At 37.9% G+C, this 72089-nt stretch overlaps 1 protein-coding gene across 1 annotated transcript; it reads right to left on the bottom strand.

Annotated features, from left to right (window-relative positions):
• Positions 1 to 2713: 2713 nt before the first annotated feature.
• Positions 2714 to 31647, bottom strand: LOC108683064 (fat-like cadherin-related tumor suppressor homolog; the record flags this gene model as incomplete). The annotated part of the gene is made up of 16 exons (XM_047879600.1): positions 31620 to 31647; positions 31366 to 31493; positions 28495 to 31101; positions 27113 to 27314; positions 26669 to 26775; positions 25586 to 25787; positions 22648 to 22904; positions 21187 to 21342; positions 18280 to 18493; positions 17551 to 17687; positions 15887 to 16128; positions 14942 to 15189; positions 11561 to 11747; positions 10019 to 10259; positions 3502 to 3808; positions 2714 to 2915 (listed from the first exon to the last, which is right to left on the bottom strand). Coding segments are annotated over exons 1-16 (5465 nt in total), but the record flags the coding sequence as incomplete, so codon positions are not given.
• Between the last annotated feature and the right edge of the window lie 40442 nt (positions 31648 to 72089).

Below are 72089 nucleotides of genomic sequence, written 5' to 3' on the forward strand. Positions count from 1 at the left end.
TGAATTGTTTACAATTGCATCAAATGATTATAGGTTCGTGAATGTAAGCTCCCACAGCTGGATACCTCTCAGAAGATTCTTTTGTCTGCGTCTTCTGTATATATGTTTGGCATTTTATATGTCAATTGGCTGTCGCATAACGAAAAGTTGCATGGCTCCAATGATTTTTCGTGATATCCTAACTTCAATCTGGTAGGCTGTAGCTAGATTCGTATGCGAACAATTCTTATCGAGAAATGGTTCATTCGAACCTTCTACTGCGCATTTTGTTTGCCGTCGCAAATGGCTGACATGCTCCGAATGCCATTAGCCCATGAATTGTAATTACATGAGAATAGTATAAATTTATATACTGTACAGCAAGTTTCGTACAAGAGAGATCCGAACCATTCTTGACCTTGCCTACCGTGCATCACTTACTACTGACCTACCGCATGAAAATAGAGCCGTGCTCCACCAATTCTCGTGTACTGCAAACGGCAGTGCTCTCCCAACTGCTGTGCACCACCAACTGCCGAGTACTAACAACTGTTATGTAATGCCGATAGTCGTAAGTTCACAATTGCTGTTCATTGACAACTACCATGCAGTACCAACTGTTATGTACCATCAAATGTTGTTCAGGATCAACTATCGTCAGCTACCATTAATTGTAGAGCGTTACCAACTGTTGTGCACTATATACCAACTGGCCGCATTGTCATATGCCGTGTGCCACCACCTTCCATGCTCGATCAAATTTCTTTCTCCATCACCCTTCATGCAGTACGACTTTTCTTTCACTTCCAATCTTCGTGCTCAGGAACTTTTGGTCAGCCCGTAACAGCGAGCTAACCTACCTTGAAGTGCAACCAACTTTTGAGCCCTAACAACTTTTGTACACTACGAGCGCAGCTCCAATAGACATTGTCACGCAATTCGGAATTTAGTTGCATGGGGCTTCGGCGATTGTTGCTTTGTATTCTTTCTTCACCAAATCAATGTGCGCAAGCGAGAATCTTTTTCTTGCACATTGACAAAACATGAATGTAACATGAACACTTCTGCTTGCATCGTCACGGTTTCCTACATGTTGGCAACGCGGAGAGGGTAAAGTTTCTGTGCTCTGGAGCAATACCGATGCGCGTTCATTTGTTCAGCATCCCCAGTCAAATCGGCAGGAAAAATTTCCGCTGGCGTCTGCTATCGATTCCAGGAAAGAGAGTGAATTTCGGCCACAAATCAGGTTTTGATGGAACCGAAGGTGTACAGCAGCAATACTAGCAACCTGCACGCAATTCCACCTCGAGAAAAAACAGATATTGCTCCGTGGAATGCACCAACGCCATTGAACTGAGACCAGGGCTCGGTTCAATTCCTAGACGTCGCCGGAGAATCACACGACGGCGAACGCGTCGTGCATCGTCATAATAAAACCTCAAGAGAACACAAGCACGACCTCCAAACAGACGTGAATGTGCCTGCTTCGCTTATGGACATTCTCATCCTCCGTACACAAATTTAAAAGAAGAGAAAAATATTCTGGTTTATGGAGAAAATGTTAGCTTATTCAGATTTAGAGCGGAAATAACTTGTTGGAAGTATAATTATGATATCTCAGGATTCAAACGTATTGTGTAAATATCTGAAGAATTTTTCAAGTCATAAACTATGTTCAAATGTGACAGACCAAATGAAGCTGCAATCGAGCATTCTTTAATCTTAGATGAAAGACTTATTGTTGATTTCATTTTTACTGCCTTCTTTACTTGATATAAATGAGTTTTTTTAATACATGGCACTAATATCCACGTTTAAACAATCATTTTCAATCAAGTATAACATCTCTTTCTCTGGTTTAATTACGTCTGTATTACACAGAGAGAAAACTCTTTCAGGCTTTCCTTCATTAAAATATTGTGTTCTTTTCTACGAACCTGAAACTCTTCCATGTTTTTAATCCTTAATTCAGCAAATCTTTTATTCACGAAAAGAAGCACTGAACATCCAATCTTCGATACTTCAATAATTATTGATAATGTCTTACTTATCATGCCCTCAGCATTTCTCCCGGAGATAAAATCATTAGAAAAGTGTGTTTAGTGAAGTATTTTGATGAATACGCCAATTTGTGAAGTTAGACTTATATTCATCGAAATGAAAAATTATTTTAAAATGAACGTAATCGAGATTTACCTTATTTTTGCTGAACGTCATCATTTTTAAGTATCTGAACCATTCAAACAATTGGGAATCCCATACTGAATAAATTTGGGAATATAATGACATATTGAACGGCAGTAACTAATGTCTACCCGGCCGAGCCTTTTTGCATTTCTCGGCGACTGGATTAACAAGTGCCGACAACAAGACTAGATCAACGGACTACTCTAAAAATATTAAACCTCCTCAGATTATATGATAATCCAGCCATGACTCACGCGTGCGACGGTTGCCATAGGTTGACGTATTCAACGGAATTATCTAAAAATATACAACCTCGTCAGATTACAAAATAATCTAGGCATGACTCACGCGTGCGACGGTTGCCACAAGTTGGCGTCGTATTCTACGGATTAATCTAAAAATATTATATATAACCTCCTCAGATTATAAGATAATCTAGCCATGACTCACGCGTGCGACGGTTGCCACAAGTTGGCGTCGTATTCAACGGATTAATCTAAAAATACACAACATCCTCAGATTATAAGAAAATCTAGGCATGACTCACGCGTGCGACGGTTGCCACAGGTTGGCGTCGTACTCCTGTTGCAGGAACCTTGGTGCCACATCGTTCACGTCGGTGATGTTGATGACAACGACGGCCAGTGCCGCTGCCGCCAGTACAGGGACGCCGCTGTCGCGTACCGCCACTCTGAACTGCACGCGCGATTCTTGCTCGTGATCCAGCGCACGTGCCGACCTGATGGCGCCTGCGCGGGACGTCATGTAGATTATTTAATTTGCGTTCAGCGTGATAAATGGAGCGAAAAACTTGCATACCGAGGTTCAATAAAGAATGAAAAACTTGCATACCGAGGTTTAGCGAAAAAAAATGGCTGGCTGGTTGGCCAAACCTTTTTATGTTATTCAACGCCTGCGACGAATTGTGAAGTTCAGAATGTCCTCGTGTAATCTATTCACATTTACTGGTGCAATTAAGTTTTATGTTGAAGAAATAACTGTATTATACATGTGGTTATTTATTCGCTTCGCTAGTTAAAGTTAATTTATTAATTTTTCCGTTAATTGTATACTTTTTTTCAGAGACAAAACTATAGATAACAAATGGAAATAAATGTGTTCGGCTGTTAAATGGAAACTACAAGAGTTATTTTCAGTTTCACTTCCCTCCAATTTTATCAGATTTGTGAAAACAATCATAAAGAATTATATTTAAAATCTACCTCAAATACTCCAAATATAGTTTCATGATAGAAAATGAATCCCTAAAAATGAAGCGAATCCTTCACGAGTTGAAAAACACAGCAAAATTGATGATTGAATAAAATTAATTACCAGTTGCATGGTCTATCTTGAAGATGTTCCTGGCCGGGAGGTCGACAATCTCGAAGTAGAGGTTAGCATTGTGATCAGAGTCCAGGTCGTGGGCCGTGATGACGAGAGGTCTGGCGGTCTCGCTCTGCTCGCTGGAGCGATGGTACGAAGAGGACCAGTGAGCAGGTGGCAGCGTTTCGGTCACGACTGAACCAATGGGCGCCGCTTCTGATATTTCTCCCCAATAGTTATTTTTGCTGAACGAAGGCGCGTTGTCATTCTCGTCTCGCACCGCTAGAATCAGGGACGTACGAGCCCATGCACCGCTCTGTTCAGAAAATAGAAATAATTTCAGTGATTTTTTAATTTTTGATGTCCTAAAGTAGACATTTTGTCATGGGAGACCATTTTTAGCCACATCAGGCAGTGCGTCTCAATATGTTTTGCTTAACTTTATAATTCATAATTTTTTCAAATCCAAATGAATGATATTTCTTGTGCAGCTGGCCCATACTTTTATTCGTACTGAAATTCTCGTATCTTTGCTTCTCAACCTTCAACGCCTAATTGAATTTTCTCCGACGAAGATCCGTGTAGTAAGGCGCAGGCAGGCAAATCTACACATGAAACTTTTTTACAATTTTTGGAGAGCCGGAGTAATGCCCGGTATGTTGCCACAGATGGCGGGACCTGACGGCTCGTCAAGAGGCAAAACTCTTGAACTCAAAGGCCAAACTCGTGAGACCAATGGCGCAACTCTTAAGTTCAGACGAAAAGTTTCTTGAAACGGACTGAACTTTGTGAACGCATGGCAAGGTAAAAAAAGAGTTAAGGCCGAAAATAATTTAATTTTGAGACTGAATTATTGAGATTCAGGAGCGGAGGTTACAAGAAGCCTTGAATATCTTCTGTTCTGAGCTTAATTCCACGCTCTTGAAAGGGACACTTTTGCTTCACAATATGGTTGCTGCGAGAGAAGTTAGCCCAAGAATCCTTGTGATCTGGTCCAAGATAATTTTAGCTCAATTTTCTTTTTCTAATGAATAGTTGAGGAGTGTGCATATCTTTACTAAAACGACCACTTGAAATTGATGTGAGCTTCAATTCTCAACAGTTGCCACTTATCACAAATAGAGGGTAGTAGAATTATCAGGGGTTCGCCTCAAGTCGTAGCCGAGTTTCAACACTGTCGCTTTAATTAATATATTAACGATATGCAATAAAATGTATGATAGCGTTTATTTTTTACAGCACAGCTCAATTATTGTTTCAAGCCATGCAGCCATGACTTGCCGCCCAACAATGCTATCTTTTCATTTACTTAATTTTTTCCAGCAGAAGTGGAGTTGCTAGCTTCGTGATTGATGCGAGGACTTAGTGAGGGATCAGGCTTGTTCATGTCCCCTCGAGACCTTCGACCGAGCTTTCGAGGTGCTGCTTGAACCTCGCAACTTCTTTGCATATTTCTCGGCCGAGAAAAATTTTGCTCTTGAGTACAGTCAATGGTGAATTCGTAAGGCTCGTGAAAAAGACGTTCTAGAAATTTACGTTTGGGATGTTGTATTCAAGCTTTTCGTCAACGTTTGTCAATTATTTTCAACCAACACCATTACGGGGCGCATGTACAAGAGATTTAGTTGAACCCCATTTGCAAGGGTCATTTCAATTTAAGTAAAATGAAATAAAGGGATAACAATTCTGAAGTAAAATAGTTTAAATCGACTAACGTATTAATCATAAATATGCGTGAATCTAAAAGGTTCAGGGATGAATGTTTATAACGCGCTGGGATCTCGCAAAATTCTAGCTTTTGACAGGAATCCATTTATTTGCCATGACAGAAGTCGAGACGATATGATGCGTTACCCGCCAGTTCCATTCAATGCCTTTAACGCTCATGCAAATTAAAAAATTAGGAACTATAAGAATGCCACAACATAAATTTTTAGCTCAATTCATTTGGACTACCATTGCAAGTAGAACAATTATATATGAGTAGAGTAACAACGTAGAGTTACGCTTAAGAAACGCCCAGCCAAACTTAAATTTCACTAAACGCGTTCCGAAATGAAAAATTGCAAAAATAATGCTGTTGTCGTTGAGGTCTCGTGGAGAACATTGAGCGGCAAAGTTGATAAGTGCATTCTGTAATTATTCATAGGAGTAAGTGGAAGCTCCACTTAGTCCCACACAGCAGACAAATAGACTGGCAGGGCGGCTTTAACGACGGAGTTGCGGATGGTCTCTACTCCCGACTAATGACTGAACTTTTCCTCAAGATCCAACGCCCACAACTGCTATTGAGAACGAATTATTTATTATATTATGGCTAACAATACGCTCACTGTAGGGTTGTGATGGCTGAAAATCAAATCAAATTACAAAGCAACTGATGGCGGTTGTAAACATTCTAGACAAATTTGCCGGATCTGATATAAATTATAAAGAATTATTGGAGTCTTGAATGATTAGGGCCGTATATTCTCCAGCAAGACGCTGACCGGCAGTTGTGTTCATATAAATAACGTTGCCTTTTTGCGTGCCTATTGACCGCTAACCTTAAACGCAAACATTGTTAATTTGGCAATTAGATGCGGGAGGTAATTATATGAATTATTTTAATCACCCGAACTCTAATAATAACCTTTAATCATGTTTTAGAGTAGAGCATTGTTCTTATTTGGGTGCTGAGATTTGGTTACGACACGCACTCCACCAGTTTCCTGATTTGCATAAATGTTTTTGTGGCAGTTTAAACAAACGGCGGACCATCATATACGACTACTACTAACCTGAATACTCGATCACCTTACTGTTGCTAGGCGAAGTTCATGGTCGTTCGAATGATTTAAAATTGCATCCAATACGTCACGTGTTGATAAAAATATCAAGAAACTTCAACTTTAATTTACTGTAGGACTTTTAGATGGATCACACGCTTATCCTTTTGTCATGTTCAGCGAAAATAAGATCTTATGACCACCACAAGATCTTATGACCACGTCGCTTTCTTCAAAACAACATTATTCTCAAAAGTGCACTCAGTTGAGAGCTTCATCAAGCTCGCAGAAATTCACGGCCAAATTGATCCATTTTACGCAAAGTTCAGCAGTGCACATGCAACGAATTGAATGTTGAAGTTTACAATTAAAGCCAGGAACGCATACAAAAGGCGTCGTATATTTCTATGCATTTCAACCAAACTGTCCAGGACATCAAAGCTAGCGAAAAGTTTGCCAGGGCTCAGCAATATTTTAACTTCAAGACGGATGGTAGTCTGCAAAAAGCGAGCATCAGCACAGTGTTCCTTTATGACAAACGGAGCCGGCATTATCCGAGCAATCTTCTGGGCGCAGACCTTCGAATTTTGCCTCGTTCGCATTTTTGCGGGGAATTTTTCTTTCAAGAGAGTATCGACTAATGCAACAATGCTCGGAACGCGACACGAGGCTGGCGGCCCATTGCTGAGCGCTCGCAAGCCAACCTGCTCAATGCCATGTAAAAAACTATGCAAATGAAAAGGCATGCAGGGAGCAGCAATTTTTTACATATAATCCCATACATTTTTACATAGAAATGAAATTAGGAACCGGACTGTGGATAATATAGAGCATTACGACTAATATATGACAAGTTTGTGTCTGTGATATGGATTTGAGATTTCGGAAAGATAATTCGGAGGAGACGAAACAAAAATTACGTGCGCTCTTCTGGTTCGCATCTGATAGTTATTTTCGTTTACAATGCCAGGTTGTTTCTTTGCAGCATGGAAACCGCATTTTCATTTTTAACTATACATTTGTGAGGAATAGATGTTGTGCAATTTATTTTAAGGTTAAGCATTGGTTTGCTACGCAAATTTTACGCACGTTTTCAGGTTACCCAAATATTACACACACAAAAAAAATTCAATTAATCTTCCTTACTTTCTTTATACATTTACCATAAATTTCCCATGAACTTTCCACGTACTTTCTGAAATTTTCATTATATTACGCCTTCGTACATTTTCATGCATTTTAATATATTATCAGTACATAATAATTTGCGTTCATTCGCAAAATATTTCAATTCTTTTCCAACCATTTTTTATATAGCTTCATTCTGTTATTACACATTTATCACACACGAATTTTCTAATAATTCCAGGGCAATTTTGGCAGTCTTTTACCCATTTGGCATTTAGACAACAATCAATCTCCCGCAAGCTATAATTAAGCATTTAAAACTGTGGTTGATTAAAAAAAAATTAATTAAACTTTAAGTACAAAGTCTTTGCGTCCAATTCCAAGACGGGAACGGTCAAATACGGTCAACTTTTTAAGTTTTAGCGATCTTTTCGTTAATTCAAAGGATATTTAATTGATCATCATTATGATAGCAGAGAAAACATAGATCGTAACTCGGTAGAGAACCAATTGAACAGCAAGCGTTCGAAATATAATGAGTACAAATATATGTACTATTTTCTTGCAGTCCAGCCTCTAAAGTTTACAAAGTTTTACTCACGATCCCAAATCTGATCGAAACCATATCGGAAATCACACAAAGTGCTCATGATAATGAATATAATTCTGGAACATTTTAATGATTATTTATTCCGAGCAATGTCACGTTGATCTTCTCGAAAAATATTAAGACGAAATAAGATTCATGCATCCTAAAGAGAGTCAGGTTATTAAGAACTTCGTCTTGGTCATTCAATTGAGTTATAATTCATTATATTTGCATTGGAAAGTGGGCAATTCGGTTAGATTATTTACGAGGCTTAGGTGTACGCATCATCGTGGTGCATTTGAGGTATTACTTCCTATAGTGTGATTGATTGAGATTAATTCGGAAAATATTTGGTGTGTTAGTTAGTATATTTCGATCATTTAGGCATGTATGTTATCTTCTATTTTAGTTACTTTTGGTTGTTAATTTTCCTATATCCAGAAAAAGCCTCAAATGAGTCGCCTGGATTCATGATCAAATATATGCACACACTCGAGAGAACATTCCGTGATACGCTTACTTGTGCGTTTAACTTTCGCTGTAATACTCCAATGCTTGTTTATATCATATGATTATTACATTATTTTTGGACTGTGAAGTACTTGCATTCATATCAAAACACTCAGGAGAGCCTCGCGGGCTTTATGGCCATTAATTGATTGGGTGCTGACATCGTCGCCCAAACACTGCAGGCAATAATTATTATTCAACTTTATACTCGATAAATTCTTGCATGCATGAGTAACACGTGACATATAACATGTCACATATTCGCTTGGTCATGGTTATTAAAATAAATATGTGTAACCCGCATCTGCTCATTAATGCGTACAAAGCTGCATCGTCATTGTGTCATTCATCATTCGAAATATTTTCAACGCAGGACTCGACATCTTATACCTTAAGCAGCGCAGCTTATGACTGAATATGTTTGTACTTTACGATATGTTGTGGTACCTAATTTTAAAGCCCCTAACTAATCATAATCATAAGCCAGCATAATTCAAGACAATTTTGTTGGTTTAATGAACGAACGATACGTGTCGTTCTTCTGAAATTTCATGCGTGTAAAAATATTGTATAAAATATTAAAATCGAACAACTTCATCTCATGATGATCGATGAATTAAACAGGCTCTGTGAAACCCATGATAACGATAAACTCTAGACTATACGCAGCAATGACCATTACTTAGAAATCAATTAAAGTCCTCCACGAGGCCGGTGTCGACTATAAATTTTGATTCAAAGAATATTGTAAACTTCATAGTACTGAACTGCATTGGAGGAATTAGACGAACAACTACGACATTGAGTATTAAAAACAAGCAACTTCATCTCCAAATCATCGATAAATTCAACTGGCTTGGTGACACCATTGACAACAACGTCAAGCTCCGGTCTATACGCAACAATTGACCCTGCAAAAAAAATAGCGGGAGTTCTCCAAGAAGCCGATGTGGTCTGTACATGTTGCTTCAAAGAAGGTTGTAGACTTCTTCATCATTTGCAATACACTGAAGTAATTGGACTAACAACCACGACATTGAGACCGTTTCACCTGCCACCTACAGTCTGGAGGACAGGGAAACCCCCTTAGATAAGCTCACAAGACCGTCGCTCACACTGTGCTGGAGGAACCCACCAGCATCATCATGCAGAGGTGCACACTATTCACTAACCGACGATTGTTAGAGCCTCATTTATGGGGATTGGACTCAGCATCTGTTTGCAAACTACCGGAGTTGTCTGGACTTTGTGATATTTTTCAGGGTCATTGTCCGTTTCAAAAGTTTCGTGTTGTGTCCTATTAACGCGTATTATGTACCTATGTCCACCAAAATTCCATTGTTCAATGCTTCTTGTAACTTGAAAATGAATTTTGATACATTCGATACGTCGCTAAATATATTATAACTGCCCTTGTTGAGACCTGCCTTTGATCAATTCACGTCATCTGAATTTTTTTGGACCTAAAAATTGTAACATAATACATTCCCTCGTCATTAATCGTACGTGTTTCAACAAGAAAATATCTTACCATGGACGTTGCAGTGACGGTCATGTTGTACGACTGCTGGCGCTCGTAGTCGAGAGGAGCGTCGAGGATGACCATGCCTGAAGAAGGGTTTACCAAGACGGGCGCTCGGCCGTCCAAGGCGCGCAAGTTCTTGTCGAGCGTGAACTGGAGACCGTCAGGGCAATCGACCTGCAGGACTCCAATGTAGTCCCCGACACGGGCTGCCTCGCTCACCTCCAGCACAGTCGAGCTCCGTAGGAACCTTCATACGTTAATGCAAGGAAAGTGAGATAAAAACGCATGATTTAAATATGTGACTGCAAGGAAACAGCTTGAATAGAGATTAAATTGCATTTTTCTTCACATAATGTCAATCATGTTGGGTAATATTGATTCGGTGGACAAACAGAAAGTTAGAATTGCCTAAAAATATGAAATATGTATTAGAAATTAGATTAGAATTAGAAATGTAATTAGAATTAGTATTTTTAGCACAAATTCTTTTTGACCCAGGATAATGAAGCAGAAAGTAAATCCTGCCAGAAACGTTAAAATATTCATCGTTTCAAATTTACGGGTAAGGTTGGCTTTCGTCCTATTTATCCACACACAGACGAACATTTTCAATGGATAAAATTTAAGATTGATTACAATAGTTTATCAGGGATAGCAGGAAAATTAAGGATAAGAAATTATATGTTTCAGTAAGATACTTAGACTAGATCAAACTAAAACGATAAAATGATAATAAATGGACTACAGTATACTGCTCTCTCATTGATTACTCACATGAGAGATTCGGATCTAATGAGCAATCAATCACAGATTGTCAATCAATGAGGCAATGAAACGTTCTGCAAATTTAATTTCTATGTTAAATTCACAGAACAAGACGGATAGAAGCAATAGATCGCGATTAGTCTTGGATTCAAAGTGAGCATTACAAACATTGTAAGTAAGGGTAAATTTGCTGATTGTTTTATAAAAAGTTACGTGAACATGACTATTTTGAGCGTTCGAACTGCTTAATTTCAAACGTCGTCAGACTGATCACAATCTTTGGGTTTCCAGCTTTTATGTGCAAAATTCCGCGGAGTGTTTTAATAATATTAACCCTGAAGGGATTAGAAGCAAGTGAGAATTCTAGTATATGTATATTCGCACTAATTACAGCAGTTTTAATGTTCTTCCCATGTGGATCGTTCTACTACATCTAACATCTGAGCCAATTACTGATCAATTGCATCATATATTTTAAGATTAGTAACATTACCTACGTCCCGAGTTTTAAAGAAATATTTTCTTTTCATTTCAGAATTTTATTCGTGCCATGACTTTCATCAACCAGCGTTTTCATGTACAGAATGTTATTATCTTGCGCTCCTTCAGACTCATAAGAGACTATAAAGATTTGTGAAGGCTCCGAGGAAATACGAGTGTAAGCAGTCTTTCATCGCTTATAAATAAGGATTGGAAAGCCAAAACATCAGCCTAACGAGGAATAAACATGGTGATTTAACAAATAAAATTTTAGAAAGCAGAAGAATGTTCTTAAATAAATACCTTGGCTGTGCTTCTTTAGGTCGGTGGATGGCGATGCGGACGGTGGTGAACGAGTGGAGGGGCGGCGATCCCTGGTCCGAGGCTCGGATGCTTAGCACCAAATTAGAAATTTGGCGGCGCTCCAAAGTCCGTTGCAGGAACACAAGACCAGATTCCGGGTCGATACCAATGGCCCCATCGATATTGCCTGGCGATAAAACCAAGAGAGCACCTTTCAATAGTTTCCTCATATCACTTCAGCGCGCGGCAACTTCTTCTCCGAATATTCTTGAAAGACCGAAGCCAAATCCCTCTTTCCCGGAGAGGTCGAGTGTCAGCTCAGGAAAGACTTTGATTTTTGAAAATATCGTTTAAACGCACTTCTATTGGATGAGAATGAAGGTAACATAAAATTTACCAATAAGTTACCATCAATATAATTAGAAGGTATGTGCTAGTGTAAACATCCTAATTGGAAACATCTAAATGTTAAACATCTACTAAATGGTAAACATCCTAATTGTAAACACCCTAATTTTAAACATCCTAATTACCTAACTGCTTCTAATAAATCTAGATTAGAAAAATTACGTAGAAATATTTCATTCGTTTTTATGAAAGCATAATAATATTATTATTTGCGAGTCTATTTTTGTTCAATCGTACGATAGATTTATTTGACAAGTTTTCATTGTTATGTTAAAAAATAAATGAATATTGAGTGTACTTTCTTCAAATCAATCTTTGTACGAGTCAGATTCATATGCATTTTTCAAATTCATCTGCATATTTCAAACTTCAAATACTTATTATCAATGTATTATTATCAAACTTCAAATACTAAAGTTATCAATGAGTCTGAATTCTTTTATTTTATTTCACAAACCATTCTAATTGAAATATACAGTAATTTTAATATGGTTTTTTAACAAAGTGGTGACCATCAATGAAATTTAATACCTAATTATTCCAATTATTAAAAGTGCTTACATTTATGCCAGTATTCTGAATATTTTACATTGGTAGCAACACCATAATTTGGAAAATGTAATCCACTTCGTAGTATAAATAAGTAAACTAATGACAATAATTCCTAACTCTTCTTGATGTCACACGCATACCGCGTGTCTTTCGAAATTATAGGGAAGAATTTCCATCGGTGATGAAAGATGAGTGGTTGAACGCTATATGCGATTACGCACCCATCTTGCAAGTTGCCCGCTATGCTAAGTTACCTATTGCTATAAAAACCCATATTAATGCAGATGAAAATACCGAAAACTAAAATTATAAAAAATTGGAAAAAATTATCGAAATTCAGAAGCAATATTTTCTACAAATAATGCATCAGTCAGCAATGGTTTCCGATCAATAGCCCAGAAAATGGCGCGCAACTGTTGCCACGTACGAGAGTAGTCTGGGAACAATTTGAGGCCATTGCATAAATACGAGACAAATGATAGAAACGACCGAAAAATAAATATCTTTCAGTGATTGATGTTGATCATTTCATCACTCTAAGAAATGTAGTTTTAAAAACAAAGATCAGATTGTTAAACATCACAGGAATCATTGTCGATCAATTCAATTTAAAAAATGACTTTAAATATGAATATAAATTTTCAAGGCCCGTCAAATAATAGTTTTTGCGATTTAAAGGTGTCAAAAAAAAGTTTTGCCGCTTTTGACATAAAAAAGGTCTGGAAACATCAAACTAGGAAGGTTTCAATTAGTTTAATGATGAATAAATTCTTGTACACATGAAAGCAATTGGGAAACTCCCAGCGATTCGATATGACTTGTAGCAATTAATCCTGTTTACTTTTATTAGTTCAATTAGTGAATATATTTGTGACATGAAGATACGACACAGAATTCTGACTCAGTTTTATATTCGATGCAGGAAACTTATGGATAAGATAGTACGTTTTCGTCAGAAATTTTTCTTCACTGTTTCGTAATCTTGGTTGAACGAATAGGCATCACTAATCTTTTTAATTGTGAATTTGTTGCAAGACCTTTAACGGCGATGAAGTCAATTGCAAAAAGCCCATGAGGTGCATCATCAATTTAATGTAATATATTCGCCGGTTGACTGCCATATAATCAAATTCCTTTTGATTCATTATCATTGCGAACCGATGTGGATTGCCTCAATGACATTTTTTCCGCAGCACCGTGGAATAAACTCCCGAGTGTTTAACGTGTACGCATCGAACGGTCAGGAAGCTTAGGCAAATTGGAAACATGAACTCTTCCCGTGTAACGGCTTCAGTGTTGTGCCAAAGCCGTTAAAAATGACGAATGCTTAATGGCTCTCTCTATCTTTGAGTCCCGGCACCCAGAGACTGCGTGGCAAAACTCAGTCCTTCTCATGCTTAGCTGGGGCTGGTCTTTAGACTACACGAGTTAACATACGAGGAGCGGAAGCATTTTTCTCTGTCGACCTCGAGGTCGTATAAATTAAATAATTACATTGCATTGCCCGCAGAAATCGTGAAATTAGAGTGCGTTAAGGAAAACAATAAAATATATAATTTATGTGATTAAGATGATTGCTCAATATCATCTATCACGTTATTTTGCCTTAACCTCGAAGTCATTTCTTTCTTCATTCATGGGTTGTCGAACTTACGGGTACATCCACTCGGACACATTATCTAGCTTGTTGAAACAAAGTCACGTCTCTGTTTGCTACTGCACGGGACTGAAATTTTAAATTTCGTCCATCCTCTTCCCACGTAAATCTTCCAATATTGGTGAGAGTCGATGTAAAATTGGCCTGAGAAATATCAGGCGAGAAAATTGTGTGGGCTACGGAGGAGGTCGTTTGTCTGCCGCACTTGCGGAACATAAGCGCCACACGGAAAATATGGTGCACCCTCCGTCGATAGAGCGGATAAATGAGACCTCCGAGATTCATCAGACTCTAAATTCGAATGAAAAATATAGATAGGTTGTGCTTGCTCGCTACAAATTTAGTCTAGCGTGAAATCGCTGAATCCTATTTACTACCATGAAGAATTATGAGGATGTTGAATAATTGATAAAAACATCGTTAGAACCTGATGATACTCCTTGCTATCACGATTGTGGATTGGGCATTGATGGTAATGTCATCAATGCAGGATTCAAAATTTGATTATTCACTACATGTTTTATGATGATCCGAGACAAATATAATTATGTTATTGAAATCATCTTGAATGTAAATTGCACAAGTCAGTCCTACATCGGAAGAGGCAATCATTTTGAGTTTCCAGCCTTAACGACTGGTAATCTTCAGATCTTCCCCAAAATAATTTTCATCGACTCTCAAAAATACCTAGAATATTATCGAAATGAACATATTTACTTAATACGAATTGTGTATGCGTGGCCCCTGGTGGCAGTTGATCTAACCTGAGGCGATAGAATACACCAAGAGGCCGTTGGCGCCGTGGTCTTTGTCTGTGGCCCAGAGCTGCACGATACGCGACCCCACAACGGCAGTCTCGCTAACACTCGCGTTGTAAACGGCACTCGAGAACTGGGGTGCGTGGTCGTTGTGGTCCAGCACTTGGATAAAGACGTGGCAATAATCTTTCTTGCGGCGAGCATCTTTCTGGTTCGTCACCGATATTAGCAAGACGTGCTGATGGCGTACCTCTCTGCGGTGCAAGTGACGTGAAAGTTAATTCTCATGCTACCTGGGCGATAGTCACTTAGAAGTAGAAATGAAGTCAAACAATTGAAAACTGACGGTCACTTAGAAGTGAAAAAATAAAGTTAAACGACTGAGAAGCTGACTATTTGCCTGACAATTAAGAAGTTGGGGAAGGAACTCTACATCTCACCTATTGTAGATTGCCAATCATTCATCACTCAATACGACGACTAAACAACTCATCCAAAACAGAATCAATTGGATAAAAACCGAACCATGGACCAAATTTCGGCACAATCACATACTGGACCATTTATCATGTGAGACAAAACATTTTGCAATCCATATTTTAATATTTCATCACTCAATTTTGACTTCAATTTTCTGTTTCAAAATTTCATCAAAAAATAATTATAAAGTACAATTCCAGAGTTATAACAGATGAGTCTTAGACATTTCATTACAGTGAATAATGCTAAAAAAGTTAACAATTATTAAATGATTAAATTTCTAAATTTTTATTTAAATTTTAGGTTTAGTGTGAAATCGAGCGGAATTTAGCGAGACCGGTATTAATTGTTCGTATTTCGTAGTAGTTCATGTAAGATAGGTTCGTGAAATTCATTTATACGAATTTTATCAGATTAAACGCTGATCGAGTCGAACATGATCAATCTTCAACAGCCGCTACTAAAACTCACCTATCTAAGCTTTGAGCGAGAATAAGTTCTCCAGTGGAAGGCTGTACAGCGAAATGGTCGAGGTCGTTGGGGTGGTACACTCCTTCGACTTTATAGAGCAATTCCGAGGCTGAGTTGTCTCTGTTGGCTTCCAGCGCTAACACCGCGACGCCTGGCTTGGTGCTCTCAGAAATGTCAACTTGGTAGCGAGGGCGAATGAAGCGCGGACGCTCAGGGTTGCTCCACATCACATCAACAGTTAACTGTTATCACCATCAATGGATTGTAAAAATCAATTCGTTTAATCAGATATTAGAACAAAAATATCAAACGCACTAAATGCCTCAAGTCTTTTTAGCGAGCATATCGTGAGACAGTGGGGTGAACACGTTCATAATTCTATTGGCCCTTAACCACTAAAATAAATGGATTCTGAAGCATAACTGAAGCACAGCTTTTCATTAAAAAAGCCTGCAGGTTGATATATTCAATATTAGTACTTCATTCTTTCAGAATTATCTATGATTTGAATCATGACATTCAAAAATTATACGTCGCAAGAATAGATTATGTGACTTCAGCCTCCTCTTTTGAACACGAATACGGCAAATATTAATGAGCTTGCAGAAAGAGTCTAATGTAAACTTTTTGAAAAAAGTCCTGACATTAAGTTGAATAGTGGTAGAAACAGAAAATGCCTTAACATGAAGACTATGTGTGAAGATGAAATAAAGAAGGAAACTTTGTTGTACTATAAAAACTTCCATTTCATAATTAAGTTTTCAGTGACAACGGAAATAATTTTTCTTGGTAACATGTCATAGCGAGGCTAGAAGTTTTTGAGTTCTGTATTGAGATCCTCTGCGCTGGCTGCTATTGTGTGATGAGAAAATACATCAGAGCACAACACGCGATCTCTGACGAGGAGCCTGAGGCAGGCTGGTCACCATAACAACGGGGCCAGAGCTACAATAATATTATTGCCTTTGAAGTGTATAGCTTTAAGCACGAGTTTTTCACATTTATCACAGTAATGAGCTTGGCATTATCATAATAAATTTACTAACGAAACATAAAGTCATAACGGTTGGTAAATTTTTCAGATTGATATTCTATGAACATCATTTGATTTTAGAAGCATTGAACACGTAGAATTTGTCGTGTATTTCCATACAACTGCAATAAAATAAATATAATCAAGTCTCTTGTGAATAAAGCCGATGTGTTTGTGCTGCTATACATAATATGTCAAATTCTACTCAAATTACTTTAAATAGCATGGAACATTGTTAAATTATATACACAAATGCAATTATAAAAAAAGTTTCCCCACATGCAACGTTGATGTTAGAAGAAGGTAGGAGGAGTATTATTTTTTTTAGATTAAATTACTTTCTACCCCATGCACATCAAGTCTTAAAATTACTAGAAACCAATGCACGTTTCTTTTCACTGAAATAATAAAACCTGCTCAGTAATCTTCAACAAAATAATTAAATTATCCCTCGAATGATCGATCGCATCATGGCCCTATAGTACATGCAGTTGAATTACAGTATGAAACAAAAATATTCTACACCAGAAAAAATTCGAAGAGCGAACAATTGAGTGCTAAATACATCAAAAGTCCTCATAACTGACCCTAGCAACGAGTGCTAAATACATCACAAGTCCTCATAACTGACCCTAGCAACGAGCTTGCTGAAGCCATCTGACACTTCTATGCTGACGTTGTAGACGCGTTGGCGTTGTTCTGCCAGCTTTCCGGCCACTAGCAGTCCACCTCTGTTGTCAAGAGCCAACGCTCCAGCGCTGCTACCGTCTGAAGTTTGTAATAAATAACGCATGGTTATGCTCCATTGTTGAGAGTGATAAACCAACATTTTCTATGTGCACTTCAAAAACCAAGGGCTAAATTTATAAGCCATCTTCATGTTAAAATAGTTGAAAGTTTTTCGAAAATTCCATCAAAAACAGGATAAATTTCCTGTCGTAAAATGGAAAATTTCTGCATGATACATTCCAGAATAGTATGAAATCACAATCTTGGATAAAATTTAATTCTATTCCATTTAAATTAAGTGTGCAAAATAGTCAGAAAATCTCTTGCGTGATTTAACACTAGAAATTAAGGAATAACATTAAGAGTAAGATGAAAAATTAATAATTCAAAAGTTAAAAATTGCAGAATGCTAAGGGACTTAGGTCGTATGATCGTTTTTTGTCTTGTTTCAACCAGGGAGTTTTTTAACTGCGATTGTTTACCGACAAAAAAAAATCATACCTCCAAGAGGCGAAAATATCAGTAATCCTTATGATGCAGAATGCTATTCTGTACAACATCATAGCAAAAAGTTTTACGCGCATCAGTGTTTCGTAAAATAAATCTACTGACGTACATAAAATTCACTTACCTATGAAGTTATACCATAAAGAAGTCGAGTAGAGCTTCTTCAGCTTGATTGAGTGAATCAAGTATCCAACTGGCACATCGTCGGCAACTGTGAGGCGCACAATTTCCGAGTCTTGAAGTTCAATAAGCGACTGTGGCTCTGATGTAACTGTGATCTCGACGTGCACTTCAACTGAGCTCCAGCGAGCTGGCGAGGATTGATCTTCGGCTCGGATCTGAGGAAAGCAACCGTTGATTGAGTCTCGCAGGGCTAGAGCTTCATTATTGACTGTTGTCTCGAGCTCGCTGGTCCAACCAGCAAAAAGAGAAACCAAGCGAAAACATCCAAAATTTCCTTCATATCACGCACCATTTGGAGCGAAGTATGATACGTAGTGCAAGGTATCGGACGATAACTTTATCTTGTGAGTAATATGTACAATATTTTTTCAAGCATCTTAATAGTGCTGTTCAAATGTGTGTAAATCTGTTACTTTCATGCATCTTCTTGGTAAAAATGAGAAAATATTATACGATTCAATTTATGTTTTCATGTTCTCTTGATATACATAAAACAAACTGGACATAACCGGACCCCGAACGTTTGGAAGACACATTTGACTGAGGAAATTAGTTACATGGTTGCTAAAATAATCATAGGTTACCTACTATTATTGCAGAGCGGGAACAATAACACTTATTAGTAATATGAAATTAACTGATCTTTCAGTAGAGACGATATATTAACAGTTATTATTTCTCTGCTCGTTGCTAAAGTATTTCAATGTCAATAATTGGTTTGAGACAATTTCTTTGCTGATTTGTTTTTCCCCGTTTTATTTCATCTAAGATGAGTGACGACCCGCAGTCTTGCGAACGGCAGAAGTACAGATGTTATTCTGAAATACTGTCACTTGTCGAAGCTTGTTTATTATAAAGTATTCCAGCATAATAAGACTGGCTTTGATTTTCATAGACAACTAGTCAACGGCCTGGAGCTGCAACGTTGAGAGCCCCGACAAAGGAACATGAAAAGGCTGGACTGAAATTTCGTCCAAATGTCAGTCCTGGAATTTCATCAGGATGAAATTTCATGAAAAATGACTGCAGGTTAAATTAAGCGAATAGAAAATTGATATATACATTCAAATTTGTTTCTGAAGATACATCCCTAGGTAACTTCTCATAACTTTTGCTGATAGAGCACATTTTGTCAGTTTCAGTACTAATACTGATTGGTTGGATCATGTATAATAATGTGTGGTATTAAATTTTTTACATGCACCATGGGTTTTCAAAACAATGCACCGATTAAAGTGATCATTATTTCAGGTTTACACTCTCATTTGAAAAAGGAAATTAAAGCATATCAGCTTTTAGCTTTTCAATTTTTCGCTGCAGCTGCTTCATCCAATTAGTTCGCACAGGAAATAATTTCAATATCGTAGGAGAATTTCGAATTCTTACAAATAATAATAAGTCGAAAAATTTTTTCTCTATCCTGTAACCAATACACAGCAGGGGTTAGACAAATAAAGAAAACGCCATAGAAATCAGCAAATATATTGTATTGGGGCTGTAGACCCACTTTTTGCGGCCATTACCGCCTCAATTCTCCGAGGTATTGATTCATTTAATTGGTGAATGGTTTCCGAAGGAATTTTAACCAATTTTTAAGTTAAAACTCCGTCCAGCTCTTTTAAAGACGATGGCAGCGAAAATCGACTTATGACTTGCAACTCTAAATTAGACCATAAATGCTCGATAATATTCATGTCTGGTGATTGTGGTGGCCAAATGAGATTCCCAACTTCATTAGAATGTTCCTCGTGCCATTTTTCAACTATTCCAGCTGTATGGATCGAGGCATTATCATCTTGAAAGATGGCGTTTTCCTCCGGGAACAAATGCTTGAAGCATTGGATGAACTTGGTCTTCCAAAATTCCTAAATAGTTACGGCTGTTGATTCTTCCATGAAGAGTAATCATTGGTCCTCCGCATTTCCAAGAAATAACACCCTAGGCCATCACACATCCCTCGCAATGTTTTACGGATGGGAGGAGGCAGTCGGGATTAAATGACTCTTTAATTTGATTGTCTCCAAACGTGAACTCAGCCAGAGGTTCTAAATAAGGTAAACGATGATTCGTCAGAGAAAATCACATTTATCTACTGCTAGCTCAAGGGACCAATTCTGGAGGTTTTTACACCGCTCAATATGATATAAAGCATTTGTATATGAAACCAGAGGTTTTATAATAGCAGCTCTTTCATAGAATCCAAATCTGTGCAGCTCTCGGCGGACAGTCTTTATGGAAACTTAGTTCAGTAGGTGTCTTTTGAGTGAGGTCTGAGGTAATTTTAACAGCCGTGATCTTTCGATTGTCCCCTATAATTTGATTTAGGTACCGTCGGTCTTTCTAAAAAACTTCGACTTTCGGCCTTACCTGTGCTTTGCTGAGGACGTTTTTCCTTCTCTTCCAAAATCAGTCATTACTTTTGAGACAGTACCACTAGAAACGTCAAGCATTCGGGAAATTTCTGTCACATTAGCACCTGCCACATGGGCACCAACCATTTGGTCTCTTTGATAGTCAGAGAGGTTTACCATTTATAGGTTAGAGGTTAGGTTATAAACACCAAATTTTGCAAAAAAATATTTGTGCAAGGATAAAATATCAATTAGCAGCAGCAATAAACAATAAAATTTGAAAATATATCACGTTATCATTGTTGATAATTCCCAGTGAAAATTTACAGACGCGGCAGCTTCTGATTTGGATCACCAGAAGCTGGGGCGACTCTAAATTTTGTTAGGGAACATGTTCAAAAATTGCGATATCAAAATCAGATCTTTCTCTTCCTTGGCCCAATCCCTGTATCCATATAATTTATCCATTTCAATGAAATAAAGTTTAGCCAACTCACAGCCAAAGTGTAGATTTTGCCCGCTTCGGTGGGATGCCGCATGGTGACGACCCCTGACACGGGATGCACTCTGAACAGCCCCTGCCACTGGGCCTCCTGCTGCAGCCTGTACGTCACGCGCCCGTTGTCACCCGCGTCAAGATCGCCAGCCACCACCTGTCCAATTCCATTCTGCTTTTCGATTTCAGTTTCGGTGCAAAATAACTGCGTAATAAATTTAAAGTGGGCATTTTTACTTAATCTTGTTAAACATGGGGATGAGAGGTATAAGATAAAGATTTGCTGCCAAATGTAAATTAATCCAAGATCATAGCCCTTTCAATGATACTTCATTAACAACTATTTGTCGCTCTAACAAACTCGCCTGATCACATTGACATGTGACTTACACGGCTACCGATACTGAGAAGCAATCAACGATAATAAAGATATTATTGTAGAATTTCCCTGATGAGAACTTTTTAAAGTTGAAAATGAATAATTTTGCGATTTCAAGATATCATTCATTGATTAAAAAACATAAAACATAAATTTTCGGTTCCATGAAAAGTGAAATATATCTCTCCAGAAATTATTCATTTTAAAAGGCAGAATTACAACGCAATTTACGATTTTACTCATATTTTGGTTCATGAAAAGTGGAAAGCGTGAATTTGAGTAAACTTTTGACAGTCGTTCCTCTCGGGTCGCGGTAAAAACATTCGTAGGCTTAATTCCCTCAAAGCGAGCGAGTAGCGCAGTATTTCTAGCTCATATCCTCGATATAAAAGCAACTGAAAATATGCAGAGCGAATTATTTATGCGCACTTAGTCAACTTTTTGATATCCTGTGAGAATTAAATTTATGAAGTTATGAACATCTCTCCGGAAATGCATTTAATATAATTGAAAATTGAAAAAATGTACAAAGAATTAAAAATGAATAAAGCTAATTTTTTCAATATCGCGTAATAAAGTAGTTTCTGACTTACGGTTTTTAAATGAAACAATAAACTCAGTTTCATTGTTGAAGCATTCAACTGGAATTATTATAAACAAAAAAATTAACTGAATTTCAAACGGGAATAAGTATCATATGTAAAATATTAAAATTTATAACAAATTCAACAAATGGAATTATATCAAATTCCTGCAACAATCTAGTGCAGCTTATAGTTCACAGTAATAATAGGCAAACATCAATTGAAAGTTACGTCAGGTAAATTATGAATTTTAAACGATCTGGCACCGTTTCTCAAGTGAAAGTAGGATGCTAAATACCCAGGGAAGCCCCTACCGTCAAATAAAACAGCGGGGTTTATTCTTATATAAGATTTTTTCAATTCTATTTCAGATGGCAGCGTCTATATAACCTAACCTTCTTGGGGGAAACTCCTGCCGGCGTAACTTTCAAACAAATTTACTATTTAAAAATTATACTCTAACTTTTTCACCCACAGACTCCGGCTGCGAATCTTTTACCTGTCCTGCGAAAGCCTCTGCGTCGTTCTCAATTCTTCCCGACCAAGAGCTGAAACCTTCTATAAATGGAACGCTGAAGTTGTAGGACTCTTGAAGAAAACTTGGGACGTTGTCATTGACGTCCAACACTCGGACGAAAACATCCACAGAGGACGACAAGGCCAAAGTGGGATCAGGATTATCTCTAATAACCACTTGAATCGTGTGATGTTCTTGCTGTTCACGATCCAATGTAATTCCCGTAGTTGTAATAACTCCTGCAGAAAACAAAAAATTCTAACTTGAGTATAATCTTTTGGATTAGTTGTCCTGGAATTATTGAGCAGAAATCAGTGGTCTTATAGTAATCAAGTTAGTATACCTATTCTGGTTGTTGACAATTAGCTGGTTCCGCAAAAGGTGCGGATTTGCTCGGGAGAATGGCACTTAGTTTTTAATAAATAACTAGTTTGACGTAAATCTTGAATGTTTCTATTGTTATCCGGAGCATTTTTCAAATGCTTAATATGAATTGTCCAGCATGTCTTTATTTCCGCCAAACAAGGAAATTAAATTCCTACATGATATGTGCTGGCATTATCGCAGACAGGTCCGGGCAAATGCTAGCGCATATTATTCCAACCTTGGAACAAAAGCTGTAGCTTGAGCTCGCGCACCAAGACTCGTCTTAATAAACAACAATATAGCCTCTGGAACAGTTGAATATTCCGACAGCGTCGGACATGTCTGCGCCATGCTGTGCTCAGGAGAAGTTCTGCGTGCATTGTACTTCAGCAAAATACCCTAGCAAGCACTGGCGAGGACGTACATATTGCTGTGCATTTGTCGTCGGCAAGGCAGGTCAGGCAAGGCAATATCCAAGGTATATCTGTACATACACTCGGCATTCGAGAAGCAGGAAGCAATTGCTTGCGTTTGGCTGACGTGGATACAATACTAGCGTTTGTGTTCGGACAAACGTTAAGGTAGCATACAGAGATATGTCCTCAAGCAAAACGTGATTCGTCAAAAAAAACGCAAATTAATTAGCTATTTAAATGCAATATACATATATTGTGAAAAAAAATATGATTAGTTGGAACACATAATATAGGTCTTAAGTTCATGTACGCTGAATCACTTCAGCACTTAATTCGTTTAACCACGGAAAAGTATCACGAAAACATATACTTACACTCAATGAAATTCCTCAGCGAACTTTTCATTATAGAATGCGTTATCTACACATCACATCTCTGTGCAGTGAAATATACAGCACATCTCTGCTCGTCACGTTCGCGTTCGTCCCGGCCGGCCAAACAGATTGCGCGAGCAAGAGCCTCCATAAAGTACGCGAAGCGAGCAGTTCTGGCACAGCGCGGCAGGAAGGAATGGCTCTAGGTTTGCCCCCGTCACGTTCATCCTCCTCAAACCTCCCCAGTCTCGGGCACAAACTGCCTTTTACGACTCATTGCAAGCGCCATTGGTCGTCGTGGTGGCCAAGAAGAGAGTTGCAAAATAGAATTCAAGGAATTATTCCGGATTTAGATTTTAAATGAAAGAGAGATAATTTCAAAGCTAATTGAAATTTTAGTTGCGCAGTTTAAGTTTATACTTGGAATTGTGGTAAAAAGAGCTGTCAGCTTATGATGTTCAATTTCATGCGTGCGATGTGTAGACATCGAAATTTTTTTTTTTAATTTACTTTCGCTTCAAGGAAGATTTTGTTAATAAAATTCGTATGTGTTCTCAATTTCAGCGATGACATAGAACTAAAACTCAACCTTATAAAAACTCAAACCTAAAACTAAAACCTAATATTTTGGTAACATGGCTGCGTACAACCGAATCTGGGTCGTGATTTATTTCGAATCAGGCCTAAAGCTGCTCTTGCAAGGACAGCTGCAGAATTAGATTTGCTAATTAACTGACCGAATCAGCTGTACGAATCAGATCCTCTAACAAAATGAAACGGATCTTCAGCATAACAAGTTTCTTATTCGAAACCAGTACGTTATATTCACTCGTATTATGGAAATTTAGATAAACTTTCCTCAACATAATGCTGGAAAATTTAAAGTAATTTTGTATTACCAAGGTTGAAAGATAAGCTTTAAACACTACCTTTAAGTAGATCTAAGTATTAGCAATTGTACTGCCTTATAAGTTGTGCTTTCACCTATCGGACTCTTCGAATCAGCAGTCAATATATTTTCATTACATTTATGCGGACGAGAAAAATACCACTAGTGGTCTTTTTTTCAATACGTCACAACTCTCATATCCGGTCAGCAAATATATCCAAACATAACAGGGTGCGTAATAAACAAACAGCGTTTAGGTGTGTAATTATCTCGATTTGTTCACAGGACGCTTAGCGTCCAGCGATATTCAGGGGCGATAAGGAACCGCTTGCTGTCGAAAATCAGTGCAGCCTCCGATGTCATATGTTGCGATAACGAGATCGAGGGTAGGTACGTACGGATAATGAAGTTTGAAATGAAATTGTGTTAGCAGCGAGGTGCCGCTTGGGAGAGCTCACTGAGTTTTTTCGTTCGTTTAGGAAGAAGAAGTAATTAGAATTTTAACGGCAACTTATCTCTCTAGTCATTGATTGATTGATTGATGTCAGACTACAATCGGTTAGCCTCGCTTTGAAGTTCTGACTGATCTAAAGCCTCATGATATGCATACAGCTTAATTTTCATGTGATCTTAGCAAAAAATTTGAGACATTGAGATTTTAAAACTGGTTGAGGTAAGTACGAAGATTGCGCTTCAATGGCATGATTTTGTACATTTGAAAAAATTACCGACTATTTTCGAAATTGCGCTTCAATGGCATGATTTTGTACATTAGAAAATGCTTACCGACTATTTTTCTTGCAAGTTTTCCAAAACTGATCACAGTCAGCTGAAAATAAATCTTCCATCTTACAAATTTGACTGTCAAATCTCACCAGTTTGCGGGTCAATGTTGAAGTGTCCGCGCTCGTTGCCCGAGCCGAAGCTGTAGGAGATGACAGAGTCCAAGTCCGGGTCCGAGGCGGTCACCCCGACGACGAAGGTGCCGGCCGCGGCGCCCTCCGTGACAGAAGCTGAGTAGCTTGGGGAGTCGGGCACCGGGATATTGTCGTTCACGTCCAGGATTTCAATATAGACCTGGACCACGCAGACAACAAATTTGTGAATATAGTATTCAATCATTTCCGCGATGCATTTCATGTTTGTGGTATTATACCTGTTAAGCCTCTTCAAATTGTTGAACATTATTTAAGAACCTGTGTTCAAAGAGGTCTCAAAATACTCCAAGTTAGACCTACAGCAATTTCGAACTAAGACGCATACCATGTTATACGATAACTTTGCCAATCACTATCCCAAAATCTTGTTCCATTCATTAATTCGTCCCATTTTACAGCTTTATATCCATCGGTCTGGTTTTAAAAATTAACTATTTTGAAATGAAAATGATAGTTAAATATAGTATCCTGCCCATTATAATCAATACAATTAAAATTTTAGTTCTGTTCATCTTACCCTTTATTCGAAATAAGACATTGAAAGGGCCTTCGTAGGACGTTCGATCTATGCATCATCAGATTCGTTTTTATTACTCCCAGTTTTAATTTAGATCCATTTCTTAGCTTCTTTTCCGCTGCAGTCAACTAATATGAAAACCCAAATATTTCCTTTAAATAATTGATCGCTAATTCTTGAACCAACCTTGTGCAGCCCGATCAATTCATGGCGATCTTGTCCCAGACATCATTTCATGTCGAGCTTCTCTGAACTAAAAACTTGATGTAGGTTTCTACATGGAGTCACTTTTAGAAAATCAAATTACATAAATTGGGGTGAATCATTACATCAGGTCAGGTTGTAATGTGGTGTTGCAGGTCAGGTTGTGGTATTGCAATGAACTTACGATCAGGTTGTATTATTGCGATGAACTTACTGTCAGGTTGTGGTGTTGAAATCAACTGTATATAAAAGCACTGTACGGTACTTACGTACAAGTAGGAGCATCGCATGTCACTCACGTGTAGAGTTGAGTGCAGAGGAGAGGTGCCCGAGTCGGTGGCGCGGATGGTGAGCCAATAGTGGGCCTGGGACTCGCGATCTAGCCAGCCAGCGGAATAGATGTCTCCTGAAGACAGTGACCGCTTGTTCAATCAATAATCATTTGTAAGTGAAATCAATATTCGCAGATCTGCATCTTAAATGAAGATTTCCTCAATAAAATTTAGCATTTATATATCAGTTGCTGAATAAAAGAACAGAAAAAAATGGTTGTCATAGAATTTTTATAATCGACCCAGCCTTTTGGTCAATATAGAACAACCCTTTGTAATAAATTGGTGCATATTAAATTGTTATGTCGATATGAAGAAATTTAATTATTGTTATTTAAATTGTTGCGAAACAGAAGTTGCTGAATAAAAGTACAGAAAAAATGGTTGTCACATGATTTTTTAATCACCCACCCTGTTGGTCAATATAGAACAACCCTTTGCTCTGTTGGCCGAGGATGGAGTAGGTAATGGCGGCGTCCAAGGGGTTGATGTCCCCGTCCACGGCGGGCGCGGCCAACAACAGCGAGTGTGGCGGCAAGCTCTCCGGCACCCTCACCTCCGCAACGTCTCGGCCGAACGTTGGAGCGTGTATGTTCTCATTCACGTCTAGAACCTGCAAACGCCATTAACAGGACATGGCATCACGTGATACTGGCCCATGCAGGTTCTCATTCACGTCTAGAACCTGCAAACGACATTAAGAGGACATGGCATCACGTGATGCAGGCCCATGCATGTTCTCATTCACGTCTAGAACCTGCAAACGAACTGGCCCATGCAGGTTCTCGTTCACGTCTAGAACCTGCAAACGCCATTAACAGGACATGGCATCACGTGATGCTGGCCCATGCAGGTTCTCGTTCTCGTCTAGAACCTGCATACGCAATTAACAGGAAATGGCACCACGTGTGCTGGCCCATGCAGGTTCTCGCTCACGTCCATATGCAGCACCGGCGAACGCCATGTTACGCAGAATAGGGGATCTAGTTGAATCACAGTCGCGCTTACGATTATCCGACTCTCACCAACTTGTTCAACAGTCACAGTTTGGGACTAAACCGATATTATGCATTTAATCTCAACTGTGCACGTAATCCGGAAAACAATACGAGATCGTATTGGATCGAAGATTTTAGGTTTAGTAAAAACACTCGCTTAAAAACACAAAACGCTTCATTTCTATTATAAAAAATATTGTGAAAGAAGTTAGAATGATCACTTCAACGAGTGAAGCACTACAAATTAATACCTAAACAAACAAAGCTGTTCAAATCTCCATTTGGTATCATGAACGACATTTTTCGCGTAAATTGCGAATCACAAATTTATTTAAGGGACGCATTTAACTAGAAAAATTATATTGATATTGAAGAAGTGTTCATAAAAAATATTGATAAATATCAATATTCTGCAATTAATAATTCGCAAGTTGCGGACACAACGGAATCATTACGTAGGATTACGCTGAAATCTTTCTGCCAGACATGAAAATATTACAAGCTTCGATAATGGCTTTACAAATAATTTTCGGAATTGGATGTTTGTCTTGCAGTCGCGTAGTTTTATTACCTCAGCGAATAACTTAGTTCGATGTGAAGTGCACAAATTCTCTATGATCCCCCGCAATTAATCTTAAATATATTAATTAATTAATATATTTAATTAATTAAAAATACCAAATACATGTTATCTATTAATACCAAATATATGTTATCTAATCAATAATCTAAGCATCAAATAATGAATTAATATCTGTGTAAAAAAAGTAATTTAAATTCATGTTAAATATTTACCTCTATGGTGAGAGAAGTGCGCGTTGAGAGCGGTTGGAAGCCATCATCTGTAGCGCGGATGCTGATGTTGTACGAGAGCCGCAACTCGTAATCTAGAGGCTCCGCCACTCGTATCGCCCCAGAGTTTTCATCGATAGAGAAAGTAGTCGATCCTTCGTCAATAAAGTACCGCAAATTGGACGAGTCTGAGTCGTAGGCATACATTAGAATCACTAATGAACCAACCGGAGCGTCTTCCGAGACCTTTACGGTCAGATACTCGGAGTCGAAGAACTGTGGGGCGCAGTCATTGACGTCGGCAACTTGCACCATAATGTAAGCCTGAGAGCTCAGCCCACCTCCGTCGGTCGCTACCACTCGCAGTTCATATTCTTCTATAGTTTCGTAATCAAGAGAACCGGATACGCTTAATAATCCCGTTGAAGGGTTCATCCAAAAATCTTTCGTATCCGTAATGAGCGAGTACGTAATGGCTCCGAATCGACCAGAGTCGGGATCGACAGCTCTGAGCTGATGTACGTTTGTACCATTACCGACTGATTCGGGAAGGAAAAAACTGTATGCAACTTTATCAAACTTGGGTATATTGTCATTTTCATCGACAATAATGACTACTAGTTCATGTGATGAGGATTTTTGGGGTACACCCAAATCAAAGACCGTCAAATTCAGAACATATTTGTCTCTGCTTTCCCTGTCCAATTCGCCAACAATTATTAAATTTCCTGAGTCGACATCAATTCTGAATACGGACTGGTGATTGCCGCTAGAAATCGCAAATGCAAGGTAGCCATCATAGCCTGTGTCAACATCGTTAGCTTCCAATGTGAGGATAATTGTTCCGATCTCGGAATTTTCTCGCACTCTCACTTCCTTAGGAGGGTTGTTAAACACTGGCGGGTGATGATTAGTCGAAAAAAGAGGCAAGTTTGCTGCTTTTGAAGCGTATTTCTGGACTTCATTATTTACAGCGGACTCTGCGAGTAAACTTGACAGAGTTTTCGTCACGAACGTGTCTGAACATTTTAAATCCACCCAAGGCGTATGCGAAGCAGCACTGCGAGAATGAATCAATTGTAGGCGCACATTCATTGAATCTGCAAAATTCTGTCCATCAGTTGCTGTGACATTTAAAAATCGCTCATTTCCTTCCATATCCTGTAGGTCACACATAAGCGAAATCACTCCCTTCACCGAATCCACATCGAAACATCGGTCGTTGTTCCCTGACAGAATGCGATAGGAAATAATGTTGCCGGCATCGAAATCAATGGCAGATAAAGTCATAATTTCAGTACCAAGAGGAGCAGAACGATCGATGTAGCCTGAACAATCGACTCGCTCGAACTGTGGGCGATTGTCGTTGACATCTTGGACGTGAATGGTGATAATTTTTTCAGTTTGTCGCCGAAATGGTTCACCCCAGTCAGACGCTCGAACTAGTAATTTCCAAATCCGCCGTCCGGACTCGTAATCCAAAACCTTGGTTGAACGTACTTCGCCAGTGAAGTGATCGATTTTGAAAGGAACATTTTCGCTGTTTGCTAATGAATACGATACCGCACCGTTTTTCCCAAAATCATAGTCTTGTGCTCGTACTTTGACAACCCAAGTGTTGGCCGGTAAATTTTCATTCATTTGCACCACACCTTGAGGAGCAACAATCATTGGAGTGTTATCATTTGCATCGATCACATGTATTTTTATTTCTGTCATCTGTACGCCGGATTGGTCTTTAGATTTCGCAAGAACTTGGAATGAATATGACGACACAGTTTCGGCGTCCAATGGGATTACAGTTGTGAGTGTTCCTGAAGTCGGTTCAACAGCAAATTCGCGAACCTTATTGTCTTCAGATAAAAAATACACTTCTTCTCCGCTGGTTCCGGGAATCCAGTAACCCAGAATGCCGACGAAACTTCCTGGAGGAGCCGCCTCGCTGATGTTGAACTCGTATTGGTTTTTCAACAGAGAAGGCTGTTGTTTGGTGGTTTTTGGTGGTGCTACAAAAATATCCTTGTAACTAAATCTAGCTATTGTTCCGCGGTCCGTTGCCTTTAAAGTCAAATTGTAACCTAAAGGCCTTGACACCCAATCTATTGTTCCGAGGGCAGCCAAGCTAAATTCGTTAGTTTCTTCGCTTGGAATGATTCTGAAAACTCTTTCAGGATCTCCGTCCACAATTTCAAGGGAATCAACGAGTCCGCTCACCCCTTCATCATTATCGAGCACCGTGACGATAGCAACGAGCAACAAATGACCTTTATGACTCATTTCTTCCAGCAGTGAAACTTTCATTTGTGGCTCAAAGACATTTACTTCTTGTACAGTAATCACGAGTTTCGCTTCTGCTGGCCAGTGTCCGTCGTGCTCGCTGCCCCTGTCGCGAGCCATCAGCGTGAAATTATACACAGATTTTTCATGAAAATTCAAGGTTCTAGTTGAAGTCACGATACCCAAGTGTGGATGAATAACGAATGTAGAGCTTTCTTCCCTGAAACGGTAATAAATCTTACCATTTAGGTCCGTGTCTGGGTCGTCCGCATGCACTTTTATAATTGAACTGTAGATCGGCGTGTCTTCACTAACTTCTACTGAGTACACTGGCTGTGAAAAAAGAGGGATTAGGTCATTCAAATCACCAATGGTTATGACAACCGTGGTTTCAACTCCTTGGATGTTGAGTTTCGTTCGATTATCCCAACGGCGCTGAGCTTTAACTTGTAAGTTGTAGACATCCTGGCGTTCTCTGTTGAGGGTTACTGAGGATTGCTTACGAAAAGTTATTTCTAAAAAACAAAAATTTCCCACGGGTTTAGCAGTTACTCTGAACAAATTATCTGGATCACCTGAAGTAACACGGTATCGTACTTTAAAACTTTCTGATGGTAAAAACACCCCCATCATCTCATCGCTCACGACAGGTGTGTTGTCGGGAGCATTTTCTGGCACGCTTGCGTTGTAGTAAGAAGACGTGAAACGAATTTCTTCAGAAGAACCTAAACATTCAACAAAAATTGCTAATATACAAGGAATGAGGATAAAAGTTAACTTTGGCATATTGATTATCACGTTCCCTTCTGGCCACAAGACATTTGCAGCAAAGCTACTATGAAATTTCTTACGCCTCTTCCTGAGTCTCTGTCGCGTCATCTTCGCTTTGGAGACGTTCTCTTCTCCAGCATCTCAGGTCCTGCAGGTAAAAAAACACTTTCTTTGATATACAGTAACGGAGATGAAACGGCTCTAGTATATAAACAAACGCTTGAATAAAAACAAAAGAGATAAGAGTGTGAATATTATCACTCTGTTACTTGGTCTTATTTGGTGGTTATGGTTTGCTTCACAAATTATTTCAGACCATTCAATTTGCCATTTACCTTTTCTGAACTTCCGAGTGTAAAAATGTTTTTTTTTTTCAATTAATTAATAGTTGTTTGGCGTTTTAAGTTTACCTTCAACATACATACAAGAATCGCTTCTGTATAATTTATCGGTAAAACGATAAAAATCTGTTTAATTATTTGGATCATATCTTAAATTACATGGCAAAGAGACATACTATTGATATTGCCCAATTCAAATTGGATCAGTAAAGCCTATCACTAAAAAAATTTCATATTCAGACTTGTATCCTGTAGCTACGCTCTGAAATGAAGCTCTGCTATGGTCTGTCATTCGAGACTGAGTCGTGATTACGGATTCTGATCTGCCTCGAAGCGCATTATACGAAGAAAACTTGAGATCACTTGAGACATGAAAGGAAGAGAGGAGCAGAAAGTTTTGTTACCAAGCGTGCAGGGTCGCTATATTTTGTGGCAGATTTGCAAAATATCCAGCAGTTGCGTTAGAAAACCCATGAAATTTGTTACACCGACGGGCGGAGGACTAGCGAAGAAGCATCAAAACTATTATTGAAACAATATTATATTCCTTTGCTGGCGACTACTTATCTCAGTCACATCATGCAGGGAGGTTTAGTTTATTTGCGCATAAGTTTTCAAAATATATTTGTTAAATCCGGCCTGTACAATTACGCCGTGCTTGTCCAAGAACTTCTCTAGCTTGTGTTCTTAACATGAATGAATAAATTCCTGAAATGATCAAACCCTAAAGTGCAGAGAACTATAACATAAAAAGAAATAATTACTAATGGTAAAAACATAACTCAGTACTCACTGCAGTGAGTGACAGAGAGCGCATTTTCTCGTCGACGAAAACGTGAAGTATCGGACAGACGGACGGACAGACGGACATGACGAGCACAATAGCGCCTTTTTTCCATAAATGAGAAAATGCGCTAAAAATACGGTTCTCAGTTATTTAATGTATTCGTTACTATTCCCTAGCACCTTCATGAAATTCCGATTGAGATGATTTGTTTCTAATTTTTCAATTTGTGCAGAAGGGTGATTTGCATCATAGGATAATTTAACGATAAAAATTGTTTGCTATGAATGTTAATCATACAAATTAGGATGAAAACTAATTGATCATTTCTGACAATCAAATTTCTTCATATCGAAATAATAACTGGATGGAATTGATCAAATCGTACGTTACACACGCGAAGTTATTGCTATATTTTAAATGCAATCAACTTTGAGAAGAATGCCTGTAAAATTCAGATCAAATTTCTCGAGTTCATTTAATTCCACTAGGCGTCTGAAACGAATTCTTTCATACTAATGTCAGTCTCAATTACACAATAGAACCTAAAATAACATTTGATTCAATGAGCTCCAAAAATAGAGCTCCGTAATACTGACATCAACGAGCTCTCGCGTGAATCTATTAGCCTCAACTGACGGGCTCAAAAGAACGGTTTCTGGAGCTCGGTCAGTGGAGGCAAGATAATGAGGTAATTAGGACTGCGGTCGGGTCATAAAATTAACGGCATCTTCCAACGCAATGTCAAGTCCCCTGAGATCAATGACACTTCTTCTAAGATTATGAACTATGGAAGTCTCCGGTAAAGAAAAATATACGACTGCGGTACCTTAAGATCCGAATTACGCAAAAATGATGAGTACTCTTCTGTGTGGAATTTAGGCCGTAAAACTCATTTTATGCAGAAAAATCGTCTCGGTTAGATACATACATTTGTTTTTTATGTACTCTCTATGGGGCTATAACAAAGAATACATTAACTTCAACGGTAATATTGCAGTAATAATTTTATGTTCTTTAAGTCATCTGATTGACCACAAAATACAATTTATTGAATATTTCAAACGTTTTAGCAGGTTTTAGCATAAACCGTCCACTTGAGGTGTGCCCTTTCAGATAAAACACTGAATTTTCTCCGCGCGCAACAAAAACCAAGACAACGTAAATTATTACTAGTGGTCTACTGGTCTAGTCTCTTGTGGCTAGACAATGAGTAGACATTGGAACGTTGACGTCGTCTTGGTTGACGGCTCCCAAGGTAGTGAGTGAACAAGGATTGAAATGTTCACGTTCGTTCATGTCCATTATATATGATCAAAGTTTTATTTTTTTTTTCAATTCAGTTATATAAAGAATATCTAGCATGGATAATTACAAAGGACATTTCACTAGCAAGGAAATTGAATTTGTCGTCGAAGTGAGCTTTCTTGGCTTTGGTTTGTCAGACATAAAGATGCAAATTTCAGCAGCCAAAGAGCTCTTTCAGACGCTCTCATTCAATCATCAGAGAAAGTCTAGCGGAAATACGATCATCTTCTTCGAAGTCGCTCGAAAACATTCTTAAATTTTGGCTTGCCTTGGCCCTCTTGAGAAAGCGGTTGCAGCACAGAATCAGTGAGCCGTGCGGCCGTGGGCGATGCCAAATGAGATTAGCTTTTCAAAAGCGCAATCCTAACCTAGTTAGCAACGCACGTCCACGCGGCAATTGCATGCACGCCCTTCAAAACTGAACGGCTTACCATTGCCTTCAGACGACTCTAATGACTGAAAAAAAAAATTTGAAAGTAGAATTATTCTAACATTCATAATTTTCTGTTAACTTGCAGCACTGTATTTCAGTTCCAACCTTCTACCCAGAAAAACTCCACGTACGCAGAGTGTGTAGCTCTTACAATCCGCCCACTGTTACAGTCGATACTAGCCAAGCGAGTTGGAAAAGATTTGCAACTTGTCATGTTCCACACTAAAACCACACGAACGTCGTACCTCAAAAAGTACTACGTCAAAATCGCCACAATCAACAGCTAAAGTCAGTCGACGGTAGCCAAGTAACCACGAGGATTTATGTCCTCGCGCAAGAATATTCCCACCACGTACCTCAGCTGCCTCACTTATCTCTGCCCCGAACACCCCTGCGACCTGGATTCGTGTACCATCGAGGATTGGAGGTGAATTCAAGTGAAGGGACCTTGGGTGCGAACCGCGAGTATTGAAGTCCTTCAGTGCATTATACTCATAAGTATCTAATATCTATGCAATTAAACGTGACGTAATGCATTACCAATTCTGATATACAGCATTATTTTTGTATGGAGTAAAATTTTTGCCAGTTCAAGGGAGAATTGTAATACTTCGTCACCCTGCCCTCTACGTCAGCAATGATCTTGACGCAATTCATGTGACGTATTTAGTGGTACGAGAAACATGCATTCACGGGGGAGAATGACTGTTCTCCTATCCCTTCGCAAGCCTCAATTATATCTGTAATTAATTGGACCTCGATCACTACATAACGTTCATTGCATTTGCACATTTGGCATAACATACATCACTGCAGAAAACAGACTCGATTTCAACGTGCACATCGAATTCAGAAAACAAAGGACCAATTCTACTGTTGTTTTAAAGAACAATTTACCCCATTGTTATTGCTAGAGAGCATAGTTTAACGAGTCTCGCAAATCCTCAATAGTATGAAAAGAGCCCGTGAAATCAATTTTGCTCCATACTATATTATAATTCTAAAAAAATTCATGACTCAGTTTCCTTATTGACTACAAATGGTTGAAGACGTGCTGTGACGATACGCCTACAAATTTCGAGTCACCAGAGACAAAGTCAATAACTGAAATGCAACGTTCGTAATTCGATGCCTGCCATCAGGTCCAACTTTACAAGGTTGCTGGTGGCTTCATAGCAATCTGACATGTATTGTAGGTTTCAAAAAGATTTAGTATAGGAATTGATACTTTGGTAGTAAAAAGTTAATGGCAATTGGCTTTACACAATGTAAGTTTGTGAAGAGCCCATACCTCATCCCTGCTTATATATACATCCGCTTTTCGATAAGCTGACATTTTACTCATGATGTGTGTTCCGTACAAATAAACATGGATTATGTTTTCAGAGTACTAGAAACTTAATAGTATAGTTATTACGATTCAGTACTCAGCATAATGTGTACCACCGGTCAGATATTTTTGCGATCGCAGCGTTGTCCGGAAAAAAGTTACATCTTATCTCAACCGTGTACATAATTTTTGCATAGCATATAACTTTTGCATCAATTAATCCATGGGACTGAAATTGAAAAAAAATATTCACCACTATTACGCTTTGCTGTGCAGTCCTCTCTTTTTACCTTGATCCATTTCCAATTGATAGAAAAGACGAGACGAGTTATTTCAACATGGGATCAGGGCATGACTTTTGCAATCATGAATCTGTTTCCATATTCTTAAGAAAACTCAGGTTAAATAAAGGTAAGTAGGGTTCATCGATTAACTGGACGTCGTCCTATTAACGCATGAAGAAACAAAACTATATTTTGAAATTTGTTCCTCCGAGATGCTCTTCGTACCTTGAGAAAATTCCCGTTGTTAACATAACAAATAGAACGTCGCGTTATTCCTTCATCTCTTGATCAACTACGGTGCGCTAGATTTATATTCTGCAGACTTCAGTTTGAGTGATTGCATCCTGGTGCAATTTCCAATTACATTTTCTGCGCTCATCAAACTGCAAGAATGTGACCATGAACTGGTCACATTCTGGCTCCTATAGTGTGTCGATTCCCACTTCATTGCAATATAGAATTGTTTGCGAACCAAACCGGTATTTCTCTGTCAAGGTCCGTAGTATATACAATGCGCAAGAGAATGCGTAGTATTTACAATGGTAACGCCGTTACACTGTCCCTGACGACCTCTCAAGCTAAACAGACTAATCACAGATGAAAAATTAGCGTATATATAAGTATACTATCTGTACTTATACGAGTTTTCGTAGTACAACCCTTGAACTCGCTCCCGTCATTAATGCTCCGTGTGTCAACAAAAAAGTCTTCACTTCTCTTATTTATTGCGCTATTAAAGGAAATTACTAGTCTCATGGCCCAAACAGTGTTCAATGAACTTCAAGTGTACCAGTTTGCGGGATGTCTGAAGTTTTCTACTCGAGGCTCCAAGTTCACGCAACCCGAGGTCTGGCAGTCTGTTCAACTATCTCCCTTCCGTGGCTTTAACCGAAAGCTTCTTCCAAAGACGAGTGTTAAGAAAATTATCCCTTATTGAGGCATTACTGATTATGTAAAAGTATTTTTTGATAATATTTATAGCTTCAAGGTTTGCTGCCCGCCTTAGCATAATGCCGTAAGACCACACTTGTTCGCTCGGATGACGGCATTCTCAGCATTTGGCCTAACCTATACACGTTACCCCAACCCGCCACCTTCTTGCAGCCACCTTATTAGTTTAAATACCTTAATGCCTTCTTCAACTAATCATTAAAAAAATATTCAGCTGCTATTATTGCACTTAAATGTTAGAAACAATGTTAGAAACAGTGTGCGAAATTTTTAAAAATTTTACTATCAGATTAGTGATGTATAACCAAATTCAACGATCACTATCAGAGTAAAAAGAAAAATAGTCCAGAGTTTTCTCCTGACTCGAAGCACAAAATTTACTTAAATTTACCGCATTAATTGATCCCGTAAAGTGTGACAAAAATAAACAACGGCTTTAGTGAAACAATCTGATTCACTGAGTTCTTGCACTTCGGTTCTAATAGTAAATTTTCTCACTACACGGGAGACATTAGGAAGAGAGATCTTGTGAAGAATCAATCGACGAACTTACGTGGTCTGCTGGCTGGCGGACATTGATTGCTGTCCTTCTGTTCTCAGGGCCCAAGAGAATCAGGAGCTGCTCAGAAGTTCGACAAGCATTGTTGCGCGTGACGCGACACAAGCCCAAGACAAACCTAGCGCCCGTGCTGCTCTATGCAGCGCCGAAGTCAATCTAACTTCATTTGTTTTAGATTGGAGAGTGTACGCGATGTTTGTTCATTTGCATGTCACTCAGCATTTGGCCTAACCTATACACGTTACCCCAACCCTCCACCTTCTTGCAGCCACCTTATTAGTTTAAATACCTTAATGCCTTCTTCAACTAATCAGTTAAAAAATATTTAGCTGCTATTATTGCACTTAAATGTTAGAAACAATGTTAGAAACAGTGTGCGAAATTTTTAAAAATTTTACTATCAGATTAGTGATGTATAACCAAATTCAACGATCACTATCAGAGTAAAAAGAAAAATAGTCCAGAGTTTTCTCCTGACTCGAAGCACAAAATTTACTTAAATTTACCGCATTAATTGATCCCGTAAAGTGTGACAAAAATAAACAACGGCTTTAGTGAAACAATCTGATTCACTGAGTTCTTGCACTTCGGTTCTAATAGTAAATTTTCTCACTACACGGGAGACATTAGGAAGAGAGATCTTGCGAAGAATCAATCGACGAACTTACGTGGTCTGCTGGCTGGCGGACATTGATTGCTGTCCTTCTGTTCTCAGGGCCCAAGAGAATCAGGAGCTGCTCAGAAGTTCGACAAGCATTGTTGCGCGTGACGCGACACAAGCCCAAGACAAACCTAGCGCCCGTGCTGCTCTATGCAGCGCCGAAGTCAATCTAACTTCATTTGTTTTAGATTGGAGAGTGTACGCGATGTTTGTTCATTTGCATGTCTAAAAAGACGGCAGACTTTCCAATCAATCACGTCATTAATATAATTTTTTTTATTGTCATTAATATCATTTATTTATATGGCCCTTCAAAATTTTTCATTGCGTGACACTTTCATATTGTTTATTGTATGGCACTAGCACAGAAAACTTTATTCCTGCAAATTTACGGGAGAATCCTTCATTATTACAACCAGCGTAGTCATTACCTTCCAGCCTTGAATAAAAATATAACTCATTACTCACTGCAGTGAGTGACAGAGAGGGCATTTTCTCGTCGATGAAAACGTGAAGTTACGGACAGACGGACAGACGGACGGACATGATGAACACAATAGCGCCTTTTATCCATAAATGAGAAAATGCGCCCAAAAGGTAATATTGTTCATTCTCATGCAATTAATTAACTGAAAAGAACTTCCTTTGCGTCGGGTCTGCCGACCAAAACGAGTTAAAATTAAAATAAACTGCTGCATTTATATGACATTTAATTTCATACATCGCACTTTTGAAGGGATTTTCATAAAATAATTTCTGTCTGTGCAATATTCATTGAATTATTAAAGAACAAAAATAAACTAACAGCAGCAACTAATATTATTAAATAACTTTTATTAATTTAATTCTTAAATTCCCAACGCGCAGAACAAATTAAATCAGAAATTTATTCCTAAATGCGTAAGGGCGAAATTTCGACGTTGCTTTAATCGCAATAAAGCTACGTGTAATAATGTCGAATCCTTGCTTTTTAAAGCTTTATTTTTCGACTAAGTGTTGAAGTTGTAATTAAAAATGAATATTATTATTTCCATTGAGTTTTGATGATTGATTATGAATTATGATTGGTTGAACAATAATTATTCCTGGTAATTGTTGCAGGTAAATGCTTTATTGTTTAAATATTCCGTAATTTGCGCACTCACAGTATTCGATTTGAAAAACTTTGATCGTTAGAAGAAATCTACATGAAATTCTGGAGAAGCTTGATCTTACATTGCTCCGGTAAGTGCTCTAATTTGTACAATCTGTGATATAATAATTTGAATTGACTTGCTCAACAAGTGCGCTGTTTTCGTTATTATGATATGGGCCCATTACCTCCACTGACTTGTTCTGGAAAATGGTCATGTACCCAAGTAAAAAAATCATTTTTTTTGCGGATATGGGCTTCTTTGCCGCACACAAATGCTAGGCGCAACTTCTGAAAGATGATGGTCAGATGTCCGAATGATGATGATGGAGCGGACAGCAGCGTGGTGCAAAAGAATCGCTATGCTCCGAGTTTGATGATAGTTGAATACCGTTGTTTTCCTTTCATTAACATCTTCTCTTAAGAGGCCTGCAAATATTATATATTATATGTTTCCGACACTCCTGACACGATTTTTTATAACGGGAAGTGATTCGATACGCATATATGATGAATTAGTCGCTCGTTCTTCTTGTCAATAAATTATATTTGATATCACTTGTGGGTCGTACGTTATACGATAATTAATGCGTGAACTTGCAGCTGTTCAATATTCGAATTCGGTTGGAATGTGCGAATTGAAATTTGCAAATACTAATATTCAATTATGAAGCCATGCTTAATATCTCTTTCGACGTGAAAACAGCTAATTGCGCCCGGACGATGAAGACATCTCGCTTACCTATTCAATTCTGCTGGATGGCAATCACCGGCAATCATTCCAGCGCTTGCCATTTGCGCGGCGGCCATCAATCAGCTAGCCTTGAAGGCCGACATAATTGCGTGACATTGTGAATAATTGATGTCATAAATTCAGTCTGTATTGAGAAGAGCAAGGCCGCTGCTCCAGGCTGTGATTGCTGTGGCATCGTAGCCTGATAACGGTCGTCTTAATGAGAGCTTCTGTATAATGGAGGACGCCGACTGCCTCGCCAACTCTGTCGTCAACGCTCTGCGTTATATTGCTTCTCTCCCATGAGAGGCGGGTAAATAGAGAAGCTAAATACGGGGGTCTGTTATAACATTTACTCTTGCTTTGAACTCTTCCAACTTTGATGTTCTTTCTGGGTATCAATATTTATTTACGTTCTTTAACGTAAAATATTTGTTAACAATGAACTATTTGATTTTTGGCCTGGCAGGAATAAGAGATAACCAGGAAGTCATAACAAAGGAGAGATAACAAGGAAGAGATAAGGAAGTCCATTGAATATTTGTGTCAAGCCATGTAAGTTCATCGATGAATAGTGTTATTGTTTCTTAGACTACTGGATTAATTATTATCTTTAGTAAATGCATACCGAACACAAATTCATTTTTTTCAAATTTTGTTTTCAATTACCGCCTTTTTTATTCTTACATGCATCTCACGAAAATCTTATCTGCAGCAGAACAATTTAAACACAGAAATTTTACTCATTCAAAATTTCAAATAGAAAATATCTTATCACGAATACTGCTTCCTTAGTTTCTTGTTAAAAATACGATCAAATTGAAGAGTCGAACTAAAAGAAAGCCTTGGAGATCCAACTCCTATCATAACCGCTGCACTAAATGATTAATTAAAAATATCATCTACATGCGAAAAAACGAAGCTGCAATATATGCGGGAAATCAAAATATATGTAGAACCTAGTAAAAGAACTTACTACCAGGATAAGGCGCATAATAATTTGCGATGGTAAGAATTTCGATTAAATCGATTAAAAGATAATGAAGTACGGTAGTAAAAACTATAACATAAATTCGGAAAAAAAATTCGAGCAGACCTCAACAAATGACTCGACTTAACGTCACAAAATATAAATCCTAATCACTACATTATCAGCCTAGAATCGCTTCATAAATAACAAATGGTCAACATTTACTTCAATCAACTTTCAATTTGTCACATCTGATGGAATCAATTCGACTACCGGGGTCAATTTTTACGAATAACAGAAAAAAACAGAGGCGATTCTTCGAATAAAATATAAAATTAGAAACTACAGACGAAGCAACAGCGGTTCAGTCAAGGCCGTACGGATGACCTCCCCACTCGCTGAGACGAAGCAACCGTTGTTAGGTCAGGGCGGTACGGATGACCAACATGCTTGGGAAAGTCAATGAAATTAGAAACTACAGACGAAGCAACTGTTGTTAGGTCAGGCCGTCCGTATGACCTTAATGCTAGGGCAAGTCACTAAAATTAGAAACTATAGACGCAGCAACAGCGGTTCAGTCAGGGCCGTACGGATGACCAAAATGCTCGGGCAAGTCACTAAAATTAGAAACTACTGACGAAGAAACTGCGGTTCAGTCAAAGCCGTAGGAATAACCTTGGCCAGGTTACTAAAATTAGAAACTACAAACGAAGCAACTGCGGTTCAGTCAGGGCCGTACGGATGACTAACATGCTTGGGCAAGCCACTGAAGTTAGAAACTACAGACGAAGCAACTGTTGATAGGTCAGGCCGTACGAATGACCAACATGCTTGGGCAAGTCACTAAAATTAGAAACTATAGACGAAGCTACAGCGATTCAGTCAGGGCCGTACGGATGACCGCAACATGCATGGGCAAGTCACTAAAATTAGAAACTACATACGAAGCTGCTGCGGTTCAGTCAAGGCTGTATCGATGACCAACATGCTCGGGCAAGTCACTAAAATTAGAAACTACAGACGAAGCAGCTGTTGTTAGGTCAGGGCCGTACGAATAACCTTTACATGCTAGGCAAGTCACTTCCAACTGAGACCTTCTGGCGCTCGCCTCCAATTTCAGGTTCCCTCACAGACAAGTCAAGTGGCCGGGGCTGGCGCGAACACTAACAGGTGGACTACGATCGATGCGGCCCAACACCAGGAATAGAATTTCAAAACTTCAAGCATATTGTTTGTGGAAAAAAAATTAATGAACTTGTGAAAGTGATTGAATTGTCATTGCAAAGGTAATAATACAAAGCATGAAAATCAATAAATCAATTGTATTGTATTCTAGATGTTTTCGAACAAGCCAGTAGTTAATGCAGAAATAAGATTTATTATATTTATGAGCTAAATTATTGTAGAAATGATATCCGTGATTATTCGTGCGTGCTTCTAGATCATTCATGCAACGAATTTTCTGTTATAACTTGGGTAATACGGCATGAAAAAGATTATTAATTTCATGTTTGAAAAAATTGTCATACTAAAAAATATATCTCCTGTTAAGGTTTAAGCTTATCACTCATTTCGTGTGTATAAGTTGTAGAGCTCGCTTCTTGTGCACTGCTTGATTCATTAAGGAAATACCTACAGTATTTCCATCCCACCAGTCAGAAGCTTACACACTCTCATCTTTACTGTAAATAATCATATTCAATTGTCCTCCCGCATCACCGTGAGAATGCAAGGCGAACCTCTTGATTAGGCGCCTCGCGTCTGGCGGCAAGCAGCAGCCACATGCAGCAACGACCATTACTCAACATGAATAACACGACACTTGGCTCCCACGGTGATGCAGACTCACCGAGCTGCACTTCAAGACTCATTTACTGCAATTCAAGTGCATGAGATCTGGTGTTAGATGCCCCTGAACACTCGCCCTCCTGGCTCCCTCAAGACCAGCGGGCAGACGTAAATTAATAGTTTCCTTCACCACACGAGACGTGCGAGCAGTAGCTTGATCGATCAGGTCTCCCCACTCGCTGAGTTACACTTTTCCCACAAGTAAGAAGGGTTCGGTAGTAGTACGTTAACTCTTGTATACCTACAGTATATCCTGCGAAAACCATTTAGTCTCGTCTGTACACAAACGATATTTAGACACTTTTACGGCTTGTCATAAAGTTGGATAAATATTTTGTCATTGTTCATTTTATTTTCGATGGTGATACGTGAAAATTTTTTGTCACTTTGTCAACCTTGTCATATGGTCAATCTTTCAAACCATAGAAACTCGACAACCTTGTCAACCTCATCATATCATTCATATGTCATTATTATAAAACTAAAATACTTTTCACCTTGACGAACTTGTCGTATGGTCAGCCTGTCATATGTCAGCCTTGTCATATAGTCAGTCTTGTCATATGGTCAGCCTTGACATATGGTCAGCCTTGTCATAAGGTCAGCCTTGTCATATGATCAGTCTTGTCTTATGGTCAGTCTTTTCATTTGGGCAGCCTTGTCATATGTCAGCCTTGTCAGATGGTCAGTCTTGTATTATGGTCAGTCTGGTCATTTGTACAGCCTTGTCATATGTTCAACCTTGCCATCTGATGAAATTTTTCACCCTGTCAGCCGTGTCATTTGTTCAATCTATTCAACCTTGTTAACCAAGATACTCATCAACCTTGAAGCATGGTCAACCTTTTCAACCATAAAGACTTGCCAACTTTTCATTATAGTCAACATCATCATGTAAAAAAAAATTCCACGTTGTCAACCTTGTCATCAAGGGCAACCTTTGCAACTATACAAGCTTTGAGCACCGGACTCCAGGACAATGTTATATTCATATTTATTATAAAATTGCAATAATTAGGTTGGTTTTATAGTACACGAATTCCTATAGACATGTCATTAAACTTATCATAATAATACTATAAAAACTTTGAACAGTTTGAAGTTTATTCAGTAAAATTAGCTCCTAATTTTATTTTTCTATTACAAGCTAAACATCCCATTAAAAAATAAGTACTTACTAGTACATTTTAAAACGTCATATTATAATTTTACTACAGATATTTTTATGTTGTGCCTGTCCCGCACAAATACACATTGTAGCCAAGAATGCTCCATGCGAATATTTCAGAGAATCCAGCTAAGTATAGCTAACCTCAATTTGAATTCGGAGAAGTATAGAGAACACGGACCTCGCTTAATTTGTTTAAACATGCTCGACATTGTTCTCTATTAAACCTGCGTAAAATATATACCCAATATTGTGATCGAAATCGTCCCGAATCTAGTTTAAAGAGGGATACAAACATTTAAAATTATACAAGTACTAACGCTAGGTATGGATTTGCTGATTTTTTTTTATCTTTTTACTCGACTATTTATAACTTGGAGATAATTCCATTGCAATTATTTTGACTTGTAATGGACATTAATGAGATTTAAAGGACAGTTTTGTACCTATGCGTTGAACGCGACCTGTGAGAAGAATATTAACATATCCGGTGGAAGTATATGAGATTCAATGTAGACATGAATATTTATTAGCCGTGATTTGGTTATCTTTTACACTGAATTTGGAATTAAAAAAAAATTTTCAGTGGGCTGAAAGCCGATACATAATTTATTGTTCATTGTTGCAAATAAAACATTAAATAATAAATTATGTATCGGCTTAGTATTAATTATGTATCATATTATATTAACTAGTGAGGCAAATATCTGGGGCATAATCCTCGCGCAATAAAAAGTAACAAAATTAGAATGACTTCGAATCATGAACACTTTAAGCTGGGCAAGAATTTTGAACACAACAGATAAAACATTGTTGCTGATAACACGCGTGAGTCACATACAGTATATGACTGTTTACGTACAGCGACTTTTTACTTATTATTACACATGACTGTTTGCTTACAGCGACTGTTTACTTATTATTGCATATGGCTGTTTACTTACAGCGACTGTTTACTTATTATTACACATGACTGTTTGCTTACAGCGTCTGTTTACTTATTATTACACATAACTGTTTACTTGCAGCGACTATTTACTTATTATTGCATATGGCTGTTTACTTACAGCGACTGTTTCCATATTATTACGTTTGACTGTTTACTTACAGCGACTGTTTACTTATTATTACACATGACTGTTTGCTTACAGCGTCTGTTTACTTATTATTACACATAACTGTTTACTTGCAGCGACAGTTTACTTATTATTACATATGGCTGTTTACTTACAGCGACTGTTTCCATATTATTACGTTTGACTGTTTACTTACAGCGACTGTTTACATATTATTACGTATGGCTGTTTACTTTCAGACGACCCAGACGTATGAGTAACTCCCACAGACCGGAAACTTCAAGCCTCTCATGCTAGTTGGTAAGATGCCACTTCATTTCCTCTCAACGATATCAAGGGTAAACTCATGTGACTTTTGTAGCAGCAAAAGAATGACGAACGTGACATATCAACGCATCAAGATAATCTCAAGAATAATGTGAAATTCTCGAGCTACTCTTCAGAAAACTCATGCAACTTTACCACAATTTTTCAGTCCTCCATGCTTCAGATGTAATAAGTGTAATTTGTTATTTTAACGTTACGGCAACAAAATATTTTTATTGTATAATCTCAGTATTTCTAACTGAAAAAATTGTTCTTGCAGTGATTTGATAGCCCAACATTTGTCTGTGCTATTTGTATGCAAAACAATGGATAAGGCTCATAACTACGGGAGATTGAGACCTCGCAACCAATTGGCACGAATTTGAATTCAGAAAGTAAGTACTTTTTCTTAAATAATCAGTAATATATGTCTGGCGATCTTGATGAAGAAGCATTTTGTACTTCAATTTTTTTAAAGATTTATTTTTTCGCAATTTTGCACGCATTGCAGGAGTTAGAAATGTGAATTTATTAACAATCTGTACTTAGGAGTCACTCGATTTGGATACATTAAGGTTTTCTGATCGGGAACAAGGGTAGTTAGAAAAAATCAAGCAAATTTTCATTTGACACTAGACATTTGGTTGTATTTGACTTGCACAGCTCGACAATAAACAGAATTTCTCACAATGAACGAGAGTACGAAGACATTCCGCTCAAGCTAGGAGACCTGCACACACGCTAGTAGATTTACACAAGCTTGTCGAAACCATCTGTTTTCAGAGCTCCCTCCAGTTTGAAGTCTGAATGAAATCTGCATATTTGCTATCGTATTATCGTAAATCAATATTCAATACCTTCCACAGTTGTAACTAATCGAGCGGAGCGCATATATGCCTCTCGGGGACTCTCGTATAATGTGTAACTGAATCAGAACCCGTCTCTCCAAACATACCAGAGATCCGTTCACTGATGAGAACCTGCTTCCAATTTGCCGACTTTACTCTGAAGAGTTTGAGTGATGCGCGAGGCTAAATTCCGACCATTCCATGCATCGTTGGCATATGTGATGACTAGGAGCAACAAGTTCCAATGTGAACGTTACGCAGTTCCAGCTGAAGCTAGTAGAATGGCATACTATATGCCGAAAAATTCTGACTTTCCACTGTTTAAATATCAAAGGAAGTTCATTCCTTGTTGAGGTTCTTATCTCAATTTTGAGTACAATAGACAATATCAAAATCAACGAACAAATTTTGACGTAAATATAAAGAATTAATTTTTCGAAAACGTTTCATTTCTCTATAGTAACTTGCAAATAAGTTTACTTCGTATCTGCTCGAGAGAATTTCAGGGTGGAACTCATCGAGAGAATATAAGTCTGTAGATGAACAACTATAGAATATTTTAAGTCATGAACCGGAGTTTTTCATTGTACGTATCCGTGACCTGTGATATTCCTGAAATTAATAATCGCTCTTTATCAAGATACAGTTAGTCGACGGGGGTCCACCTCATTTGAGTGCGTAAACAAAATGATCATGTAATCTATGGGATTTGCATGAAGATTATCTGATGAATGGCATGTATGTGGTGAATGAAAGGCATACACTCTTACCAATTCAATGTTATCAAAATATACAAGTATTAAAATCCGTGCATGGTATCACAAATAACTGCCCGGCCTGGTTATTGAAATCAGAATTGAATTTGTGTGTTCCTTTTTGGTCAGGAGATTACATAGCAGTTTGAATCGTGTATAGTGTAGAAATGGCAGGTGAATAAATTTTTAATTTATAGCCCTGCAATAGAGAAGTATAGTATGAAACGAACTCCATCAGTCTAGACAAACTAAGCAAAAATTTGAACGTGAAATTTAGATGATGCAAATAAACTAAATTTGAATAACCTCTAAACTGAAATGGAGAAAAAACTTTACAGCGATTCCTTCTACCATCTTAAGTAAAATGATGTCCTCAAAATTGATTTCAAACCTTTTACTATTCAGGGACTCAGAATTTTTTTATCACGGAATTTATATGCGGATAGTAGAGCCAAAAATTTGCCGCTCAATTTCTTACAGTCGCAGCGTGAGGTGTCACGGGCAGCTCCCGATATCTTTTGTTTGGTTGATGGCTAGTTTTTCGGTGCCAGTTTCAAAATAAATTCTAGAAAAAAAAACAGAAACCTGCAACTATAAAATACTTAATCTAACTTGAAATTTCTTAGTTAAGATGAAAATTTTCTCTTTCTTAAATATTGAAACTTTTCACGATGTATAGTATTTGATATCTTATTTACATCGAATTTTGAATCCGTATTTTCTCTTCAGACCTGAAATATAAGCAGAACTTTATCACGTTCTTAAATCAGTCCCGTACCGAATATTCATGAGCAAAACTTGGACGTTCGTTCAACTTAAGCGACGGATTTTCGTTAAGCGATCCTGAAGTTAAACTAAACAAAAATGTACAAGTCGTGGAAGAAATCTAAATTTTTATCTGCCGGTATATATGAATTAAAATGTTTGCGTCCATATTGGCACAAAAAAGGCAGATCTTTTTATCACTTTAATTGCAGTTTCAACAGATTATTTACATTGAACGAAGGTTGTTCCTTAGTCAAACTAAACATACATTCTTAACAAGCAGGTTTTCAGGAATGAGAATCTCTGGTAAGGACAAATAATTTTTTGGATTCTGAGTGAGCTTTTTTCTAGTGCTACTGATAAATAGCCTTCAATTATTATAAATGGCTAATATGACATAGAAAGTATATGATCATTGTTGATTATTATTGATTCTTGATTTGACTTAATTTGCAAAAATTAAAGGACTTACGGATGAACGACGAAAAATGACACATTTCTACAAGGGCGAAATCTATGCGTGCACAATTTAATACATTCAATCAAACTTTCAACAGGAAACCGCTTTTGCGACTGATCAAGTTGTCAAATCGTAAATTATTACAAATTGAATTTTTCCCAAATTATGTACACTAGGTGTAATTACTAGGAAATAATTCTGGACATGCGAACAACATGCACATTCCATTTTTTCCCTCCAAATTTGTATTTTGTTATTTGTAATAATATTGATATGGGCAAACTTGAAACCGGTGAGTTTTGAATTTTAACGAATTTTTCTTCCGTCTCATGATAATGCAACGGGTTTGTCACAGTTAAATGTACGTGGATTAATTGCATTATGAGTCTCTGTGATCGTACAGAGACGGAATTACCACAATACTGCGTTAATGCAGTGAATTAATACCTTGGATTAATAAAGGTGCAACACTGCTTTATCTGCTAAACTTGGTAAACTTGGAACTGGCTTATACTAGTACTTATGGATTGCATGCATAGAAATTGATCACTGCTATGAGTATGAAGATTCTGTGTCCTCTCTGTGTCTACAAGCAAACCTATTATTAAGGACAGACTGAGTGCCCGAGCCGTATAGCCCCCAAGTGTCATTGCAATTATCTATCACACGAGAACTTAACACTTTAAAAGCCAATAGATAACCGGTTGTCACACTCAAGAGGTCACAATCAATTTTATAATTGAATTAATTTTTACAAATTTTGGAGTTCCACGAATGCTGAGTTGAGCGATCTATATCAATGCTGAATAACTTTGTTCTGGAAGGTAATATACTATTTGAGGATCTTGTGCATCTATATATAACCTGACGAAGAAATTTCATTAACTCAATAAAGCAAAAGGATCGCACATAGACAATATAGTTAGGAATATAGAAACGGTCAATGTACTTACGTTTTATGCATAATTTTATGCAAAAAATTTGCAGCTACAAAAATTTATAACACTCGGTCAAAACAGGCTCCCTAACTTTCCATTGTATGAATTGTACTTCCATCGTAAAGAAAAAACCATCGCACTTCATCATATATGTAATGTAATATCGATTAATATTAAACACGTATTATCTCACACTATAAAAGTAATCCTCGCAGTCAGGAAGACCTGGCTGGAAGGGTCCATCCTGGAAATTCTCGCAACATGATATCAAATCCTGGTATTTGATATCATCTTTCCTTGACATAACCACGATCGAGTATCATATATATAGTATGTTTTTGCGTTCAAAGTCCCGTAGTTACCGCAATTATTTTGGCTTATAACTTCAAAATTATATTAAAACACATGTGTGGAACAGATTAAATCAAAACCTATATTATGGGAATCGATCATTCGACACTTCCCGCAAATTATATTAAACAGAGTTCCTATTTCACAGCCAATTGCTGTTTGCAATCTCAGAATTATCCGAGAACAAGATATATTAGCATATATAATAGTCGTTTCATAGCAACGAATTTCAGTCACATCGTTGGACCTCATTTACTGGAATATTCTTCACTCTTGCAGAAGTTTGATGGCTCGAGTCAAGCACTCGTTGCATCGTCTGAGGGTTTCTTGCCCTCAGACCTCCTTGATTAAAACTCACGCCAAGCCTCCGTAGACCTTAAACTCGCCCGCCCAATTAATGAATGATGAGCTCATTCAAATTCGGACCTCTCATCATCGGCCTGAGATGAGGTTTCAGCTCAATTAAAAAGGCTGTTTTCTGGAAATTCTTCTAACTTGAGTTCATACAAGATGGAAATTGAGCCTCGAACGGAAAAAATGACAGAATATTGCTATATGTTTATTTTAATAACATATTTTTTTCATTGCAAAGCTTACTTGAGACATTATCCTGAAAATATTTTCACGTAGTATATCAGTAAACTAGTTACAGGAACATGTTTTGAAAATTCTTTCTACTGCATAAAATTGTTTCTTTCAATAATACGAAATATAATATTTTGGTATTTTTAATGAACTATATTATTATATTAATCCTTTTCGCCTCTTTTAACATGTGCAGCCGAAAAAGCTGGCATTGTGGTAGCATTGGACGTGATCATACCACCGGTAGGCCATTTCCGTACGATTTACCGACAATAGCAATGCATGAAATTACAATATATATTTATTTATAACTTTAAAAGGCTAGAAAGTTCGCACAAATCAGAAGTGAAATAATGCATCAATTGCTTTTGAATACGTTTTTTGAAATTATTATTAATGATGATTTAAATAGATACGTTTTAGCGCATTTTCTCATTTATGGAAATAATGCACTATTGTGCTCGCCATGTCCGTCTGTCTGTCCGTCCGTGATTTCACGTTTCCGTCGACGAGAAAATGCGCTCTCTGTCACTCACTGCACTGAGTTCTGAGTTATATTTTGTAGTAATTATGAAATATTAACATTATAATTTATAATGACAGAGTAGAGCACTTTTTCACGTACGCTTACACTCATGTTCTCAAGTTAATTTCTATTATTAACTCCATCAAGTTTTTCGCTCAACCCCAGTCACAAATTTTTTCCTCTTCTCTTCTTTAGCTTTTATTTATTGTGAGGGGAAAGTTCGCTTGTTTTTTTCAATGGCTTGTGGTGGCTCGAATGATGTTCGTTTTTATTGCTATTCACTGAATGCATCCAGTACGAACTTTGGCAAACCAATCGAAACTCTGGCGGTAAACTTTTTCGCGAGACAAAACGTTAGCTAAAATTGCTGGAGTGAGGCTAAAAACAGCCGCTCCCCCCACGGAGCGTCGTCTAACACTCAGGCAAAATTGCTGCAAAAAAAAACAGTGATCAACGACGCGCCGCTATTAGTGTTTTTAGAAACGACAACAACACTACAAATGGTGCTCAGCGCCTAACATAGAATTCTAGCCGACTGCTGTTCTTTGAAATCCTAGAGTGTGTTTTCTGACATGTTTTGACGATCGTTTCGAGGGTAGAATAATTTCAAATGTAATCTTGGAGATCATATTATAGAGGGCTATGGTTTATTATTGATCGCTTATAACAGTTTACACTGAATCTTATGCAAAATGGGTGAGTTCTAAATAGGATAAACATACGTTATTTGGTTGTAGAAAGAATTTTAACCTTGTTAAAATTATATCTCGACTTCAGACAACTTTCATTACCATGAACAGTTCATACTAACTTGTACCCCAATAATATTATCAATATTGTACCTTCTTTAGCACAATAGCAGTGAGCCTAGTCATTTTTTCTATTTTTTTCAGGATATAACATTATTGATAGTTTCGTCATCGCTGTCGAATGAGTGCTACGCTGATATCCTGAGAACAGAATTACGCCTGTCATTTTTTTGTCAGAAACTTCGTCGTTGCAGAATTAATCAGGAAAACTTATTCAAAACTACAATTCTGTCATCACCCACTAATTATGAATAACAGGGATAATTTTTCCAATATTTCAATTTTTATTATATTTAGGAAACGATGTTTCAAACGCAATTTCGAAATTCATCTGTGTAAGGTTAGAAACAATTGTTCAGATCCAAAAAATTAATAAATTAGAAACGGATCCGTTAAAATGATTGTTCTCGCAATTTATTAGTAGCCTAATGTGCCTAGCGTTACGGGATTGTGAACGCAATGATTCAATTGGTAAGAATCCTTAGCCTAATTTAATGCCCGTTAATCACTGGAAAAATTATTCCTAATTTTTAAATTTAATTATTTAGTTTAAAGTTTAGTTAGTTTAGTTTAAAAGTTGGTTAGTTAACTAACTAAACTAAAGTTAGTTTATAGTTTAAATTAAATTAGATTTTTCCATATAGTTGACTAATTTTTCTATATCGTCCTCCTGTGAATATTGGTTATGTCCTCTCTGTTTCCGGGCTGATCAACACAACAGGACTGTTTTTCATACCACATTCAATATTATGTTTATCGGTGTCAGACTTATATCATGCACTATTACATATTTTAATTAGGTAGAATTTTTTTGACGGTAAAAATCGTTTTAAAGAGCTTTAAGAGTTTTGTCCAGAAAAAGTAATATATGGACACAATATGCACTGTATTATCCGTCTGAAGTTAACACTTTGATGCCCGACTTGAGGTGAGTTCTTGTTAGTACAGAACGAACTTACAGCGTTTACATCTTTCAGTGGATGAGAGGACCTTTCATTTCCATGTTTGTGATCTTTACGCACCAATCCAGGCGAACAGCAAGACTATAACCAGTGCAGTTAGTGCATTTGTTTACTTAATCATTGTGCAATGTGCATGTGTGACCCAATTATCGGCGTCACCCGAGCCAGTCACCAAATTGAGTGCCCCATTTGCCCAATTGACACGATGGTTTTGTTCGTCATGCTTGGACGAGCGGAGTGTCTTAGGCGGCCACACTTTCTGAAGGCACCTTGCTCATTTAAACTTATAACCCACGCACAGGCACTAACTTTACCGTAGAAAAGATACCGTTGAACAAAGCCGTATTTAGAAACGTGCCATTATTCCGGGCTTAAGAAATCGATATTAACTATCATTTGCGGTCGTTGGGGCTAATGGATTCGTGTAACCTGAGTAAAAGGCAATATATGTACATATTGTTGAGACAGTTGGGTTGTCCGCATCTATTGAACTTTCTTTGGTACTAAGTGAAAATATTTTATCGCGTTTCAGGAGGTTAACAGTTTTCATGGTGGGTATGCAAATATTTATCGATGACATTTCTGCCCAGTAATTTGATTAATTTTAATTATGAAGTTTCAACTACGTACTTTAATGTGTCATGTAAACTTTGAATCATTATTTATGGTTTTTATGCGCTCATTTTTTTATGCTCGAACGAATATTCAATGTTCACATAATAACTGAAATTTTCTGCTGAGATAATTCAGAGGCGTGATGCATGCTGAATAAACGCTATACTGTTAGTAATATCACGCCCCATCAACAAACTTCGCAGCTTTTACGACACCTTCCAATTATGTCATATCATAGAAAATTGAATTGGCAATTTTCAGGGCCACTCGAATTTTAGGACTTGTCTCCGTCACTCAACTCGACACAATTTAAATTCAGTGTTGCATAGCATCTAGTTGGGCCTTATGGTGCGTCCACATGAAAATACGTGCAAATGAAAATAAAAATAATTTTGTTTACATCAGGAAATTAGTTTACCTCAAAATGCATTTAAAATTTTGTGGAAAACATTACTCCCAACAACTAACAACGAAACATAAACAAAAGGCTTCTTACTTTTTTCTTTGAAAAAATTTCAAAACTTCTAGATAACATAATAAATTAAAAGATGACAAAGAGCAAAATTGAGGGATAATCTCTGATCTTAGAATCTATTCCGGGGATAGTATATGAAAAAATATAACTCAGTACTCACTGTAGTGAGTGACATTTTTCTGCATTGCGAGCATTTTCTCGTCGATGAAAACGGGAAGTCACAGACGGACAAACAGACAGACGGACGGACGGACAGACGGACATGGCGAGCACAAAAGCGCCATTTTTCCATAAATGAGAAAAATGCGCTAAAAATTGCAAAATCTTCATTGTTCGATCATTAATAAGAAATGGAGTTTTGAAACAGCGTTGCAGTGGCAAAATCAAGAACATGATGATAAATTTGTTCAATTCCCAATCCAGCAGCTGCATCTCAAGCATGAAAAGGTCTCTGACATGGTTGGGACTGCTGCTCTCTGTTGAGGTTTGGGACGATGCGACCTCCACCGCCACAAACGTACGTCTTGTAAGCCTCCAAAAAGCATACGTAGGAGCTGCAGATCTGTCTTAGTGCGAGCTTGACCCCATCTCACGGGATGGTAAGTAAAAATACCAAACAACTAATAGGTATTAGTTGTTTGGTGTTTTAGTTGATATACGTATATTTGATTAGTTGTTTGGCATCAATATCAAAACATATCTCAGAACAAAATCAATGTCGATCACAACTTAAATTAAACAAGACAAGGCTCCCGCCCCTTGTCCTGCACGTGGCATGCAGTCCAACGTTGTGCTGTTGCTGTATGCCAGGTTTGCTTCGTGAAGTATTAGTATGGCTTAGTGGATTGTTATAACTAGGGTGTTAACTGGTTTGCTAGTGTGGTGCTTGAGTCTCAAACTGGTCCAGGAATAGCACATCAGGACGGTATATTACACAGATAAACTATAGAGAAAGTGCCAACGCAGGGCAGCAGCAACCACAGCCATGCTTGAGCAGAACAGAGCCCTGCAATAAGAACTGGCCATCGATCTCCAGAGCCGTTCTTGTGTTCTTGTGTTAAATTTGAGAGGCATTTCACCGCAAGACAAAACAGTGAACACTGAGCAGCGGTGGATTTGTACTACGGGCTGCGCAGTAGGAGAGCCGGCCTGACTCCAAGCGGCCTTCGTGGGCTACGTAAGGCGAGTGAAATTTAGTAACAGATTAAGATTAAAGATAAGATAACAGATTAAATTTAGTAACAGATTAAGATTAAATTAAAGATAAGATAACAAATTAAATTTAGTAACAGATTAATGGAGGATTAAAGTGCGACTGTCCGGTGTCTGTGACTCTCTATCGACATTTTGATGCATTTCTTTGCGATCAGTTATATTATTCTTATGTTTTTGATAATTCTAAAAACGTATAATAAAACAAACTGTAACGATTTTTCCCCGGGCTAACGTAGTTAATTAGCGATTTACCTAAAAAATAAGCTAAGAAAAGTGTGAACTGTGAAATCACGCCTCATTTCTGCGTTCTAAAATTGTAAAATTTAACCTTTCATCCTCAAATAATATGAAAATGCCAAAATTGTGCCCCACAATCACCATACGTGGTTTGAGCATGGGGGCTACACTATATATATCGTGGCTTGTAAAATCGCCCTTCTCTGCGGTTAGAACCATACTAATTAGACTATAATTTGTTGCCCATTATTAATGAAGAAAATTTAAAACTTTCTCTTTATTTTTCGAGTGCCATAATACTTACTAATGTGAATTTATTCAAGCTGAGAGAATATAATATTAGAATTTTATTAATTTAGAACAGAAAAGAAGGATGAAGGTCCTATTCAGCATATCTTTATCGTGGATAATATATAATAAATAACATTTTACAGTGTAATTATTTCTTGTCATTCTCTAACCTCACATGAAAATGAAAAATTATAATTGTTGCCTAATTCAAATATATTGAACCGATGTTGCGTTGCGTACATATCATTTTCCAGTCATCCTAAAAATATTGTCATCGCAGCGATGAAAATTTTTCGGAAATAAAACTCACGTGAGAGAACAACATAAGACAAGCTAGCTTCAGGAAACAATAACACTATTATGTTAGGATTACTGCTTCGTGTGCTTCTATAAACTTTACCGGCCATAAAAAGGAATAAGAGTTGCGATAAAACTCAACCCGCTACCCAAAGGAATGTTTCATATCAGCCTTTAAAGTTTTGAAGCGGATCTTCAAAGCAACATCTCTTTTGATCTTGCCTTATCCGATAGAAGCCTCACGTTTTAGCTTTAAAAAATTCGACTTTTCAAATAGATTCAGATTTTTGTCGACTAGCAACCTACAGAATAACAGCATTTAAATGCAGTAAAGAAGATATATGTATTTAATTTTATTCTTTCACTCACATCAATGCCAGCGACGGTGAACAAAATGGCACACCTGCTATAAAAATTAGGATTTGTATTACGTCCAATATATGAAATCTTGTTTTCGTCAGAGAATTATATCTGGTTATATATATATTAGGTCCACAATTTTAAACCAAAAAACTAAGTGCCAGCCGTCAGCATTCACACGCCGTTGTCTCGGCCAGCAGCATTGTAGCTGCAGCGTCCGACTCTACAGCTCTGCCATCCACACTACCAGGAGCCACGAATACATTATCCATGGTTGAAATAATATATTTATATTATTGAATTAATATATTAATTCAATATTGAATTAAATAATTAATTTGAATTTAATTAATAATATGTTAATTACTAAATAATTATTATAATTGATCTCTGGTAGAATTAATATATTAATTCAACCATGATATTATCCACGAATATCGATATCGATTTTTACCACAAACATTTTTCTCCATGTGTGAAATTCAAGTCAACAATTGCTTTTTTGTTAGTCAATTCCGATATTCATTATTATATTTTAAGCTCTCAAAGCTGTCGCTGCCTAGTCAGAAATCAATTCATCTCATGAGTTAGTGCATTTATGACAAAAAACACAATGGGACATGTAATGTGTTTCTAGCACCCGAGTTGATCAAGGACTTGCATAGAGAGTAAATTAATGCAGCGCGTAAAGCAAACACACACAGAGCTTCTTGCAATCAAATGCAGTATGCAACTCTGGGTCACCTGACAAAAAGCCATATTGGCCATAATATTTTTTGTTTCGAAATTTTTAAAGGCAAATTAAACTGTAACCATCAATTTGACATTTTTTGATCTTCAGAATTTAAGCTATATAAATCTACGAAATCAGGTTTCGGTTTATGAGTGTAACACATATGCTTGACGAATCTTACAAAGAATACCACATGGACTAACCTATACACTGTTAGTCGAATATTGTGGATCAATTTTATTCGTGTGTAATATCTGAAAGACCATTATTCAAATTTTAGAGTTTACGATCTAAAGAAATTACAGATTCCAGGTGGCATCTTGACCAATTTGTTCACTCGCGAGTCCCAAATCCAGCAAACTTGTCCACCCATTGTGCCCGGTGTTGCTGGGGCGAGCTGGCGACGCGCTGCTAGTAGTTAGGATGAGTTTAATGCGCATCACAGCTTCGTCGCTCCAGCACCAGAACTTCTTGCAGACTGAGCGTCAAGAATTTGGAAATTGTGGTGTTGCGCTCATTTTTCAGCGCCTTCGACAAAAAGGAGGAGGAAACTTGGCTCGTGCCTTGAAGATTGCTTGGCCTGGCAGGAAGATGGCCGTGACAATTGTCAGGCTGGCCTGTTCCCAATGGCAGCAACTACAGGTCCATGGAAGAGTCTGGTGGGCGCGTCGACACACTGAAATTTTGATTACTATGAGTGTAGGAAAAACTAAACTTTAAACAATCACCCTTTGTAACTAATAAATTCAAGGAAGTCAAAAGTATTAAATGGAAAGTAGCACTGAATAGTAAAATTAGTCTAGTATAACAACAATCAGCAATAATCAGTTATTTACTTTTTCATGAAATTACTTGACGGGAATATCGTATAAATATGATTTTCGAAAAAAATACAGACATTTTCATAGTAACATTAAGGCGCATTCAGGTATGTTAGTTGACTATATTCGTTTACAGACAACAATTGCACTATTAGTAAATTCTATCTCTGCGGGTGCTAACATGAACTAAGTTGAAACCTTGTCCGCTGCGTAACTCACAAGATTTTCCTGGACACGAAATCTTGATCAGTCCATTCCTTCTGTGGCGCTGACGTTCGCGTGCTGCAATTTCTGTTCTATTTACTCGCTCGTTTACTCACAGGCAGAGTAAAGCAATTGCGACACCTCGCAATAATTCAATGGAGTGACACAATTTCTACAGTGGTAATAGTGCTCTGTGTTCTGTAGCTCGGAAAATAGTTTTTTCTACGGGGCGCAGCGAGTGATTCAATTGTTGCTTGTTTGCAGGAGTGAACTTCATCTCATGGGCTTTTTAAAAATATATATGCAGGCTCAAATTTATGAAAACAATTGTACAATATTTCTAAGTGTTCCTCGTTCTCGAACAAGCTCATAAACCGGATATACCTGTTCCTCACCGGATATACCTGTTCCTCGTCCCTGTTAAGATACACATTTTAAAAACATAATTAGATAGCAATAATGTTTTTATTTGTCCAATATCAATATAATTACGTAGTCTGGATCTGCACACTTTGTCTCCCTGTGTGTGCTGGCAATCATTGTTCAAGTGGTTTGCTCCGTCATGCCTTAATATCTGAAATGTTCTCTCATACTTTAAAATTTAGCACTTAATATGAATTCCTTCAGTATGAATCCACTCTATGCAATAATCAGGTAATTGTATTAATAATCAGAAGGAAAATAATTGTTTTGCTAATACTAAAATTTTTTATGTGTAAAAAAGTTAGAATTAATATTTACGTTAGTTATACATCTTTCAGTGTCAGCAGCTAACTGTAAGGCAGGCTTATAGTTTTTTGCACTTTGCGATAAAATCCTCTGTAATTCCTCACAGAATGTGCTATCATTATGCATGAAAAAAAATACTAAAATGATGCAAACAAGTTTTCCGATTACGTTGTTACCAAGAAAAAATTTCTACCTATAAAATTAATTTAATTCAAAACATATAATTTATAGGCATACTATTTCTAGCCTGTCTCTTATACACATCTAGATGTGTATAAGAGACAGGTGCCNTACTAAATTAGAATCCATAGGCATACTGCTTCTAGCTAAAATCCAACCTTTAACAGCATCGGAATATTTTCATGAGCTCAGCACAAGGAGACCCTGATAACATATGAGTTGTCATGTACGATGAACTGCCATGCATTTCGCCAAACGTGACTCTAGAATGACTTCATTTGGCACGACCGATATGATGGACGAGTATTGATGAACCCGCGATTGGTTGTAGGGCTTGAGCAGCCATTGAAGAGATATGAAATCGGTTTTCATGTTTAGGAAGCTCGCCTGAAAAGATTCACGTAGTGCGAGGCTCAGTGAGAGCGAGAAAATGACTTTTGAGGTATCGAAAGCTCAAATTAAAATTACTGTGAAGAATCATGTCAGTAAATTTATGTTAAACATCGTTGATAGAGTGACACTGCATGAAATTCAGATTGAGTTTTTTTATGGCTCACGCATAGTACAATATATGAGACAAATATAGCAAACTAACAGGCAGTTACCTTGAGTAAAAGTATTGAGAGTTTACCGAGCTCGATCAATTGTTGCGCGTATAGCAACTGTTTGGGGTCTAGACGCATTACAGTCCAGGGTGTGATGGCTTCCTAATTGGACGCCTAACATTGAGACCATTGAGAGCACAGCTACTAAAGAGGATCGAATCAGAGGGACTAATGCTCTGCGCAGATATTTTAGCCTCACTTGACATGCAGTAGTTAGCTCTGTTGCATTAACCATAGATGGCACAGCTATAGGAAAGAATCAAATCAAGGGAGTTTATGCTCTGCTCAGAGACTTTAGCCTCTATTGACATGCGATAGTTAGGTCTGTTGCATTGACCATAGATGGCACAGCTACAGGAAAGAATAAAATCAGGGCAGTTAATGCTCTGCTCAGAGACTTTAGCCTCTCTTGACATGCAGTAGTTAGCTCTGTTGCATTGACCATAGAGAGCACAGCTACAGGAAATAATCAAATCAGGAGAGTTAATGCTCTGCTCAGAGACTTTAGCCTCTCTTGACATGCAGTAATTATCTTCTCTGTGACGTCAATAACGAGGCTAAAAGCGACCGCCAGCCCGGCTTGCTTGATAGTGAGATAACGTATCAGAACTTGGAGCTCCGTTATGTCGGAGATATGCAAAACTTCTCTCTGTCATCGGACTTCGTGAGTAGGTTTGCACCTGAATTTGAAGGCTTCTTAGGATGTGAACCTTGTGTAAATGTTGCATCTGGTTCTATAAGCGAAATATATTTTTTTTGCGAGATGGACTCGAACATCGTCACTAAAAGGGCCCAAATAAGGAACATTTTTCTAAACTATTATGTTTACCGGTCATTGAATGCGCGTCAGTAGTAGTATTAGAAGAAATTAAAATGCAGCGACATATTTCATCTTATTTCAAACATACATTGATCGTTCTTACGATGAGATAAAATTAAAATGCGTAAAATCCTACTCATTCATGAATTGCGAGACATCCTTGATCAGATCTTGAACCCAGGTGGAATTTGCCAAAAATATAGGAAAAACCTGACCTTATATATCGATTAATGTTATTGACCTACCGTCAAACTTATCGTTTGAACCAAAGTGTGCGTGGAGTATCTATTTACGTTCAATTTTGAAACCGATTCAAAAATGGATTTAAAAGTGAAATTTATTCTCGAAACGAGAGAAAGGCATAATTATGACCCCATCCGGGGCTGACCAAAAATTTGGTTCCTCGAATCTCTAAAAGTTGTAGTAATTCAAAATTCTTCGATTGAAAAAATTTAGGGAAATCCGTATCGTGAATGACAAAAGTTTATTATTTGGCTGGTTGAGGAAAATCTTCATATGCCTGGCAAGGAAAATATTGGGAGAAAGAAGGTCGTATGAAGCAATCTGCGCCGGTCGTGTGCTTGACAGGATGCCTTTAACGAATCCTTTATTCATGGGTCCGGCGCTTATAATAGAAAAGAGGAACAGAGAGCGAGCCTGACAAGAGCCTGAGTCTTATATTGCGACTCGAGGTAAACAAAGCGCACTTGCGATTGAACTTACGCTTCCCCTTCTGGACACTTATTTTTGAGACCAGCCTAAGTAGTGCGTTCAGGAGCACTTCTCAGGACACTCACGTTCTTTAGAAGTAAATATTATATTCAGAATACACTAAAGTAATGCACATTTAAAGTTAGAACTTCCTAATTATTTTCTTGAACTATTATCATCGAGGATATTCATAATACGGATGCCTACATTACATCATTACATTCAAACGCAATAAATTAAAAAATATAAATAATTTCCAATAAAATAATGATTTAATCAAATTCAACAATAACTTTTAGAAAATAGCTCAAAATACTTTGTTGGAACTCATTGCTTCTTAGTATTAGTAAAAAATCCTTAACGTGTCCAGTTAAGAATGCTTCCTAAGCACTAATAAATCTTTAATAGTCATTGCGCTGTAAAAAGTTTGCAGTCTGGAGCGATAAATTCCATTGATAGTAATCCAAATCAGAAGCTGCCGCGTCTGTAAATTTTCACTGGGTCCGAGCAGCCGTCGGCAGCGTCCCCTCCTCTGTGGCGGGGCTTTTAGCTCATGCAGCTGGCAATATATTGCGCCGTCTCCTCCACAACAGCCGACCGGGGACCAATGTTCACTCCAAGCTCAGCCGACAGCGACTTCACACAAACAAAGAGTCTAGCTTACGCTTTTTATTTTATATGTTTTATAATAATAAACTTCTAATGCTACTGACATAATTCAACAATCCAAGAGCAAACAGTAGCGCACTTGAATTTACACAAATATGAATCATTTCAGTGTTCAATAAGTACTTATATTATCAGCCTGCTTATATCGCAGTTCACAAGGAATTTAAAGTCAAAGAAAACGCCAAGGTGATGAGACCTTGGCGTTTTCCGCGCTCATATCAATATGGTGAATTTGCTTGGCGTTTTCTTAGGGTTCAATAAATAGAGACATTTCCTCAACCTAATAACTGAAGATACACTTTCCCTCTAAAATGTTATTCATATCAAACTGCCTAATAACTATAATGATCCCCAGTAGGAGGCAAACGTTTACTTCCAAGTCATCTTAAAGAATTAATCAATTCCAAGTCATCTTAAATCAATTAACGGTCTCTGCAATGAAAATCCTTTATCCTAATACCAATTGGTGCATCCCAAATTCAAGGCACTGCGAGGCTCTGGTCAACCAATGTTACATCCAATTCTCTTCTGAAGCAAAACTTAGGACATTTTATTAAGGTGTTCATCACACATGCTGGCCTGGCTAGATCACAAATAACAGCGTTATCCTACATCAACATTCGGTCAGTTAATCAATCCCAATTTTCCTCAATAGTTAAGCCCATTGAATATTAAGGATTTCATTAGCAAGTAATGCTTTAATTCGATTTTCGATAATTCAATCCAAAAAATGTGTTTTTTGAACAGAAAGCCTCGCCACCGTATCAATGTGAAAAGAGTTTTGAAAGTATTCCATTATGAGTACCAAATATTTGAGTACTCATTATGAGTACTCATAATTCCATAATTCCATTATGAGTCCGCACGTCAACATACTGGTCCCGGATTACTATGACCCGAGGAAAGACAATTATTATCCACCAAAAATCTTGCGTAACTAAAAAATACACCATATCGATGCGTGCGATGAGCCTCAGTTCAGGAAATATTATTTTTCAGAGGCGCGCGCGTTAGCCAAAACCGGATGACGCAAATCCCGGCCACGCTAAGAGGCTGTCGAGCCACTCAGCGTGAGGCATGCAGCGGCTCTCGACGCCGCAGCATGAGGCATGCAGCGGCTCTATACGTCGCAGCGTCGCAGCATAGGCTCGTCGTCGCAGCATCTTAGGCTCGTCTCATGCAGCGGCTCTCGACGTCGCAGCGTGAGGCATGCAGCGGCTCTCGACGCCGCAGCGTGAGGCATGCAGCGGCTCTCACGCCGCAGCGTGAGGCATGCAGCGGCTCTCGACGTCGCAGCGTGAGGCATGCAGCGGCTCTCGAATTATAAAAAACTATTTTCCCTTAAAGACTTCATAGAGTTAGCAGTAAACTTCAGGTATCACTGAGTTTTGTAAGTCAATTCGGTTGAGAGGACAAGACATGAACCTACAGACAAAAGACCAGGCTGGTAGAAAAGACTTTTTCGATGTCGATTTGAGCAGGTTATTCTATCCGGTGGAAAGCTTTCAGAGTTTCATCTTTTTAGCGCATTTTCTCATTCATAGAAAAAAGTGCTATTGTGCGTCCGTCCGTCCGTCTGTCTGTCTGTCCGTGACTTCACGTTTTCGTCGAAAAGAAAATGCGCTCTCTGTCACTCACTGCAGTGAGTACTGAGTTATATTTTTTGTTTCATCAGCCCGAATAACTGCAATTCCTTCGCTGAGATTACGCGGAGCTGCGTGGATCACGACAAAATGTAGGTGATAGTTTCCGCGTACGCTTTCTTATATTACAAACATTCGATAAAATCTGCAAGGAGAACACGTTTGTTCTTACCCTTCTGTTGCTGCAGGCTTTGCGTTTGTGCTACACCGGAAGACAGCGAAGAATTTTTTCTAATAATCCTTTTTGACAAAGTTTTTTCTTCGCTGTAAACAAATTACAGCATAAATCGATCTTAAATAGTGACAGGCAGGATAAAATTTACTTAGAGATCGATTCACGTATAAAGACAATATACGCCGATGTCACAATTATGTAAAATCTTAACTTTTAAATCAAAAATCTGAAAACTTGAGTTCGGTTCCCTGTTAGGCGACCAAGTCAACCCATATGATCGCGTAATGTAGCCTGGATGTATGTTGCAGCGTTTTATGAAACTTGATGAATATACGAAAACGTCTTTTTTATTTGCTATAGCGATTAACTGGACCAAGCCGCATCATCATCTTGACTAAATAACATCTAATTATCATGCAATACGAATGTGATTTACGCACAGTTTTCGTAAATATCCCAGCGCCGAGAGATCACATACGCGAATATCATGGATTGACATTATCCCAGCAACATAAAAAATTTCATCGACGTTTGTTTGTACAGAACACAAATCACAAAACGCAATACTTAAATAATGAAAAATCAAGATTTCCGCATACAAACAAAAAACAAAATCATGATTTCTCGAGGAAAGCCAGAATTCCTCTCCATAATCCACATTTCTCGGTGCTGAAACATGACATTATTCTGACATTAATGAATCCTTTGCTCAGGTGCCGCAAAACAATGGCTTTACGGCCCGAGAAATTATACACAAACACTCCCAAGTGAACCCAAGGCTTCGCGTTATTCGTGAGAGAATGAAATAATTTAGAGCAGTGCTAGAGTAATTTTAATACTAAGATTTCACTGAGAGGATTGTTAAACCCGGTTACTATTATTCGGTCGATAATTCATAGCTGCAAGACATTGCCGGATATCGTAAAAAAAATGCTCTGTTGATGCGCATTCGAAAATTATTCTCCACTGCATCCTTGGGGAGTTTTTTTTCCTTTCATCCCATCAACTGTCAAGAAAAATACTTCTTTTACAAACACACAAACACTCCCAAGTGAACCCAAGGCTTCGCGTTATTCGTGAGAGAGTGAAATAATTTAGAGCAGTGCTAGAGTAATTTTAATACTAAGATTTTTCTGAGCGAATTGCTAAACCCTGTTACTATAATTCGGTCGATAATTCATAAATGCAAGACATTGCCGGATATCACAAAAAATGCTCTGTTGATGCGCATAGGAAAATTATTGTCCACTGCATCCTTGGGGAGTTTTTTTTGCCTTTCATCCCATCAACTGTCAAGAAAAATACTTCTTTTACAAACGTATTGATATACAAGATATCTTCTTTTGCAAGCGTATTGATATACAAGGCATGTCCTATCGAAAAATACATTAATTTCAGGAAAAAGTTTATCGAACAAGACATCAATGACTGCGTTCAGAGAAAAAGGCACTCAAGACATCATGGAGGGCCATTCCTTTTCAGCAAGAAAAATTTTACGAAGGACGAGGAGTTTGTTGAGATATCTAAATAGGCAAGAAAATTTAGGCTTCACAATTGAATATAGTTGAATTTTATAGATGCATCAAGTCATGAGAGATTTCAAAGTTATAATAAAAACAAAACAAATCTTCAATGAACCATGTCAAGCAGTGTAAAACTTTGATCAATATATCATATATTTATCCTCTCTGATGAATGATGAATTTTTGTTCGAATTTCGTACTCATTTCAGGGAGAAAGTAATTTTTTTATGCTGCGTCATTTACATTCATTTCATTTTCATTCATAGGAGTGAAATATTCACGAAAACTCTACGGAAGATTCAACAACATTTGTGAAAAGCATTTGAGTATTGATCTTGTATCGAGTAGAATTGAATCAGTTATTTTAATTTATTAAGTTTAAAGTATATTTATATATTGGACAATATTTCGTTTGTTTGCTGATCAATGTGCTCCAGTGATACATTAACAAATGTGGCTTGAATCCACTCAAAAATCGACACAAAATAAACTTATATTCAGTGTAATAATGATCTGTATAGATGCTGTCACATGGGTAAACACATCACTAGACTAGACACATCACATGAGTGTACTTATGATCAGACCTGATACATTACATCAGTAATGATATGATCAGACCTGATACATTACATCAGTAAAGATATAAGATCAGACCAGACACATCACATGAGTAAACATATTATCAGACCAGCTGCATCACATGAGTAAACCTATGATCAGACCAAACACATCAGATGATAATACACGTGACCAGACCAGTCGCATTACATGCGCAAATTTATACATTGACCAGCGCATGACGGGCTTCTGGAAAACTTGCGAGGTCCGCATGTATGGAAAGATTTTCTCGCCTCAATAGTTGCCCAAACACTGGCTAGCGACGAAGGCAATATGGCGCGTCCAAGTCTTACGAATACTGAACACTCGCCTGGGCTGTATGCATGTAAATAACGTCAAATGCTCTCACAGCTGTTGAAGGTTGAGAATAACAAAATTCTTCCGATTTCCGATATTACAGACATTCAATAACTGTCGATTTTCATTATTACTGCTCACGGAAGCATTGCTCGATGCGGAAAGTATATTTCCGAGAACATAGATCATTTTTAGGAGATATATCCTTCTCTATTATTGGAAACTGTTATTCCAAGCCGGTGATTAGCAGGATTAGTTTGGCCTCCGTTCCTTAATTGGCTAGGATTACAGGCGTCCCAAATTAACTGTTAGATTCCAGCGTCGGGTTTCTAAGCCAACATCATCATTCAAACGCCACGAGCTTCGAGCCACTCATGACGGAATATTCGTGCTTATTCATCACACAAGAACAACATTCACAGACGCTCAGGAACGCAAAGCCAAATCAGGTCGAGCAATGATAGATCGAGACGTCGAATTATTCCTCGGGAGGATGGATCGATTACAATCAGCTTGACTTGACAAACTTATCCATACGTGTCGCTGAATGATAGGTACACATAATTCTCTATGTTATTTTGCTCGTAAATTACAGCTAAATCACGGTATTTTCCAGGAACACAAGTCTGTGCTTAGTGGTCTTTTGATGAGCCTGATGAGGAATGTTCGTCTTGTCAATGTCAAGACATCGTGGTATAATCTTTCATATTTAGTATAAAGTTCAGAACGCTATGTTAAGGGAAAGAAATTAATATTAAGGAAAATGAAAAGTTTGGTAGCGCGTGTTTCCGAGTTCGTCGACTTTGACTTTGCGAGTTTGCATGTTACGTCATTCGTAATTTGCACCTAAATACTGGGAATAACTTTATAATCGAGTAGAATGTCTTTGCAGCAGTCTTTATAGTCGAGTAGAGTGTCTTTGCAGCAGTCTTTATAGTCGAGTAGAGTGTTTGCAGCAGTCTTTATAGTCGAGTAGAGTGTCTTTGCAGCAGTCTTTGTAGTCAGGTAGTGTTTTTGCAGCAGTCTTTATAGTCGAGTAGAGTGTTTGCAACAGTCTTTATTGTCAGATAGAGTGTTTGCAACAGACTTTATAGTCGAGTAGAGTGTTTGCAACAGTCTTTATAGTCTGGTAGAGTGTTTGCAACAGTCTTTATAGTCGAGTAGAGTGTTTGCAGCAGCAGCAACACAAAAGGTTTTACTTGAGACACAGCAGTGCAGGCTTCGTGTGGCACTCTACAGACCGCCTTCACCCATCGTTAATTCCTAAACTGTGCCAGGACGTGTAGACTGAAGCGAGAAGATCAAGAAATACCTATATATTCAGGAATAATAATAAACAAAAATATTGGAGTCATAATTTAAGTTGATTGCAGAATTATAACAATATTCAAGTTCCACCATATGACGAGGAAATTGATTTTTTTTGGGGGACAATTTCATCAAAGGTTTATGTTTGAATGCTGCCAAGCGTTGTTTCTTTAACGATGCTTGTATTGACATGGCTCGGGTCTAGACCTGTCTCTTATACACATCTAGATGTGTATAAGAGACAGGATATTTTAGCCTCACTTGACATGCAGTAGTTAGCTCTGTTGCATTAACCATAGATGGCACAGCTATAGGAAAGAATCAAATCAAGGGAGTTTATGCTCTGCTCAGAGACTTTAGCCTCTATTGACATGCGATAGTTAGGTCTGTTGCATTGACCATAGATGGCACAGCTACAGGAAAGAATAAAATCAGGGCAGTTAATGCTCTGCTCAGAGACTTTAGCCTCTCTTGACATGCAGTAGTTAGCTCTGTTGCATTGACCATAGAGAGCACAGCTACAGGAAATAATCAAATCAGGAGAGTTAATGCTCTGCTCAGAGACTTTAGCCTCTCTTGACATGCAGTAATTATCTTCTCTGTGACGTCAATAACGAGGCTAAAAGCGACCGCCAGCCCGGCTTGCTTGATAGTGAGATAACGTATCAGAACTTGGAGCTCCGTTATGTCGGAGATATGCAAAACTTCTCTCTGTCATCGGACTTCGTGAGTAGGTTTGCACCTNTCCGTCTGTCCGTCCGTCCGTGACCTCAAGTTTTCGTCGACGAGAAAATGCGCTCTCTGTCACTCACTGCAGTGAGTACTGAGTTATATTTTTTAAATCTTAACAGCGAGGCTGCAGCAGTACTAAAAGCTTGTCCGATGACTTCGCTGAATGTGATTAAAAAAGTATATTGTCAAAACACTAAAAGATTTTTCAATAATTTTTCTTTATGTATTATGTATTTGACACGCAAAACACAGGCAACAAGCGAGTAACTCAAATGTGTTTTCATGATGTATATTGTTTGCACGATGCGACTTCATAGCATACATGATTTAAGTAGCTACATAATATATATTTTGTAGCTGGATATCATACATGATGTATGTAGTGCACATGATATAGCTGTATAGTATTCGTAATGAAACTATACGTAGAGTTCCTTCACAATTGCTGTAGTTATGCATATACAATGATGACGATACTCTTACTCATGATTTTTTTCTAATTCCGTCGATTTAGCATTTTCTCGATCATTTAAAGATAAAAAATGCGAATAGGCTAGAACAACTCGCATATGGTGTATATAACATAATGGTTTACATATCTATATGAGCTATTGATATTCAAATGATATATATTCGTACAGAAAATTAACTCAAAAGAAAATTATTTAGCCGCCAATAGAATAATTGGAGCCTAATCACTAATTTTGATTTTCCCTCCCCGATACAAATTAGCAGCTTAAAGCTAATGTGGGCCAATAATACCATGTCCATCTTACAGCGGATTACATGAGGAGATTGTCCAATCATTGGAAATGGCAGGCGTACGGGTCGCGGCCATTACAATAAGCATTAATGGCAATGTGGGCCTGAGTCGTTATCAAGGAATTAATGTAGATTCCGGGTTCCAGAATTGAAACTCTGATTCACATATCGACGTGTTATATTTCACACACCGACGTGTTTCAATTCACATATCGACGTATTTCAAACACGTATATGACGTGTTTCAATATGTCGACATTTCATTTAATTAGTGGCCAAGGTTTTTTCCCTCGTACGAATTGATGATAGCTCAATCGAATAATTCTCAGTCCCAAGAAGAACGAGTTTACTGCATGGTTCACGCCACCGCCGCTGGATCACTTAGCTTGGATCTGTCTGAAAAACATGGATAAATTTTGCCTTTATCATTGATTATTATTTCAAGCTTTGTTATGAATCAAACTATAGCTTAGCGATAAAAATCTGGACAATTTAATAAGAAAAAGAGAGCAATCGTTTAGAGATAAAAACCTTGTTAATTTGTTAAAAATATAACTCAGTACTCACTGCAGTGAGTGACAGAGAGCGCATTTTCTCGTCGACGAAAACGAGAAGTCACGAAGAGGCGGACAGACGGACACGACGAGCACAATAGCGCTTTTTTCCATACATGAGAAAATGCGCTAAAAAAAAGAGAGCAAAATCCCTGGACGTTGGTGATCCTGTACGATGACTAATTGATTATGCAGGATCCGAAGTCAGTTGTGCTTTAACACATTGACTACGATTACTTCATCTTGTACTATTATTTCATTTTTGTTTTGTATTATTTCGAAACATGATTGCCAAACGGTCTTTTTTCGGATAAATTCCGCCATTTAGTTTTTTTAATTGCATTGGCCGGTTAAAATTTATGATAGGGGTTCTTCCTAATTAAATTTAAAAAACTGGAAAAAAGAAATGGAATTCTTGCATCGGGACAAATATACTAGTATATATATTGAGTTCTCGGCCTTTTCTTGGCTTTTTTTTTGTTAGTGGATTTGGCCGTTTTTATGCAACCAGGATGATGCACCAATTCCTCCTGGAGAAATACATTTCGTGGTACGCATATGTACCACTTAGGAGTCAACGCGCTATACAAGCGCAGTGCGCAACCCGGCTATGTTGGAATACATGAAATTTTTTTCTTCAGTGCCGAAATTGAGGGAAAGCTAAAAAAACTGCCTCTTCAAACAACACAGCTAACGGGTCCTTGGTCCTTTCACTGAGCAATACATTTTATTTCTGTCACATGTAATAGTTGATTTGATATTTTATTCGTGCACGTATATAGTACATACTATAATAATGATAAGTTCAGGCAGTACTTTCAAAACTTGCTAAGTGAATGTAAGTACTTACGCTCTATTTTCTTGTCTGTGATTGGTGGATTTTGCTAGAAAGGCCGTCAATGATTGGCTAACGAACTTACGATATCTTAACTTTTTTTGAAAGTATAGGCCCAGATCCCTGCTGGGACAGGAAGTCGTGCTGAATAGACTGCCAAGTCCAGGTGTTCTTGGAATGCGGTAGAACTGAGATGGGCTTTCCAGTTCAGAAGTCAGAGAGAATTTCGTAGCAAAGACCAAATGGGTGACCAAAGGGACAACTCTATACCTTTCAAGGACGCAACACATTTTGATCTCACCACGATAGCTTTAGCCTCTAATATAGTCTTGCTGTAATACAGGCGCATCACGCTTCACCGGGACAAGACCATGCAACTGTTATTAGTCAGCTGTCACGCATTGAGTTCATGTACATAATTCGATAATTTTGCAGATAATCTAAAAAACGTGAAAGAAAACTGGCCAATTTTGAGGCTCGTGATTCCGATTAGGTTTGAAATTTTTAAATGCTAAGAATATTTTTATTTCACAACAAGGTTTCACGATCTGATTAATATAAAATGCATACGGTAAACAATAGGAGCTTACGCTACTTTTCATCTCAGTATGAAAATGTTCAAAGCAAAATTGTTTTTCGTGTGCCGTGAAGAACGATGACGATGAAAATTTTTGATTCAGCAATGCTTAGCAATAACGCAAATTGTTATGTTGCTTAGTCAAGTAGACACACGAGCTGCGATTTCAACGAATCTGTAATTTGTCTGCTTCGCCGCAAAATTAGTCATTCATCACGGCATTAATTAGTCCTAATGATCACTGGTTTCCACCAGAAGTAGCCGCTCTAAATCCTACTTTCAATGGCCCTAAAGAGCCTCTCCCCAATGTCGCAATCGCAGCTCCGGGAGCTCTCATAAATTTTCCCCGAAGCTTAATTTACGAACGATTACTCTAATGAACACAGCAAGCCGATGTAGCTGCTGCAATCCTTGCCAAATGCACAATTTACGACAGCACCTCCCAATACACAAGCGTCCTGGCTCCCCGTATCCTGCAGCTCCTGAACCCCTTCGTGGTACAATTCCTCGCCTTGTACAATTAAGCCGCTACGCAATGCGCGATGCCCCGGAACTACAGCTATTCGCTATTGCAGTCTCTGATTGCTTGAAGGTAAAACAAAACCAACGCAAATTAAAACTTGGAACTGAGCACAGCTGTAAACATCGGTGTTTCGCTGACTGCTGTGTCTTTAGTCGCTTCAGCACTTATGCAATTCTAATCATTCATATACAGGTAGTCAGGTACATAAATCTTTGCCACAGGATTCAAGCAGCTGATCATAAAGTAGAACGAATAATTTCCATCCCTAACGAAAAATCAGTTTCAACTGTCGTTTCATTAGGACGTGAATTTTTTCCTATAGCCATATGAAAAACGCTTCGTGTTTTTAGCAAGTTGCAGCATAGTTCACGTTGGGTTTAGGAATCAATCGGAAACACGGTTCCGTTTGCCAATTCCTTTTAGTGAATGAAAAGATGTATCTGGAACAAATTTTCATTCATTAACTCTATGAATATTCCAATATTGCATACATGATCTATATATAAATAAATATCAGAGTGGGTTTGAAACCAGGTATATAGAAAGAGCAATTTAACTGCCCGAAATATTGTGGGCAGTTTGAGGGCCTTCCAAGAACAACTGAATAAGCATAGCTTTGTTTGCCATAAATTCATACTAATATATGGATTGTCAAGTAAACCAACAGATCGCATGACAAATGACCATTTCAAGTAAACAACGACAGTATTTTACAAAAATCTTTACACCCATGTAGGTATACTTTGGGCCATACATCACCACCACTTCCCAAACAGTTCGTGTTCGTGCTTGCTCGCGATTGTCTATGCATGTTAATTAAGTCAGTAAAGTCAGTCAACCTCTTATAAGTGGATATGTGCAGCTTAAAGTGTTGAAGATATTCTGCAGTCCCGCAACGCTCCTGGCCGCTGTTGCGCAAGAAGTTGACGTTCTTGCATCAAGTTAATTAATGCAACAGTTTACGCCAGGGGAAAGTGACGAAGTTAGTTTCAAACTTAATTTGAAGTCTATTAAGTGATTAGTTAGCATATCACTGGCATTTATAAAGGAAGACATAATTTCATAATAATAATTTAAATTAGTAAGTTCTCCGACTGGTGCATGATAATGCATATTGCAACTGTTGCAGAAGGCACGATAGTAAATTTGAATGCC

The sequence above is a fragment of the Hyalella azteca genome, unplaced genomic scaffold (assembly GCF_000764305.2).
Source record: "Hyalella azteca isolate HAZT.00-mixed unplaced genomic scaffold, Hazt_2.0.2 contig3386, whole genome shotgun sequence".
Classification (NCBI taxonomy): domain Eukaryota; kingdom Metazoa; phylum Arthropoda; class Malacostraca; order Amphipoda; family Hyalellidae; genus Hyalella; species Hyalella azteca.